The following is a 60,418-nucleotide window of genomic DNA, read 5'->3' as shown; positions in this document are numbered from 1 at the left end:
GGCTCCCTGGCGAAGGAGGACAGCGGCCCTCCAAGAAATCGAGTCCTGACGCCTGGACTCTGACTGCCATCGATGGACAGTTAAGGATCTGGAGTCTGCGTGAGCCCTGGCCGGAGTCACAGGCAAGTGTAGAGAGAGGGGCACGTGACGAGAGAGGAGGCCGCGTCTGTGGGGACACACGGGGTGACGTGGACACACGCCAAGCGAGGCTGGCGGCCACCAGGAGCCCCCGAAGGAAAGGACGCAGCGTCCCGCGGGTCCCTGGCGTCTGCAGAGCGAGCGCAGGCCTGCGGACAGCTTGGGCTCAGCCCCGCGACGCACATTGTGGGTTCCTGGCGTCCAGAACTGTGACAAAAGGAGATTTTGCTCTCAGAAGCCGCCGAGTTCGTGGTACGGGAGCAGGGGTGTGCACACCAGCTCCCCTTTCCCATCCCCCTCGGGCTTTGGAGTCGGTCCTCCCGGAGAACGTCGGGGAAGCTGCCGGCATGTCAGCCTCGCCGACCCCAGGCGGCCGCTGCGCCGTCGTTAGGGCCGCTCCCAGGCCTCCGGGGAGCACGTTCACGCGTCTCCTGCGGGAGGCGCCCTGTGCCCACGGTGTCGCCCCTGGTTTCACACTCTTCACACCCAGTCCCTTCGCGGCGCCCCACCGGTGGGGGTGCCGCCCGCCCGCCCGCCGCCCCCGCCGGCCTGACGGGCCCGTTACGTTCCCGAAGTAAACACGGAGAGCGACGAGGGAGCCGCTCCCCCTCACGACAGTGTCTCAGGCGAGGCCACCGAAGCTCTTTCTGGGGCCCGGGGTGCCCGGGGTGGGGTGAGGCGCTGCCCTCGGACTGAGGGGGCTGCTTCTCCGGGGAACGACACGCGAAGCCCCCTCACACGGCCACACGCCCTCTGGGGTTCTACCCTCGCTGCCCGGCTGTCCCGCTTCCTGCGGACGCCCGGACGCCCCGGGCGCGGCCCCCCAGCGTGCCGTCCGCACCGCGCGGGTGCGGCACGGGGAAGCGCACCGCCGCCTCTTGGCACCGGGCGCCCGCGTCGGCCTCTGCCCGCAGGGGAGCCCCCGCGCGCCCCCCGCGGCCGCTCGCGGCGCGAACTGCCGGGTGCAGGACGGCGGCAGCCGCGGGCGCACAGCCGAGGCCGCGCGGGGCGTGCGGGGCGACGCGGCCTCCAGGGCGCGGAGCCGGGGCAGGAGGCTTCCCGCTGCGAAGACAGGGCAAGGAAGGGCGGCTCCTGATCCCTGGAGACTTACCTGGAGATGAGGGTCCTGCAGGGGCCATGACGCAGGGGGACACGACTACAGTGACCGCCCCCACCCCCCGCGTTATCCGTGGGGACGCGCCCAGAGGCCCCTGGTGGGAGCCTGAAACCAGACCGCACAAATACTACAGACACTATGTTTTTCCTTATGCATGCGTACCTAGAGTTTGATTTGTAGACACAATAACCGCTAATAACTAATGAATTAAATACTAATTTAATAATTCAGTTTGATAATTTAATACTGTTCTTTCCTATGCAAGCATACCGATGCTAAAGTTTGACTTCTAAATTAAGCATGGTGAACAAAGTAAGACAGAGGAACGATAATCATCTCTAAAAATAATAATCTAATGATAACAGTAAGATAAAATTCAATTCAAACAAGATACTGTGATACAAGTTCTGGGGATGTGATCTCCCTCTCAGAACCTCTTGTACTGGACTCACCTTCCACTTGCGAGGACGTGAGACGAGAAAATGCCTACTCGAGGATCTGACGGGACAAGCTGTGACGTGATGAGGCTCCCAGTGACCTCCTGAGGTTTCTCAGGAAGGTCACCCGCTTCCTGGGGAACGGGAACCGCAGGCAACTGCACCGACGGCCTGCTGCGTCGTCCCCACACCACCGCCCAGCAGGGAGCCAACGCCCTGGCCGTGTCCCCTTCCCACAGCCTTCCCCTAATGTCCGCCGGAACTTGGAAACGGCGAGGAAAAGGGGTTCTGGTTAGCACAGCGCCTACAGTGAATGTGCTTCTGGGGTCCTGAGCAGACCCCGAACGGAGTCAGAGGGGAAAGAACAGCCGGATGGATGGGCTGCCTGCCCCTCCAACACTGGCAAGAGCACAGGAAGGGTTCGAAGTACCGACAGAAAAAGGTGGGGTCCAGCCAGGGTCAGCCAGGGCTCCAGGTCGAGGCCACAGACTGGCCTCGCTCCCCGCGCGTGGACGCTCGCTCGCCTGGGGGGCAGCACACCGTGCATTAGGTCGACTTCTGCTTCTGTGTCTGAAATGTTTCCTTCCTTTCTTGTAACATTGGTCCCTAACATTTCCACGGAAAAATGACCCTAAAAGAACAGTGACCGTATACTTGCAGGCAGGCCGATTCCTCTGAAGCCCTCCTCTGCCTTCAGTCTTAAAATGTGGGCAAGTTTGTTAGCTTCTTACAAGATCTGTATTGCTTTTATCTCAAACTTTAGAGGAAATAAATGCCTCCAGAAGTTGTGCAGGTGTAAAGGTTAGCACAGCAACGCCTAGCCCTCAGGGTACCTAAGATCTCCTTTGAGAAGTTTGGGATCATTGAATCCCAACATAATTATGCTGGGAAGAGGGGGCAGGAAGGGAATATATAATGAACTGGAAACAGAACAAGCTTTTGAAACGAGAAATTAAAAGAATGCCCACGATTCAAAACTCAAGTAAAAGAGAAGCATGTTATTCAAAGAAAGGGTAATGGATAACAAAGAGAGGTTGCTCCAGGGCGTAGAAAATGGAAGAACAAGGTCAAGGGGTGGTATTTCTCATTCAGAAAAGAGCCTGTAGGTCCTTTAGATTCTGTAAACCGTGTGTAACTTTAAGAAACAGAAAAACAAAACATGAAATCTAGCGCAGTGCTTGGCTTATAGAAATTCACTAACATTAATTGCTTTATTTTCATGACATGACAGATGACAGGTTTTCATATCACTATTACATTCATGCTAAGAAGGGACAAGGTTTCCTATTTTATATGCTACTTTATCTTTAAAAAAAAAACAGTATTTACTCTGCTTGGAGTATTTGGACATGCTTAATAAAATAAAAAATTACAAAACATTCCAATGGTGTTTTATACAAAGCAAAGTATCTAATTTTATGCAATTCATACACAATTGTTAATTTCACTAACAGAAACAATGAAATTCTTTCATTTCTTGATATTTCACAATAACAAGACTTTAACTCCCCAAGACATGCACGCTACAGCCATGTGATAGATTCTGTCACCGACAGGATGGTCTTGGCAGCTTCTGTATTATGCTCCCACTTTAAGTGCTAATTTACTGAATTAAAACAGGCAAAGACGATGAACAAGTGGTTCAGGAGAAAGGAACAGTAACAGCCACTGACAACACCGATGGATCAATGTCATTTGTAATGAAAGCTACAAATTAAAAACGAAGACACCATTTTTCACTTACATTGGCAAAGATTAAATGAAAACAAACAAACAAACAAACAAACAGGAGAATATGTCCAGTGACCAGGAAGAACGTAGGTTGGGGGTGAACAGGTGGTTACACATGTAACACTAGCTAGAAGTGGAAACTGCACGGCCTTCTCTTCTCAAGCTCTGGAACTATTTTAGCCTCGTGAACCACTCGTGGAAACGCTCTTAAGGGGAGAAGCAGCATGTTCCCCAGCACGCGGTTATGAGGACGTTCACTGCACTGGTGCTCACAGTAAACGCCGCACACGGTCACAGCTTCCAGGACAGGATGTGGACCAGATCTTCCCCGTGACGGCAGGTGGCGGGGCGCCCTTGATGCCACGTCCCCACCAGCGCCGGGCTCCCTACCACGGGTCTACTCCCCACAGAGGCCGCTAACATCAGGGGTCTGATCTGAGTCAAGAGAAGCTGAGGGGACACGTTGTGGGGTCTGTTGGGAGGTCCTATTCACGGATGAAAATGAGATGTGAGAGGAGAAATGGCCTTTCCTGCCTTTTAGACCCAATCCTACGAAGATGTGAGGCTCAAGTTACTGGAGCAGCTCTCTCCACGGAGAGGAGCCAGAGGCAGAACTGATAACCCGAGGGGTGGGTGCTGAGGTGGATGATAAATGCCCCAGGGTTATTTGGACATTGTTACCTCTGGTCAGGACTTCAGCACCAGTTAAGCCATGGACGCAGACTGATGAACAGGAGATGTGGAATTAAGACAGTAAAAAATTACAAAACAGTATGTTTCCATTAAAAAAAGAAAGTGGATTAATATGGATTCGTTTGCCAAGAAAAAGGTCTGGAAAGAAACTTTACATTTTAGGAATCATGGTCTCTGAAACATAAAAATGTAAATGTACCCTTTTTGCATATTTGATATTCTACTTTTTTTCTACACTGAGCACCTATCACTCTAAGATTCTGCTCCCGTTTCTGCTCCCTCTGTTAACCCAGTGCGATTTGGGGAAAAGGTAAACGTGTGTTCTAGGGAATTTGCCTGAACTGACAGCCTGGTGTTTTTAATAGGAAAAGTGTTTTTTTTTTTTAAAAATGGGTTTTTGAAGTAAAATTTGATACTATCAGACATTTATTGTTTTAGTGAATAGAGAAGATTACAAACAGTTTTCATTTTCCTTTGTTACTCGGGGAATCATATCATGATTTTGTACCATTTCGTATTGGAATTTCTTCTGTGAAGCAAAAACAGTCCCAAAATGAAGGGTCTTCAGGGGTCATAGGAACAGCCGATGATATTAAATCATTAAAAGTGAGGATAGTAAACTGCCTCTGAGTTGGTTTAGAATCATCTTGAGCTAGAACCTAAAAGGGAAAAAAAAGATTATCTCGTTGTTTTACTGCTTGTTAATCTTATGATCAATTTCATAATAAAGGAAGTGGGAAATAAGATCAAATATTCACATCAGTAATATTAAACCACAACATACCAGGATTCCTAGGTAACTAATCACTCTTTACGTTACTGTTGTCAACATAACAAATTAAAAGTAAGAACCTAATTCTTGAACTTTTATCAGTATCTAATCTGTAGTATTTGTTTAAAATGTAGATTTCTAAGCCACACATCCAAAATTTGTGATAGAGGAGTTAAAAGGATCCCAAAAGAGGAGTTGAAAGTGTCCGCAAAACATGTAACTTTTCACAAGCACACAGGCTTTTCTGATACAGGACCACAATGCAGACTTTTGGGAAACAGTCTAGAGGGCAGGTGGGATATAACCCCGTGCACACATGAGACGCAACACTTCTATAGAAAACGATTCACTCCGCGCTAACTTGAAACTGATCTTCTCAGGTTCAGCCCTTGTTGACAACTCTGCCCAGCACGGACCTTCTCCAACATCCACCAGTTTGTGCCAGCTCACGCCACAGGTTAAAACGCGGATGTGGGCCTGGAAGCCACCACGTCAGTGGCCGGTCGGCCTCCCTGCAGCGCCGCAGCAAGGCGGCAGCACGTGTACACAAGTGAAACAAGTATAAAGCTCTGTGCAAACAAGAGATTTGCAGAGTGTAAAGGTGACACTTAATCACACAAGACCAAGTACCAGGGCCAGAATATCTTCAGATAAGCTTGAGACACCAATTTTAACATGCTGTCCCCTTTTAATTAAAGTATCTAAGAAGACTTTTAATCCTTTGCTTATTTATCAAGAGCACTGTGTGCACAGAGCTATTTTCCAGCAATAACGACACATATATTCTGATCATGCTATAGTGTCTGATGTGGATTCCCTAGAAAGAAGGACATCACATAGTTCCAATTATTATAACATGACTTGGATTCCTTACAAAAATATCCCCGCAGAATCACAACTGTGTCCATGGAGGGTGAGGGCCCTTGACCCGAAGGGGGTTTTGGTTTGTTTCACTTTCTTCACTCAACAACTCAGCGCAGAACAAAGAACAGACTGTGGCAGGAAGAACCGAGACCAGTGTCCCATCGCAGGGTGACACAGGGCCTCGCACATGTTTGGCCCTGTCACCTCGGGAATCATCTGGGGGATTACTACAGAAGGTGGAGTCGTCCCATCTGCTAGATAATGCCATCACTCAACTCCCTCCACTGAACCTTTACCTTCAACACAGCCCCAGTTCACGGGGAAGAAACCACTGGTAAGATGCCTGAGACTGCGGTTATCTTGAATTTCTACCAACATATAAGCACCAGGACAATACTAGTGACATTTTTTCTTTGTAATATTGATGAATGTAAAGAAATAGATAACATGTTTTCTAAAAATTACTGTGAAATTCCAGGATCTTAAGGATGTCATCAAGAAAAACTCTTCTAAGGGGCACCTGGGTGCCTCAGTCGGTTAAGCGTCCGACTTTGGCTCAGGTCATGATCTCACGGTTTGTGGGTTCGAGCTCCACGTCAGGCTCTGTGCTGACAGCTCAGAGCCTGGAGCCTGCTTTCGATTCTGTATCTCTGTCTCTGCCCTTCCCCTGCTCGCACAATGTCTCTTGCTCTCTCAAAAATAAACATTAAAAAAAAATAAAAAATAAATAAAAATAAAAACTCTTCTAAATCTAGGATTTTAAAAAATGAACACATACCTCTAACATGATATAAACCTAATGACTGCTTCTATCAAGAAAGAACAAATTCAACAAGGATTCATGCTTTTTAGAAAGAATTAAGAGAAATCTTAAAATCTTACACCCTGACGTCTAGATCCGTCTGGTTTCCTCAAAGCGACTGCCACAAAATGGTGCTCATCAATTTTGCTTTCCTGAAAAATAAAAGGTAGTAGGTAACAGATTACTGAAAGTGCAAACTCAGATCTACTTCTGTTTCTGTTTTTAAATCTCAATCTTCCTGTCTCTCTACACAGATGCACACACATATACTCCCTTGCCCCCCTGAACCATTTAAGAAGTCACATAGATTGTGGCCCCTGACTTGAAAATACTTCAGTTTTTGCGAATAGGAATATTTTCATATACGGCCACACTAGCTAATAGCTTCAGTAAACTGACATTGGAAGAATACTTAAATCTACTCCCTGTAATCCAATTTTTTTGAATACAATAATGTCCACACAGCATTTCCCCCTTCCAGAACCAGAGCTCATCCAGGGCCAACTACTGCCTCCAGCTGCCAGGTCTTCATAACAACACTTTAAAATATAAGCCTACTCTTCCTCTTTCATTAATAAAACATCGCTCAGTTTTGATTTATCTGATGTTTCTCAATGATTACACTTAGATTACGCACATTCAGCCAGAAAACTACACAGATGGAAGACGGATTATCGTACCTAGAGGCATATCTGGGTCATCATCAGCCCTCACTGGTGATGTTTATAGTGTGTATGTAAAAAAAAATCAGACTGCAGCCCTGGTTTACAAGCATTCAGGTAACTAATTAGTACGGCCCATGGAAATTTGGTGGAAATCACAGGTAAGAATTAAAAAACACAATTTTCTGTTTTCCCCTATGTCTGAAGCAATGGGGAAGGGGGCTTAGAATAGATACCTGAGGCAGTTACTTCAATTCCAAACTATTAAAAACTACAGATGCACCTGGGTGGTTCGTCGGTTAAGCGTCTGACTCTTGATCTCGGCTCAGGTCATGATCTCACGGTTAACGGGACTGAACCCTGCATCAGGTTCCGTGTTGACAGCATGGAACCTGCTCGGGACTCTCTCTCTGCCCCTCCCCTAATCTCTCTCTCTCTCAAAATAAATAAACTTAAAAAAAACCATTAAAACATCCAAAACTATTAAAAATTTTAATGAAAATACAGGTTAGACATTCCTCCTTAAGATATCATTTGAAATGGAAACTATAATCAGAAATAGTATCCTCTTCTTCGAATCTTCACCCCTTAAGATACCCAAATTGGTGGAATAAAAAAGAAAGATATCCAATAAGGACAGATATGTTAAAAGAAGAAAAAATAAAACTAGCTATATATGTCAGAAGATTTAACAGGTTGAAGGTACTTTCCCTTTAACAAAAAACAAGCTTACCATATTCGTTATTACAAACAAAAGTACGCGCACTTGCTCAACTGAATACACTGATGGCATAAGCATCATAAATGCAGACAGTTGTCAGCTGAAACTACTTTGGGAAAACTGCTCAGACTGGTTCTGTGGTGTCTGTATATGAATATCAGAGGTAACCATGGGCCATCAGCTGTTTTTATTTGGGTGTCCGCTGAAATGCCAGGATGCCCTGCTCACTACTCACATATCTCATCATTGGCCATAATTCAGTGTGAGACCTGAAAATAAAGCTTCATCTTCTCTACTCAGACCTCAGCAACAATATGGCAGATAGAAAGAAACTATTTCATGACGAATGACAGCTACCAAACATTCACATTCAACGTACCATGAGAATGAAAGCTCCCAGAGGTGAGCTTTGCCCTAAATCCTTTCTGCCAAGGACAATGCATGAAATAAGTATCAGTTGGAAAAGGAAATGAAACTAGCAACTTAGCTACTTAAATTAGGTCATTCAATGCTACTGAACTGAAGATTTAAGTTTGACTTCCAAGACTTTCTACATTTTCAAGATTTTCCTAACCTTCTAAATTTTACCCATAAACTTATTGTAAATATCAGAATTCACCTATAAACTCTGACAAACCAGAAGGAAACAAGAATGTTCTATCCTTCAGGACACAGTTTAGTGTTAAATTACAAAGGTTGATCTGCTTCATAAAGACCGCATTTTTTTTCTTTTTTTTTTCTTAAATAGTTTATTGTCAAGTTGGTTTCCATAGAACACCCAGTGCTCATCCCCACAAGTGCCCTCCTCCATGCTCATGATCCCCCTTCCCCTCTCTCCCATACTGATGGGGAGAACATTCAAGAGTCTCTCATGGTTTGTCTCCCTCCCTCTCCCCCACTGTTTCCCCCCTTCTCCCCCATGGTCCTCCGTTAAGTTCCCCCTAATCCACCTATATGTGCAAACATATGGTATCTGTCCTTCTCTGCCTGACTTATTTCGCTCAGCATAACACCCTCAAGGTCCACCCATGTTGCTACACATGGCCAGATTTCATTCTTTCTCATCGCCATGTAGTATTCCATGGTATAGATAAACCACATCTTAATCCATTCGTCCGCTGACGGACACTTGGGCTCTTTCCCTGTTGTTTAACATAGTGCTGGAAGTCCTAGCATCAGCTATCAGACAATAAAAGGAAATAAAAGCCATCAGAATTGGCAAAGAAGTCAAACTTTCACTTTTTGCAGATGACATGATACTCTACATAGAAAACCCAACTTTCACTTTTTGCAGATGACATGATACTCTACATAGAAAACCCAACTTTCACTTTTTGCAGACGACATGATACTCTACAAAGAAAACCCAACAGACTCCACCAGAAGCCTACTAGGTCTGATCCAAGAATTCAGCAAAGTTGCAGGGTACAAAATCAACGTACAGATATCAGTTGCATTTTTATACACCAACAATGAAGCAACAGAAAGAGAAATCAAGAAACGGATCCCATTCACAAATGCACAAAAAAACCATAAAATACCTAGGAATAAACCTAACCAAAGATACAAGAGATCGATATGATGAAAACTATAGAAAACTTATGAAGGAAATTGAAGAAGACACAAAGAAATGGAAAAACAGTCCACGCTCATGGATTGGAAGAATATAGTTAAAATGTCATTACTACCCAAAGCAATTTACACATTCAATGCAATCCCAATCAAAACTGTACTGCGTGTTGTTTTCTTAGTACTTACCGCATCTTAGGAACAAAGGAAAATAAAGTTTAAGCTATAACTTAAAACATTTCAATTTTATAATTTTTTTCCAATGGCAAAGCACTGAAAATGTATCTTATCGCTATTAACATTTCTACTTTCCCTTTAATGCAAAGAATTACTATTTCATGTAATCTCCTCATCTGGAACTTTTTGGTGGGAACCTTCCTAACAGCAACTGGCTGTGAAAACTGGGCGCCTATAGAATATGACATTCCTCCTGAGCCCCCCTGCAGGGCACCACGCTCACAGGGTGACCCTGAGGCCCCCTGCACCACACTCACAGGGTGTCCCTGAGCCCCCCTGCAGGGCACCAACAATAGTTCCAGTCAAGACCACTTTCGTTGAGTAGCTTCCTCTAATTAACTTTAGAGACATGCACAAAATAAGGAAATTCTTATAGCAAGTGATAAATTTTTACCTCAAATGCCCATTCTTTTTCTTCTTCCCCATCCAGGAACAAGCGTGTTTCTTTATAAACTTGGCCTATATCCAGATTTAATGGGGATATATCAAATTCAAGCCGTTGTAATTCAAATCCTAGTCCAACACCAAGGGCTTTTATGAAGCTTTCTTTCAGGGCCTAAAATACAGAGCAATTTTCTCTTAGTAGAATACTTAGCAGATAAAATTGTCCATAAACTCTCCTGGCCCCACACATCTGGGGCCCGAATCTATGCTACACGCTGACTCTAAGTTACCATCATTACTTTTACCCCTGCACTAGCAGAGACAAACCCAACGTGGGATCGCACGGTCAATCGTCTGAGCCCCTGGGCCTCCGTTCTGGGTGTAACAGCACTTTCCTCACAGCCCTGTCATGATCATCAAAGTAACCAACTCATGAAGGGCAAGTGTTTTCCAGTATAGGGTAAATATTACAGTTGTGTTTGTTAAATAAGGCTTCATATGTATGAGTTCCTTTGAAAAAGAAAACATTAAACATTGTGAGAAACGTCTTATTTTAGCTTTAAGAGCAAGTACCTTCTAACTGAGCACTGAATATACAATTTTCTTAACCGTCATTATGATGTAATTACATGCTGCATAAAAATCATAAAGTTCCCAATAATCATTTGTTTTGAACACTGGAGGAACTCCCCTAGTAACCAAAGAACTCTGGCACCTATTTTTAAGATAATGTGTCATCACAGGCTTTTAACTCTCAAAGTTAGAAAGAAATTATACCCAATTTCTGTAAAACATATCCAGTTGAGTCCATTCATCGTTAAAGCTTCTGATTGTTTCCCATTCTTTGTTGGTGAACTTTCTTTTCATAATATGAAAGAATTCTGGAATTGAACCACGACCTGTCAATTGAGGAAGCACATAATTAAAAATAGCTGCTCTATCACCAAAACTGTTCAAGGGCACAAAAAGAAAAGTATAGGCCAATGTTAGTCTTGAATATAGTCACAATAATCCTAAATAAAATGTCAGCAAATCAAGGCTAGGAATTAAAATAAACCACAGTGACAAGCAGGGGTTAGCCCAAAACAGAAGGCTGGTTACAGAAATAGGGAAATGCTATGATTAAAATAATAAACGGAAAAAACAACAACACATATTGATAGATGTTTTCTGAAAATGTGATACAATTTAGCAGCCAAATGTGGTATAAATTCTAAACAACAAGGGGGAAACATCCTATATGTGGTAGAGTATCAAAACCTACAACAATCACTCTTAAAAAAACTATATTCCTCTGGGATTTAGATTTTTTTACACTGCTATAGAACAGAGGGGAAAAAAAAGCAATTCCTTTACCATAAGTTTTTGAGAAGTGGAAGAAAGCGGAGGGTTTTTTTTGGGGGGGGGAGGGGGTCTTATTTCGGGAGAAAGAAAGCACGAGTGGAGAGGGACAGAGAGGGAAAGAGGTTCCCAAAGCAGGCTTTGCGCTGTCAGCACAGAGCCTGATGTGGGGCTCGATCTCACAACTGTGAGATCATTACCTGAGGTGAAATCAGACTAGAGCCACTCAATCACCCCTGTTCCCCCCCCCCCCAAGTTATCACTTTGGAAAACTAGTTTACACTTCTTTCCTTACAGTAATGGTCTCTCAATGTGTTTTCTTATTTGACTTTTCCAAATGAAAACAGATTCTAAATTCTGCCTTTTCAGGGATGCTACTGGGAAATAAGCTTTTTTTTTTTTAAAAAATTGAGATATACCCCTAGTTCCTCTGTTCCACAAACAAAAAAATACTACAGAGAATTCTAAACATAAATAAATAATTCAAAGAATCTGATTCTCTGAATTGAGAGCTGAGACAAATTAAAAATACAAGACATGTCTCTCATATTTTTTTCCAAAACAGAACTATGTGTTTGTCTATTGTTACCACTAGACAGGATGTCTCTAGCAGTATTTGTTTATTTACTCTGCAAATATGCAGACTATAAACACTACACAAATGGGTAGAGAACTAATGGTTATAAATGGATCAGTCGCTGTGCCTGGGCTCCCGCAAGGCCAGCCTAGAGAGCCCTTGAGGGCCCGGCCCCGGGGAGAGGGCGCACAAACGTTTACCATGTGGGTAACGAAATGAACCGTCACTTGGTCTGTTGCTTGTTTGTGCCCTGCTGTCCTGTGACCTTAGTTCATGACTACAGTTCATCGTGGAGCAAGGTCTTCTCTTCACGGCCAACCCTCTGCAGACTGTTAACTCCGACTCCCAGTTCTACAACACCCAGCTCTGAGATCCGACATTCCCACCGGCCACAACTCCTCCAATGACGGCCACCAGCACGCGCTCTGTTGGCGGTCGAGGCCTGTCTGGAAAACAGACGTCAAATACCCATGCTTCGCGTGTCACTGGCATTTCACCGCTAACTTCACAGGGAGCTTACAGCCTGTCCCACCACAACCAAGGACCGTTCCCAAGTGGTCCCAAGGCCGGGAAGTATCAAACGTCGGTTCCTCCACAAAACTGTTTACGATCCCCCACCATTCCCACTTCAGTGGACTCAAGAGTGTCCTCTTGCTTAGCCAGGAGATACTTATCATCCTGTGGTGAGTGATATGTGGTCCTTTACAGATCAAGAGAAAGACTCTCATTTACTTTCAAGTTCATCAGACTTGTTTAATTTATCTATGTTCTCCTTGGCACTCTTGTTCTTCTCACGTAAAATATATCTCAATACGTTTTATGATTTCAATTAATGTTTACTGTTTGTATCTGTTCATATTGTTAAAATAGTGTTACTTCCTAAAAGCAGCCCAGCCGACCTATCAAGTCATTGCACGTAACAGCACTGAAATATTAGCTGATTGTGGGAGTCCCAAGGGAAGGGATCCTTCGTTGGGCCACGGACCCCTCTGATGGTCTGGTGCTTCACCCTCCAACACCTCCCTCAAGGCTCTTACTAAAAACGGTTTCCTTAAAAAGCAAGCAGCACTAGCACATGCTGGCTTGAGAAATAACACTCTAAAGAAAGCAAGCTTGCAAAAGTGACAGAGGTAAATCTGGAGGTTTTAAATATTGGGAGCACTGTATCTATGTGAATCGTCAACTGTTTCTTCTTGAACAGATCTGGTGCAGTGCAAACAGTAACAATGGGGGGGGGAGCTATCTTGGATTTGGAGACTGCTTTCTTTGTGTATTGAGTAGAACTGTAGTTTTAATGGAACATTGCCCCAAATGCCGTATTTAAAAATATATGGCTGTTATCATCTATAATGTCATTTGTTTGTTGGTTTCTTCATAACCTTCCAAAAATCCTCTAATTTTTTAACTTACATAAGATGGGGCAATCAAAAAAAATTAAATATGCATGCTAATGTAAAGCAAACTGAGTAACACAAAAAGCAATCTAGCACAATCACTGAAAGCAATCACAAACTGATTATGTACAGCTAAAAAAGTACTCAGTATGAGTGTGTTTTCGTATACCTTTGAAAGCATCTTATCCATTCCACAAAATAGAGATTTGACAGCAATAAGGAAAGAGGATTTTGTAATTATTCGACCGAAGCACAAGAGCGCCACAGTGTGGCAGTATAGTGGAATTACACAGTGGGTGAGTCCTCAGCTAGGTAGTTAACCTGGGAAACTGGAATTCTGGGAGCCGGGAAGGAATCCGTAGGAAATACCAGAACAGTATATTTGTTCTTCAAACAATCTGAAGGCAGAAACAATTAACAGACATAATCTGGCAAACAAACCTAATACCATCACCTGTTCATGTTTCCTATCACAGTCTGATTTAATCATCCCACTGCATGTTGAAGGGCTTTATGCATATAAGAAAGATGAAGTGACTGAAAAGTTTATAACCACTAACCACTAACTAAATTTACGGAAACCAGATTACCCCTCTTGTCGCTCAGCCTTTAGGAAAAGCAGTGTTAGATACTAAGCCCCACAATGATTGACTAACCGAGACCACAGAGCCATTGGGGAGTTGACTAAACGCACAGCAATAACCTACAACAAAACAGTTCACGAAACGCCTCAAGCTGCTACTGCAAACCTACAAAAAAAAAAAAATCCTACTACTACCAGAACCTCAAAGCCCACCTCGGTCAATGTGTCCCCCAACCCCAACAATATCACTAATGTGTTCACCATCCTTAAAGAAAAGGGATCCGTTATTTTAGGGAGGGGTTGAGCAATGTCCATCTGTGTGCTTCAAAATAAGGAAATTTAGCTTTTGATAGGAAGTCCAATTAGAAATTCTAGTAGTGCCATTTTCTGGATTACATATATTCTTGCTTCCACAGGAGGGGACAGGCTTCTAGATCTGGACTTAGCATGTGCACAGTGATGCTAAACGTACCAGCTTGCTTGTGTGGGAATTTACCCAGGTACAAACCCAGAATAAAATAAAAATATATGAGCTACTCATGTGCCTTTCACAAACCACATGCACGAAGCCTCCAGAACGTTCCTGACAAAGGAGCTCTGCTAGAGCAGGAAAGCACAGACTGAGATGTGGGCCCCTGGGCTGGACATCCCCACTCAGGCAGACCTGAACCCCGGCTGCTTTTAGTACTTATACAAACGCCCACTTATCAACACACAAGGCAAGAAATGGGCCTGGAGAGCGAGGTTGGGACTCAGGGGCTGCAACTGTGCAATCCTTCGGGAAGAAGGCAGGGAGAGGGGCCAGACGGTAGGTGGCCCCGGGGCCAAGAAACAGAGCAGAAGACACCGCGGACTAGTCTCAGGCCTCAAAACCTATGAAACTTGCCCTGCCGGCTTTCACACTTGCTTGGGACCCAGGCCTCCCTTTGTAAGTCCCCACTTGTCCCCTGTGAAATGGGAATGTCCATCCTGTGCCTGGCCCACCAAGGGGTTACAGAAGCGGAGGGTCCGTTTTCCAGTTACAGGCTCACTGGAGAGAGGGATTCCGTCCCGCCACGGAACATACTCAGTGCCACGTGTACTTGAGGTAGATCATCCACATGATGCGACATGGAACCTTCGGAGCAGACGATATTCAGAAGAGATGCTGGAGTCAGAGCGAATGCTCGAACAGGCTGAGGCTCGCAGAGGCTGGGACGGGGAGAATTTATTCTGTACGTGGGAAGGAGATACATTTACAAGGGAGGGCGGAGGACGGACCGTACTGGGTTGAACAGCTTCTCCCAAAATCCATGCCCACCCGGAACCTCAGGTATAAAGAGTCTGCAGATGGAATCACATTAAGATGAGGCCACAATGGATTTGGGCAGGCCCTGTATCCAATGACTGAGAAACACTCAGACACAGAGAATCTAGGAAGATGAAGGTAACACCGAGGTGGCCAAGCTAGAAGCCAAGGATGGCCAGGAACCAAGGAAGAGGGCATGAAAGGTTCTCCCTGGAGCGTCAGAGGGGGCATGGCCCTGTCAACTCTACCTGGTGGCCTTGAGGACATCACAAATTTCTGCTGTTCTAAGACAGGAGTGTGTAGTGGCCTCTCTGGAGCCCCAGGAAACCAGGACACATGCACATGATGTAAGTCACACAGGCAGACGCACCCACACTCCAGGGAGTGTTAGTGCTGTGCCCGGGAGCCGGATGCTCACCTCTGAGCACCACCGCCTCTGTTTGGAGACTTGTTTCAATGTCGGTATTTCCAAAGCTTCAGAAAAGGGACAGAGCTGGAGAGACTAAGGAACACACATGTAAAGTGCCTGCAATTATTCGGTTCCTTATAATGGCAGCCCCGGTGTGGCGAACGCGGTTACTGTTCTGGGAGCTGTCTCACCAGGCCCGAGTGGTTTTCCTGTCGATACATCCAGCATTTTGTATGTTAACAGTATTAACCTCTGTCCATCGTATTTGCCAAAAATATATTCCCTGGTTTGTGAGAGAAGATTTAATATGAAACCGATCACATACGCGAACCTGGTGGTTTCTTCTTACCTTTATTTTTTTATTTTTTTATTTTTTTACAAATAGTTTATTGTCAAATTAGTTTTTACATAACACTCAGTGCTCATCCCCAAAGTGCCCTCCTTCATGCCCATCCCCCCCTCCCCCCTCTTCTTACCTTTCTAGCTTCACAGGCACCCTGCTTCCAGAAGCCTGACAGAGGACACAGTTCCACTGTGTTCTGCAAGTGTCACGAAAACCTAACTCGAATTCTGTTCTGTAGTGTGACACAAGGGTCTAAGGGCTTCCTCATGATTCCAATCATTAAAAAAAGAGGTGGGTTACAAGCTTCCTCACCCCTGGATTTGGAGACGACACCAAATACAGTGATTCCCAAACATTAATACATCTGACATTCACCTGAGAAACTGGTTGTGCGCGGCGGGAAGACAGCTCTTCCCCTGTGTGAGGAGGTACAGCAACAGCTTTTTGGCAACGAAGCAAAGAATAGTTAAGGTCTTGCTACTGGGATTAGCCGAATACGATCAATAAAAACAGGTGTGTGCGCATGTGGTGGAGGAGGTGTCCTAGTAAAATATAATTAACAGGAAACTGAATTTTCAATTTTCCCTCATTTATCTTGTTAATTATTAAAAGTTTCAATTAGTAAGTGATCGTTTATTCAGTACTGACCATAAGCCAGACTGTCCAGGAAGCCAACTGGTATAAAATCTATCTTGTAGGCAGAATTGCAAGGCCGCTGTGAGCCCCAACGGACAGCCATTTCTGTGTCACTGCGCACACTGCATTCGAAAGACCAGTGGCCTCTCAAATAATTTCTGACTCTTGGAATAAGGACAAAAGAAAGCTATGAAAGCATACAGGCTCGCTTCCACGCTCACCATAAATCCTTTTTAGCGCTGCCTCATCTGAATAAGCTTCCTGTGACCCTCCTGCAAACCAGACCCTGTCCTGGGAAAAACACGTGCATATTCACGCAGTATGTGGTGAATAACTGTAGGATGTTTAAAAAAAAAAATGCCTTAAAAAAAAAAAAAAGCCTTGATGTTTATCCAGAAATTTTTAGGCCAACAATCCCCAATCTCACTAGTAGAGCCTCCTTTGCAAAGTTGAGAACAGATTGGGTGGTGGGAATGTGAGGTAAAGAAAGATCCTGACCGAAACCGTGAGCAGGGAGTCTCACGGCCACACTCTGAAGTCCTCTGACCGAGGCTCAGAGTACTTCGCACATCTGACAGAGCGCGAGTGGACGACATCATGAACTGAACCAGGCAGCTGCTGAGATGTGACGGCAGCCAGCTTTGGACATAGCTTGCGGTTCCTGCCCCCATGTGGCTCTAAGGACCACAGAAAAGACAATCGATTGCCCTGACAATTATAAACTTAGATATGTAATGGAACGAAGGAAATATATTTTAGGAGAGCCTATGACAGAAGAACCAACCTGTGACTGCGGCGCACAGAGGCTTCCCTGGTAAGGCTGAGGGGACAGTTAACCAGCACAGAAGTCATCTCTGCAGAGATGAGGTGGGGGATAAAGTTTATGCAAACCTTCTAGAGTAAGGAGAACAGAAGGAAAGACTCTGTGGTGGAGACGAGGAAATTACCGCATGAAATTAGGAAGATGTTGGTTTTCTTATTAACACCTTTCTTCTTAGCCTGTTACTTACCTCCTCATAAAAACAGTGTATTGATGCTGGGGTGGGTGAAACAATTAAAATGGGCAATATAAGTAAAGCACTTAGTAAAATATGCTGGCTTATACCACGTGTTCACTTAATGCCACAGATGATGAAAACTACGGAGTTAAGAGAACCTGTGCTCTAGTAAAACTGCCTCCATGCTCAACCCCACAGTCAATGTGAGCAGTTCCTACCCTAAAGCAAAATATAAGCAACTTTAATATTTTAATAATTGTTTGCTCTTCATTTTCACTAATGTAAACGTGCTTCAAAGAGTTGTATTTAGACATAGTACAAATACATGTTCTCTGTACTACAGGACTATAGTATACTTCACCAAGGAGACTGTTTTTGCTTGTTTTGTTTTAAGCAAAACAACAACCTTACTCATGAATTGTAGAAAACATGTGAATGAAACAGTTCTTACAATATATATTTTGTACACAGAATGCTAATCAAAACTGTTCACTGAGTTCAGTTCGGTTTAACATCTATTATTTAAATAAGATAAACAGCTATTGAAAAGCCGTTCTTTACAAAAGTTAACAATCTTCAATAATAGTTTTAAATTTATTCTTATTTAACAAGCTAGGGTATAATCCAAGAAGGAAACCTTTGTTATTTTCACTTTGTCTCTAAAGCATCACATGCATGCTCAATTAACGGAGAGTTTTCCCTTTACGCAGATGTCTGGTGATGTTCAGGCAAAAAGGGAAATATATCCTTTTCAGATATATGCTCTCTCAGCTACAGCACCTGTGCGTACTGAGCACATTTTTCCTAAACTTAAAGATCTGTAACATATCTCCCAGCCTGAGTCTTTGGACAGATAAGAACAAAGAACACAAGACACTTTGTAACTCTTAGATTGTAAAAATGCAACATTACCTGGAAAACTAGTCTTCATTACATCAATTCCAACTTGCAGCTCAGGTTCAGCAGCGAGCACAGCATAGTCCCCTTGATGAGAGATGTTAAAGTTGAAGTTGGGGTAAGGATTCAAGGAGTCTTTTGCAAGAACTGGTTTTCCCTTGGCAGTTCTCTGCAAACGAATATTATTCCAAGGGATATTCAATTTCTCTGCAACTAATTTCCTCATCATCAGACGGCCGGCCTGTTAAGTAAAACACGCGGTTATCTGTTGATAGTACTAAAGATTCAAATATGTTGCCTGCAACAAAGTCTATTTTTGTGGTTTCTAAAACACATTCATTTTTAAGTGTTTAAAAGTACTTAAGTACTAAATACACTGTGTTAAGATTTCAGCAATGCTCAAGCTAGAAAAACAGGTCAAAGTCTCTCCTATCAACAAGTAACCAACGTTACCAATTCGGCACCCTTCTGGTCTTTTCAGGAAGTATCTAAATGTGTTCATTTAGCTATGCTTTTGCTATCTATCTCATATATGAGATCCTACTCTAATAGTACTGCACCATCCATAAGCTTTATAACCTGCAAAGAGTGGGAATTATTTCATGTCTGTACACGTGGGTCTGGTCTGTACCCTTTTAACTGTATCGTATCATTTCATACTACCAAGGGCCTCCTGTTGATGGACTACTCCCCTATTACCTGACGTTTAGACTGGCTCTATTAGCTAATATAACAATTTCCCAGGGAACAACCCTGTTGTACCTACATCCTGCTGCCTATGTCCGAGTATGTGCAGACACTATATACACATCACACAGCATCAAAAATTAGCAAGTCAGGGACACGTGGGTGGCTCACTGGGTTAAGCTCCTGACTCTTGATTTCACCTCAAGTCATGATCTCAAGGGTCATGAGTTCAAGCCCCATGACGGTCTCTGTGCTGACAGCATGGAGCCAGTCTGCTTGGGATTCTCTCTCTCCCTCTATCTCTGCCCCTCCCCCCCAGTCTCTCTCTCTCTCTCAAAAAAAAAAATAACAATGCATGCTTTACTTCACATATTATGTCTCTCAGTGTCCCATTTCTTTAATTAGAAATAAACTACTAAAACCACACAAAAATACCCAAAAGTATGAAATAACAAAATATATATTTTGTAAAATATTTTTCAAGTGTTTTTCCCTTCCATCCCAACAATTTTTAAAACCCACATTACTCTGAATTAGTTCTAAAAGTTTATACAAAAAGTTTTAAAAAACTCACCAATAGGCCTTTAAAACATTATCAATTAGCTCACATTCTAAACGAAAAGGTGTTTGTTTCCACACAGGCGCATTTTCAAGAACTGGCAGTCTTTGAAGTGATAATAATTACAGACTATTTCAAACTGCTCTCTACAGAAGAGGTAATTTTGAAATGCAATTTTCCTTGCGTTGCTTAAAAAACATCACTAAGGTAAATAATTCCATTTAAACACGCGTTCCGCCAAGACCTGCAGTTAGTAGGGGACATATGCCTAAAACTGCCCCCTCCCCGAGGCCCAGGCCCTCCTAAAGGGGACTCCCCTCCCCCGTTCTGGAGGCAGGCTGGAAGCCCACCCCTGAGCTCGGCCCACCCCTCCCCGAGGCCCAGGCCCTCCTAAAGGGGACTCCCCTCCCCCGTTCTGGAGGCAGGCTGGAAGCCCACCCCTGGGCTCGGCCCACCCCTCCCCGCGGCCCAGGGCCCCTCCCCAGGACTTGGCTCCTCTCCTCGCGGCCCAGAATCCCTGCCCGGGGCTCAGCTCCCCTCCCCGCGGCCTAGGACTCCTCCCCTCAGCCCAGGTCTCCACCCCAGGACTCAGCCACCCTCCCCGCGGCCCAGGACCCCTGCCCGCAGCCCAGGGCCCCTCCCCAGGACTCGGCCCTCCTCCCCGCGGCCCAGGGCCCCTCCCCGCAGCCCACGGCCCCTCCCCAGGACTGGGCCCTCCTCCCCGCGGCCCAGGGCCCCTCCCCAGGACCTGGCCCTCCTCCCCGCGGCCCAGGGCCCCTCCCCGCAGCCCACGGCCCCTCCTCAGGACTGGGCCCTCCTCCCCGCGGCCCAGGGCCCCTCCCCAGGACTCGGCCCTCCCCCCCGCGGCCCAGGACCCTTCTCCCGTGCTCGGCCCACCCGTCCCCGCGGTCCAGGCCCCCACCATGGGGCTCAGCCCACCCCCCTCTTCCCGCGGCCCAGGCTCTCTCCCCGGGGGTCGGCCCACCTCTCCCCGCGGCCCAGGACCCCTCCTCGGGACTTGCCCCCTCCCCGCGGCCCCTCTGCGGACCGGAGGCTAGCCTGGGCCTCCCAAGCGGGGCGGCTTGCAGAGCTAAGCAAAGCGGGGCCGTCAGGGATGCGGCGGGCCTACAGCGCGCAAGCCTCCTTAAGGTGCGAAGAGTGGAGCATCGCACCGGCAGGTGCACGAGCCGCACGGGGGGGGAGAGGAAGACCTGACAACCTCAGACGTGCACCGTGCAGACCCCTCGCCGCGGGGCAGGCGGCCGCGCGGCTCCCACGGGACAGGGCACTGCCCTCGCCAGGGCCTGGCCTCCCGGTCGGCGCGAGCGGCGGCCCGGGAAGCCCGTGACCGCGGGCGGCGGCTGTCCGCGTCCTCCCTCCCACCCAAACCGGTAGTACCATGGCTGCCTTGGCGTCCCGGGCGAAGACGAACTGGCCGATGCGCTCCTTCTCCTCGGGCTGGATCGACCGCACCGCCAGCAGCCACTCGGCGCGGCTCGGCAGCCAGGTGCCGCAGGAAAAGGCCCAGCGCACGCCCTCCATCGCAGGCACAGAGCAGCACCGCCGCGCGGGCGAGACCATGCACCAAGAAAGAAGCCCGCCGCCGCCCCCGGCCCAGGTGGCGTCGACGCAGGCGTGGCCCCGCCCCTTTCGCCCCGGCGTCAGGGCGAAGGGGGCGGGACGCCGGCCGACGTGCGCGCGCAGCCCCACCCACCTGGAGCTCACGCTTTTCTCTCGGCCGCGACGCGGTCTCCAGGAGAGAGCGGCTAGGGGCGGAGACGCAGGCCCGCCTCTGCGCTCTGCGGCAGCGCGTGACGTCACGTGGGCGGGGCCTCAGGGAGCGTGGGGAGGGACCAAGGCCAAGAGCTCCTGGTTGCGCCACTCACACTCGGAGAAGCGCTAACGGGACAGCGGCGCAGGCCAATCGCAGTGAGGCCTGTGGCGGCAGCGAGACTAGGGTGGAGATTTCGGAGACTGCAGTTGCAGGTGGGTGAGCTCTGGGGTCTGAGGGAGGAGTGGGACGGCCGTTCCTCGTTCCGGGGGCCTCGCGGAGGAGGGCATCCCCGGGGCTCCAGCCGTCCCTGTCGACCCTCCGTGTGCGCGGCTGGGCGGGCGGCTGGGCTCCGCGGCGGGGAGGGCGCCCCACGGTGCCCCCGGGCTACCTTGCTCGCTGCCCCGGGCCCCGCGGCGGGAGGGGGGCTGCGGCCCTGTGCCCCGCGCCGGGCGGCCCCGCCGACCCCTCGGCGCGGCGGGCGGGGCGGGCCGGCCCTGCTCTCCAGGGCGTCGGCACCGAGCTGGAGCCCCCGCGGCCTTCCTCGCAGGGAGGCCGAGGGCCAGATGGGTGCCCGTGCGTCCGCGCCTGCCCCGGGGGGACTCGGTGACGCCCCTGCGAGCGTCCTGGTGATGAGAGCCCGTTGCGGGCATCGGCCCGGCGGAAAGTTGGCCTCTGCGCATGAACGTCCGAGCCCACCTTTGCGGTAGCTGAAGCCGTCCTCCGAGGCTCGGCGACGGAGGGCCAGCTGGCTAACTCGCGCGGCTCCCTGAGGCCTCTTCCCTCGCTCCCTTCTGTTCTTTTCTGTACCTGTTTGTGCTCACTTTTCCTGATACCCTGAGCTCCTCTCAGTCCTTTGCAAGTAGGTGGGAATTTTGAGCACACAGCACACACAAACCCTCAAGGCATGTAAATTACCGGCTGGATATATCACCTTGGGGAATACTTAACAAAAGCCTGCGTCAGGTGCCGTATTTGAGCTGCGCGTGCCACCTGCAGAGAGCTTACACTCTGGCGGGGCACCGAAGCCGGTCCCGGAAGTCCGCGGTACGGGACAGCCGACGGGGTGCAGTGTGAGGTGTCTGCTGATACCCTGTCACCGATGGTGGCAACTCCGTCCTCCGCTTCTGACTTTATCCAAGCGTCCTATGGTGACTTCTCCGTTCTTGTCTTTTTCAACTAACTTTTACAAAATTTCACTCTATTTCCTGTTTCTAAAACACTTCGAGGTACACTGTCACGGCTTCTGTGCAGTGCTGATTATTGTTACTGATGGACAATCTGGAATTTCGTAAATTCTTGTTGAGGAATTCATAGTTGATTCTCTTACTCTGGAAGTAAGCTCTGTATATTCACCTATGGGGCCTAATGTACAGACAGGTCATGTGGTTGTTCGTGCTTGCTCGCTCTCTGCCTAGAATATTCTCTCGTCGTCACGTTTACGGTTTCCCTGTATCATCCAGCCTTGGCGCAGATGCCCTCCGAGAAGGTCAGTACACGATCTCAGCAGCTCACTGTCCCCGCCCCCAAGGGCCTGGTCCTGTCGTGGACACTCTATAGGTTTCTTTAATGGAATCCCCTTGCCTGTCTACTTTGTAAATTCTTACTTATTCAAGGCCTAGGACAAACCCTGCCTTTTCTTAAAGACTACCTCAGAGTATGTTTTTGTTTTTTTGTAGTTTGTTTTTTTAACTGTTTACTTCATTTGGCAACTCTTCTAGCCCTGACTTATCACATCTATCATCCTGAATTATTAAAGCGTGTTATCTTACAAATTAGGACGTAAACTACTTGAGAGAATTTACTGCATACCTTGCCTCCGTATACGTAAGAAGATGTTTTGATCAACTTTTGCAATAGGTTATACTCCTTTTACAAGCTAACACTGGTATTTACAGTCTACCTTTACTTCCCTCATTTCTTTATCTTAAAGAGTGTGCCTAACTATATTCAATAAGCTCAAAATTTTATTACGATATGTTTATTGCATTGGTCAGGGGAAAAAGAAGACTAAAACGTTAGAAGTTCAGCAAGTTTGTGAGTAACAGTCCTCTTGCCCGACGCTGGTCTATGGCTTCTGAGTGGGGTCCTGTATTCTTTTCCCACTTCTCCCGCTGGTTCTCTGTGTGACTTTGGGTGAATCACAGAACCTCTTCCAGGTATCAGTATAAGTGGAAAGGCAGCAAATGAAATCATCTCAAAGATTCAGAGATTTTTTTTTTGAGTGAATAATGTTCATTTAGCTTTTTATTGAGTCACCACTTAGAAACTTAATTCCACTGTAAAACTTGAGACTTTAGTAATAACTCTGATTCCACCAGTTACCCAAGAAAGAAAACTTGATTCTTTTCCTTCAGTTTTCATGTCCAATTAATTCTACGTTCTACTGACCCTCCTTCTAAAATAGAGCCCAAATCCATCTTTTTCCGTCTTCGTTGTTAACACTGTGGTCGAAACTGCCATCCCGTCTCACCTGCAGGACTGACTGGTTTTCTAGCCTGCAGGAGAAAGGGGAATGTTGTGTCCTGTGTCCTTCCTGCCCACAGCACTCCTCGGCTCGGCGCTAATCACTGTGCTGTCTGCACCCCTGACTAGACGGGAAGGAAGGAGACCAGCAAGATAGGAAACCTGAAGAGTGATGTGCCACACAAACTAGAGAGGCGTGTTTCCAGAAGGTGAATACTCCTGAGAAGTTAACTGAAGTGGGGAGACACTGCCTCAGGCAGGTGTCGGGGTGAAAGGAAGGGGTGGTAGTGGGCTCACAGCAATTGGAGGGAAAGCTCCTACAGACTTTTTGGGTTGGGGAGTAGAAAAATGGGATGGTAACTACACAAGTTCAAAGGACGGATTTTTGTTTGATTCAGAGTGGGAGATACTAAAATGTGTCCTCTGATGGAATCTGTCAAGTCAGAGAAAGTGTCGATGCAGCAGAGGGGGTAGTTTGTGGGTGTGCACATGCGCGTGCGCACACCACTCTAAAGTGTACTGCAGAGTGGAGGAGCCGGTGTCCGTTGTTCCTGGCTGTATGCCCAGTTTCTAGAACAGGGCTTGCCGAAATAGTAGCTACTCTGTAAACTGTCTAATATGTGTTGAATAAATGAATGACTTGGATTCTATTTCCCTTTTTCTTTTAATCTTTTAATTAATTCTTCACACATCAGCCAGAAAGATATTTTAAAAAATAAATCAGATCGTGTCACTATCCAGCGCAAAGTATTCTGTGGTCCCAACAGCACTTAGGGTGAAATCCCAGCTCCCTGCGGTCCACAGGACCCTGCATGAGGCGGCACTGGCCTCTTCAACATTGTTCTCTTGTCAAACATTTCCAGTGATGCCCGCCTTCTTTCTCTTCCTGAAACTGAAGGACCCATTTCCACGTTAGGCTTTCTGCATGATTTCTCCCACAACCCCTTACTTTATATGACACCTTTTCAGAAAGCGTCGCCCTGCCATAGTAGCAGAGAGCAGCAAAAGCACTGGAGCCAGGCCACCTGGATTGAGGTCCCTCCTTACTTGCTGTATGACCTGGAGCAAATTTAGGTCTCAAAGTGTCGTCTCCTCATCCTGTAAAGTAGGGACAATAGCAGAATCTATGTTATGTCGTTCTTTTGAAGATTAAAGAGTATCTGAAGCACGCAGGACAGAGAACACAGGAAGCACGACAGAAGTGTCCCCACCGTCACTGCCTGAAGGTGGACATCCCCCGTTGTTCATTTTTATTCCCATCTCCCAGCTGTTTCTTCACAGTATCGATCACGGTAATTTGTCAGTCTTTCTCACTACACAGTGACCACTGGGAAAGCCAGCGTCATGTCTGCTTCTGTTCTCCATGCTTTCTCTAGTGTCTAACTCCATACCTGGCATACAGTTAGCGCTCTGTCGTAAGTGCTTATGAGAAGAGGCCAGAAATCATGTTCTGTTTGAAACACCTGTGACTAAACTCGATCACTGGAAGGCCTGATGGAAAGGTCAGTCACAGCACAGCTTTCCTTTGATACTCCGCTCCCATCAAATGGCACATGCTATTTTTGTCACTACTTTATATCAAGGTCTTATCAGACTTGATTCTTATACTTTTATTAATTCAACTATTTAAATCAAATTAGCAGAAGACATTAAAGGACCTAACAAGAGAATCGTTTTAAAAATGGGCTCTGTTTTGAGCACAGAAGAGTTTTGTTGAAGCTGAGGTGCAGTCTTACAAAATACACCATTTTACGTGCTACTAAGAAAGAAAACAATGCCTTTTTTAACTCCGACACAACTCTTTACTGCATGGAACTTTTCATACTTAGGGAAAGCCCTTGAAAAAAAAAAATCATGTATCACCCTTGTACACACAGAAAAAGAAAGGTGTAAGCAAAATTAGCTGAGATGCTCTTAAAACTTTGTCATAGAGTACAGTGCTTATAACTCACTTTTAACTCAGAATCTGAATGTCCACATTTTTCTCTATAATGTCACTTTCTACTATTCAAGAGCATTAGTGATGCATCATTTTTTTTAATTGAAAAAAATTTTTAAATGTTTATTTTCGAGAGACAGAAGAGTGTGAGCAGGGGAGGAACAGAGAGAGAGAGAGAGAGAGAGAGAGAGAGAGACAGAATCTGAAGCAGGTCCAGGCTCTGAGCTGTTAGCACAGAGCCCCATGTGGGTCTTGAATACACAAACCTGAACCAAAGTCAGACGCTTAACTGACTGAACCACCCAGGCGCCCTGATACATCAGGTCCCAAATGAGTATCCATTGTTATCTCCACAGTTTTCTTTTAAGACACCAATGCCCATGGTTCACATTTTGATGGACATACACATGCTATGACGGATGTCATGACTGCTACCTGACCAAAAGCAATTATAAGATACCTGTGCATTTCAGATATGTTGACTGTGAAAAAATGTGCGTCTTAAAATTAGTGAAATGTTGGGGCGCCTGGGTAGCTCAAGTTGGTTAAGCGTCCGACTTCGGCTCAGGTCATGATCTCATGGCTCATGGGTTCAAGCCCTGCGTTGGGCTCTGTGCTGACAGCTAGCTCAGAGCCTGGAGCCTGTCTTCGGATTCTGTGTCTCCCTCTCTCTCTGACCCTCCCCTGCTCATGCTGTCTCTCTCTCTCTCAGAAATAAATAAAACATTAAAAAAAAATTAGTGAAATGCCATATTGAATTTGCAGAATATTTGAAGAAAAAAGTTGCCTTATAGACCTTTTACCAAGATTTAAGAATTGTTTTACAATTAATAATGCTACTAAGTACATGTTATTACTGAGCTTAACCATTAATGCTGATATACCCCATGACAATATTAATTTAATTTTTGTGATATATTTACAACAATGCAGTGTAATTGGGGTGTCCACTTTGCACACGAGGAAGCTCATGACTGAGAGGACCTCAGTAGGAGTTACCAGTATAGTGACGGGCCATTTAGGACCTGTTCTTGCAGCTCTAAATCCCAAGCTGTCTGTTGTTGCAAAGTATGGTATCGCTACAAGTACAGATTTACTCCAAACAAATGTAAGAAATGAGGATTCCAGCTTCCTGGATTTCTCAGTCTGGATTGAATATGATGTCCGGCTTTATCTTTTAACAGTTTCATGAAAGTGAAGACCTGTATATGACTCTAATATATTTGAGCATATTTTTTTGAGAATACTTGAAAATTTCTGTTAAAGTTTGCTTTTGTTACCATTTATAGAAATAATCATTACTTCATAATTCCATCATTGGGTTAAATTCTTAATATGAACAGAGAGCCTCAGTAATTGACTTAATCCAACACAAGATCCAAATTAAATACATGTTTTTAATGATAAAGAAGTTTGTTGAAAAATGTGGTTGGGGTTTCTTAAGTTTATTTTCTCAAGACTTATGTCAATATGCAGAAATACAGTTTTTATCATTTTGAAAGCCTCAAGTTTGGGTACCTTTTAGCTTTTATGTTTTACATTCAACTTCTTTTTTTAAAATGAGGAACTACTTATTCCAAAAATAAAATGATGTTTCCTTTGTATTTTTAAGTGTTTTGAAAAAGAACAAAACTAGGATATAAAAATGGTTCCTAAACTGAGTTTTTATTTCATTGTCTTTTAATGTTTGTTTTGAGATAATCACATATATATAAACTTAGAAAAACAGTGTAAAGAAATCTCCTGTACCCTGAACCCAGTTTTCCCAATGGCTACATCTTACAGAATTATCGTCCACAATCAAATCAGGAATTTGACATTGAGGCACTGTTTGTGTGCAGTTCGATGTCATTTTCTCACATGGGTAGATTCCTATAACTAAGCAAGTCACAGAGTATTACAGGTCACTACAAAACTCTCCCTTGTGTGTACCCACTCCACAGTCCTCAGTCCCTGGAAACCACTAACTGGTTTGCTACAGCTATAATTTTTCATTTCAAGAATGTTAAAGAGATGGAATCATACAGTATGTGACCTTGTGAGACTGCCTTTGTGCGCTCCTCATAATGCTCTTGTGGTCTATCAAAGCTGTTGTGCAGGTGAGTGCTGTGTTCCTTTTTAATACATTCCATGTTATGGGTGCACCACCATTTACATACTTATCCATATAATGAGCAACAGTTTTGATGTTCATAGTTTTTGACCATATAGTTAAAGGTGCTATGAAGAACCATATATAGATTTACCTTTCTCCATGATAAATGCCCAGGCCTGTGGTTATTGGGTAATACAGTGTATGTTTAGTTCCTCCTCCACTTTTATTGAGATATAATTGATACATAACACTGAGCTAGTTTTAGATATACGACATGATAGTTTGATATTTGTGTATATTATGAAATCAATACCACAATAAGTCCAGTTAACATCCCTCATCTCACATAATTAGAATTTTCTTCTGAAGCTTTTAAGATTTACTCCCATAACAACTTCCAAATATAGAATACGGCTTTGTTACCTGTAGTCATCAGGCTGTACATTAGATCTCCAGAATTGCTTTCTTTAATAACCAGAAATCTGTACATTTTCTCCTCCTTCACTCAGTTACCCCATCCTCCACCCCCTCTGGCAAACATTGTGTTCTCTGTTTCCATGAGTTTTTTTTTTCAACATTCCACATATGACATTATATGGTATTTATCTTTATTATTTCACTTAGCATAATGCTCTCAAGGTCCATTTGTGCTGTCACAAATGGCAGAATTCCTTCTTTTTTAGGGCTATTATTCCTCTGTGTGAGTGTGTATACTTCACATTTTCTTTATGCATTCATCAATCCATAGACATTTACACTGTTACCATGTCTTGGCTATTGTGACTAATGCTGCAGTGAACATGGGAGTGCAGATACCTCTTGAGGACAGTGATTTAGTTTCCTTTAGCTATATATCTATACCTAGAAGTTGAACTGGTAGATCATATAGTAGTTCTATTTAATATTTTTGAGGAACCTCCTTACTGTTTTCTACTGTATTGGTTGCACCAATTCACATTCCCACCACAAGTATACAAGGTTCCCTTCTCTCCATATCCTCAATAGCACTTGTTATTTCTTATCTATTTGACAAAAGCCATACTGGCAAGAATGAGTTTTTATCTTGGGGTTTTGAGGAGTACACCACTTCATGTACCTGTCAGCCACTTTAGTATCTTTGGAAAAAGGTCTGTTCACATTCCTTGCCCATTTTTAATTGGATTATTTGAAGGCTTTTTTTTTTTTTTTTTTTGCTATTGAATTCTATAAGTTCCTTATATATTTTGGATATTAACACTGTCATATGTGCAGGTTGAGAATATGTCCTCCCAGTCTGTAGGTTGCCTTTTCATTTGGTTGATCACTTCTTTTACTGTGCGGAAGTTTTGCAGTTTGGTGTAGTTTCACTTGTTTACTTTTTAGTTTGTTGCTTGTGCCTTATGTGTCCTATCCAAAAAAATCACTGTCAGGGAGCTGATTCCCTATTTTTCTTCCAGGAGTTTTATGGTTTCTGGTCTCACATTTAAGTCTTTAATTTTTGTGAGTGGTGCGAGTTAGAGGTCTAGTTCCCTTATTTTGCATGTGAATATTGAATTTTCCCAGCACTGTGTACTGAAGAAACCATTTTTTCACCACTGAGTATTGGTGGCTTTCTTGTCAAATCATAGTTGATAATTTATGTGTGGGTTTACTTCTGGGCTCTCAATTCTTTTCCATTACTCCATGTGTTTGTTTTTATGCCAGTGTCCTACTGATTTCATTACTACAGCTTTATAATATAGTTTAAAATCAGGATGTGTGATGCATCTAACTTTGTGTTTTTTAGAATTACTTTGGTTTCTGGAGGATGACTTTGGCTATACAGGTAGTTCCATATGAATTTTAGGATTATTTTTTCTGTTTCTATGAAAAATACCTTAGGTATCTTGAGAGGGATTGCATTCAGTCTACACAGGGGTTTAAGTAGTATGGACATGTTAACAATTCTTCCAGTCCATGAACACAGGCTCTCTTTCCATTTATTTATGTCTTCTCCAATTTCTTCTATCAGTGTTTTATGGTTTTCAGTGTATAAGTCTTTGACCTACTTGGTTAAATTTATTCCTAAGTATTTTATTGTTTCCAATTCTATTGTAAATGAGATTGCTTTATTTTATTTAAAAATTTTTAATTTTTAATTTATTTTTGATAGAATGACAGGCTGCGAGCGGGAAAGGGGCAGAGAGAGGGAGACACAGAATCCAAAGCCGGCTCCAGGCTCTGAGCTGTCAGCACTGTCGAACTCACGAACCATGAGATCATGACCTGAGCCGAAGTCAGACTCTTAACCAACTGGGCCACCCAGGCGCCCCTGTTTTCTTTATTTTAAATTTTATTTTGTCGTCAGTGTATAGAAATGGTACCGATTTTTCTATGTTGATTTTATATCCTACAACTTTACTCAATTTGTTTATTAGTTGTTATATATTTTGGGGGGGGCAGTCTTGAGGATTTTCTATATATAAAATCCCATCTGCAAACAAAGACAATTTTATATGTTCTTCCTTTCCAATTCTGATTCCATTTTTTTACTTTTCTTGCCTGATTTCTCTGGCTAGAACTTCTAGTACCCTATTGAATACTGGTGATAGTGAACAACCTTCTCTTGGTCCTGGTATTAGAGTAAAAGCTTTCAACCTCTCACCATTGGCTTTGATGTTAGCTCTGCACTTCTCATATATGGCCTTTAGTATATTGAGAATTCAAGACTCACTTTCCTTCTGTCCCAGTTAGTAGAGAATTTTTATCATGAATGGATGTTGAATTTTTTAATATTGTTTTCTGCATCTGTTGGGATGATCATATGATTTTTATCTTTCCATTAATGTGGTAAATTATTACATCTATTGATTTGCATATGTTCAACCATCCTTATATCCTAGGGATGAATCCTAATTGATTATAGTCTATTATCCTTTTAATATGCTGTTGGATTCACTTTGCTAGTTATTTTGTTTGAGACTTTTTGCATCTGTAGTCACTGGGGATGTGAGTAGAGTTTTGTTTTTTGGTTTGTCTTGTTTTTATAGTGGCCCTATCTGGCTTTGATATCATAGTAATGCTGGCCTCATAAAATGTGTTTAGGAGTATTCCCTATTCTTCAGTTTTTTGGATGAAAAGGATTGGTATTGACTCACTTTTAAATGTTTGGTAAAATTCACCCATTAATCCATTTGGTCCTGGAATTTTTTTTTGTTGGGAGGTTTTTGATTACTCGTTCAATCTTACAGTAATTCGTTTGTTCAGATTTTCCATTCTTCAGGATTCAGACCTGGTAGGTTGTATGTTCCTGGGAATTTATCTATTTCTTCTGAGTTTTTAGCTTGTGTATAATAGTTCATAGTAGTTTCTTATGATACTTTGCATTTCTGTCATATCACTTGTCTCCTCCTCCATGTATAATTTTATTTATTTGGGTTCTTGATCTTTCTTTAGTTAGGTAAAGGTTTACCAATTTGTTCATCTTTTCAAAGAAACAACTCTTATTTTTGTCAGTTTTTCTATTGTTTTCCTGATTTCCACTTTATTTATTTCTGCTCTAGTTTTTATTATAGCCTTAGTTCTGTTAAATTTGGGCTTATTTTGTTATTCCTCATTCCTTGGGATGTAGAATTAGGCTGTTTATTTGGGGTCTTTTTCATGGTATTGTATTTATTCCAATAAATTTTGCTCGTAGAAATGCTTTTGCTACATTCCATAAGTTTTGGTATGCTTTATTTTCATTTGTTTCATGATATTCTTTTATTTTCCTTTTAATTTCTTCTCATGCCTTGGTTGTACAGAACTGTGTTTAATTTTCATATATTTACAAATTTTCCTTTTTTCCTCATTATTTTTTTTAATGTTTTTTATTTATTTCTAGGAGAGAGAGAGAGACAGCGTGAGCAGGGGAGGGTCAGAGAGAGAGGGAGTCACAGACTGAAACAGGCTCCAGGCTCTGAGCTGGCAGTCAGCACAGAGCCCGACGCGGGGCCCGAACCCACGAACCGTGAGATCACGACCTAAGCGAAAGTCGGACGCTTAACCGACTAAGCCACCCAGGCGCCCCCTTTTTTCCTCATTATTGATAACTGCTTTCATAGGATCATTGCTGGAAAACATAGTGTGATTGCAGTCTTCTTAAATTTGCTAAGATTTGTATTGTGGCCTAACATCTGCCCTACCCTAGAAAATACTCTGTGTGTATATGTGACTTAAGTCCTTTTGGTCTATAATGTTGTTGAAATCTATTGATTCTCTGTCTGGATGATCTATTCATTATTGAGTGTAATATTAAAGTCATCAGTTATTATTTTAATATTGTTTATTTCTGTCAGTTCTGTTAGTATTTGCTTTATATATTTAGGTGCTCTGATATTGGGTGCAGAAACATTTACAATTATACATTCTTAATGGATTGACTCCATTATGATTATACAATGACCTTCTTTATCTCTTTTGACTATTTTTAGCTTAAAGTCTCTTTTCTCTGACATAAGTATAGCCTCCCTGCTTTCTTTTGGTTACCATTTGCCTGAAGTATCTTTTCCCATTCCTTCACTTTCAGTCTACATGTCTCTTTATAGCCACAGTGAGTCTCTTATAGGCAACATATCTTTGGATGTTGTATTTTTATCCATTCAGCCATCCTATGTCTTTTGATTTCAGAATTTAATCCACTTATGTTTAATTAGTAATAGGTAAAGACTTTCTATTGCCATTTTGTTAACCATGTTCTGTTTTCTAGATGCTTGTTGCTTCTTTGTGGTTTGATGACTGTTAGAGCAATATTTTGTCACTCTTTAATCATAATATTTTATGTGACTACTACAGAGTTTTCCTTTTTGGTTACCATGAGGCTTATATAAAATATATTTATAATGTTCTGTTTTAAGTTGATAACAATTTTAATACCATAAACTTTAAATTTTTATTTCTCCCCTCATTCACAGTTTAGATTATTGATGTTTCAGTTTATACGTATATATATGCATCTATACATATATGTATGTTTTAAAAAAATTTATTTTTAAGTAATCTCTACACCCAAGGTGGGGCTCAAACAACCCTGAGGTCAAGAGTCACATGCTCCACTGACTTAGCTAGCCAGGCACCTCTCAGTTTACTTGTATTTCATATTGTGTATCCAGTTACAAATTTTTGTAATTATGGTTATTTTTAATGTTTATTTTTTAACGTTTAAACTAGAGTTGTAAATGAATTAAATACTTGAGAATACAATTACAATAGTAGAGAATCTGATTTTGATTGTATATTTACCATTATCAGTTAGTTCTCTATACATTAATATGTTTTTTGATGTTAATTAGCATCATTTTATTTCTCCTTGAAGAACTACCTTTAGTATTTCTTGTAAGTCAGGTGTACTGATGATGAATGTCTTTACCTTCTATTAGTTTGAGAAAGTCTTTATGTCTCATCCATTTTTGGAAGACTGCTTTGCCACCTATACCATAGTTAGTTGACAGTTTTCATTTCTCCTTTAATATTTTGAATATATCACCCCATTCTCTCCTGGCTGAAAAGTTTCTGTTGAGAAACCTATCCTTAGTCTTATGGGAGGGGAAGAGGTCCCTTGTATGTGATGTATCACTCTTGCTGCTTTCAAAGTTCTTTGTCTTTGACTTTTGACCATTATAATGTCTCCCTGTGTAGCTCTTTTGGGGTTCAACCTATTTGGATCCTTTGGGCATCATTACTCTGATATCCATTCCTCATGATATCCTTCCTCATGTTTGGGAAGTTTTCAGCCATTATGGTTTTAAAAATACTTTCGGTCCTTTTTTCATTCTCTTCTCCTTCTGGGATTTTTATAATACATATATTGTTCTTTTAGTTGTGTCCTGTGAGGCCCACAGGCTTTCTTTACTCTTCTTAATTCTTTTTTTCTTTTTGCTATTCTGACTGGATAATTTCAAATGCCCTACTTTATAGTTCACTGATTCTTCTGCTTGATGGAATTTGCTGTTGAAGCTCTCCATTGAATTCTTCAGGTCAGTCACTGGATTTTTCAACTTTAGGATCTCTCTCTCTCTCCCTCTCTCTCCCCACCTCCTTCCCTGCCTCCCTCCCTCTCTCTCTCTTTCCTCTTACTCCCTCTCACTCCACCTCCCTCCCTTCCTTTTTTTTTCCTTCCTTCATAATGTATTTTTGTTGTTGTTGAACTTCTCATTTTCTTCACGCATTGTTTCCCTAATTTTATTTAGTTATTTGTGTTTTCTTGTAGTTTGCTTAACTTTTTTAAGAGAAATATTCTGAATTCTTGCAGACAGTTTATAGATCTCCCTTTCCTTTAGGGTCAGTTATTGGGGCTCTATGACTCTCATCTAGTGATGTCATTGTTTACCTGATTCTTTACAATCCTTGATTCTTTGTGTTAGGATCTGCACATTTGAGTAAGCAGTCTCCTCTTCTGCATTTTACAGGTTCTCTTCTCCAGAGAATCTTTCACCAGTCAGTTCACCTTGGTTCTGGACAGGTCAGCTGGCAGCATCCTTGGTCAGGTGGGGCTTGCTGTCAGGGCTTCTATTTGAGCAAGGAGTCTGCCTGAGCTCTGAGGTCAGGCTGGGTGCTGATGGCTGGAAACAGTCAGTTTCCTGCCCATGCCCAGCTGTGGGATGGGCTCTGTGGCTGCATGGATTCTCTGGTTAAACTTCCTACTCAGGCAGGACTGGGTGCTACACTCAACAGTTAGGCAGGGCTGCAAAGGTGCTTCCGTTCCTGAGTGGAGTTGGAAAACAGGCTCCATGCCCCTTTAGCTTGATGGTCGGGGACCTGAATCCAACAGAGTTGCCCACCAAACTCCTTGCTCAGACAGTACTACCAGCTTTGCTTTGAAGATGGAAAGAGCTGCTGGCTTGGCTCCCTCCCTGCTCACCTGCTGTTGTAAGCTTGACTATAGGTTGGGCTACACAGCTTCCCACGTGTTCTGGTTAGGCTCGCTTGTTGGGCAGGGGTGGAAGCTGTATTCAGTGCAAGAGGGCTTCACATTTGCTTCCCAGCCTGGGGAAGGGCCATGTAACAGCCTTCACAGCCAGTTAGGCTTGGTAGTCAGACCTGAATCAGGCAAAACACGCTAAGCTCCCTGGCCAGACAGGATCACCAGCTGGAGTCTACAGATGGGCAGAGATGCTGTTGGTGCCCCTCTCAAGGGCTGCTGAGCTGCTCAGTTTCTCAGATGCTCTGGTCGGGTTTCTCGGTGAGGCTGGGCTGGGGGCTGCACTCAGTAAAAAACAGGACTAAGATTTAGCTCTTCTGCCAGGCAGGGTGCGGGGACAGGCTACTGGGGTCTTGAATCAGGCAGGACTACACACTGGGGTCCCTGGCCCGATGGGGCCACCATCTTGTGGTGAGCTTAAGAAACTGCTGAATAATTTCCATTAGCAACATGGTAATAACACAGTATCTCTGTGCCCACTCAGTCATCTGATGTTACCACTGTTTTTTTGTTAGCCATTCCAGTGGATATGTAGTGATATTTCATTGTGGTCTTAATTTCCCATTTTCATGACTAATGATACTGGACATATCTTCATGCGTTCATGTCTCTATTTTGTTTGGTAAAATACTTCATATATTTTGCCCCCTTTTTAATTGAATTGTTTTTTTACTGATGGGTTTTGAGAATTCTTTATATATTAATCTTTTTTCCAATTTCATTTGCAAATATTTTCTCCCAGGCTGTAGATGGTCTTTTCATCCTCTTAACAGGATCTTTCACAGAGGAAACAAAACATATTCAATTTTGATAACATTCAATTAATGTTTTTCTCTGTTTATGGATTGTGCTTTTAATGTCATAGATCTAAGAACTCCTTGACTAACCCTTTGTCACAAAGATTTTCTCCTATATTCTAAAAGTTTTACAGCTTTTACATTTCACATTTATGCCTATGATCCATCTTGAGTTAATTTTTGTATGATATGTGATATTTAGTTCAAGGTTCAGTTTTTTGGCTGTGAATATTCATTTGCTTCAACACTATTAAAATATTATCTTTATACCATTGATTGTTTTTGAGCTTTGTCATAAATTAGCTGATTTTACTTGAATGGGGCTACTTATTAATTATATTTTCTGTTCCATTGATATATGTGCCAGTCTTTCTCCAATATCACAGTTTTGATTAATGAAGCTGTATCATAAGTACTGAAATCAAGTAGACTGACTCTTCCAACATTACTGTTATTTTTCAAAACTGTGTTAGCTGTCTTAATTTCCTTGTCTCTCTATGTAAGTTTTAGAATAATTGATTTCTACAAAAAGATCTTCCTGAGATTTTGAAAGGAATTGTGTTAAACCTGTGTATCGGTATGGGGAGAATTGACATGTTTACTATGTTGACTTTTCCAGTTTATGAACATGGTATAATCTCTCAATTTGTTTACGTTTCTTTGGTTTCCTTTGTCAGCATTTCATAGTTTCAGTGTGTAAGGCCTATACTTGTTTCGGTAGATTTTATACACAAGTCTTCCTGCTGTTGTAAATGGCTTTTAATTTAAACTTTGGTTTCCATTTGTTGATTGCTGGTTTATAGAAGAATCATTGATTTTGGATGTTGATCCTATATCATTGCTGTGGCATTGCTGAAGTCACTTATTAGTTGTATGTATATTTTTAGGTTACTTGGGATTTTCTTTGTAGACAGTCTTATCATCTGTAAATATAGAGGCAATTTGTTTCTTCCTTTCAAATGTATAAGCCTCTTACAGAATTTTCTTGCCTCAGTGTGCTGGCTAGGACTTCCAGTACTATGATGAATAGCAATGCTAAGAGTGGACACACTTGCCATTTTCATCATCTTAGAGCAAAAGCATTCAGTCTCTTACCATTTGGTCTCTTTGCTATAGATTTTTTTATGTTGATTATGTTATGTTGATGTGCTTTATCAAGTTGAGGAAATTCTTCTCAGTTCTTTGTTTGCTGAGAGGTTTTCTCATGAATAAAAGTGGGATTTCTCAGTGTTTTTACTGTGTCAAGTTGATACAATTATGTGATTTTTCTTTTTCAGTTTGTTTCAGCACTGGATGACATTAATTGATATTTGAATACTGGACCACCCTTACATCCTGGGATAAACCTACTTGGTCTTGTGCACAATTCTTTTTAGATCCTGAATTATTTTTGCTAATTAAAAAAAATTATATATGAGGGATATTGATCTGTGGTTTTGTTTTTCTCTTACTGTATTGTCTTTGTCTGGGGTACCACAGTAGTACTGACATCATAAAATTACTTGGGAAATGGTCCCTCCTCTTCTGTATTCTGGAGGAAATTATATAGATTTGGTATTAACTTTTAAACAAATTTTGATGAATTTAATTTCCTTAATAAGAAATTACAGGGCTATTCAAAATTTCATCCTGAGTGAGTTGTGATAATGTGTGGGTTTTGAGGAATTAGTCATGTCATCTGCCCTACTAAATTGTAACAGGGAGAGTTGTTTATAGTATTCTTTTCCTTATCCTTCTGATTATCTTCAAGGCTTGTAGATTTCTGCTCTTTATCATTTCCTTTCACCTGTCTACATTCAGTTTACTTTGCTCTTCTTTTTGAAGTTTCTTGAGGTTGAAGCAAAAATTATAACAGTGTCTATGTAATGGTTATTTAAAACAATTATATAATAAGGAAATGAGGGAGAGTAAAGGGAAGTAAAAAAGTGTAAAGTATATATGCTTTACTTACACTGGTAAAATGTTTACACAAGTATTATCATATATACATACACCACACACACACACACACACGTATATGTAATACTTAGAACAACCACTAAAATGTCCATACAAAGAGATATACCCATAGTCGCTATAGCCAAGCTAAAGTGGAATTTAAAAGAGGTTCAAGTAACCCAAAGGAAGGCAGAAAGAATAAAAAAGATAAACTAAAAATAGAGAAAACATAAAACAACCAACCAAATAGCAATCCTAAGTATTAACGTATCAATAATTGCACTAAATATAAGTGGTCTATATATGTCAATTAAAAGAGATTAGGAGAATAGATTTTTTAAAAATGAGCCAACTTTATATACTTCCTATAAATCATTCACCTCAAATAGAATGATATAAGTAGGTTGAAAGTCAAGGATGAAAAAATATATACTATGCAAGCAGTAATTAAACAGGTATGGTTATATTAATACCAGATAAAGTAGACTTCAGCAAGGAAAATTATGAGGGACAGAGAGGAATATTACATGTTAATCCACTCAGAAGACATAGCAAACCTAATTGTCTATGTACCAAACAACAGAGCTGCAAAATATCTAAAGCAAAAACTAATAGAACCGATAAGAGAAATAGGCAAATTTACTGTTACAGCTGGAGACATTAATACCCCTCTTTCAACAGAACAAGAAGATAGTAAGTCAGAAGTGACACAGAAGAACTCAACACCATGAATGAATAGAATCTAATCAGCATTTATAGAAAACTCAACCTAACAAAAGAACTCACATTACTTTCAAGTGCCACGGAACATACAGCAAGAGTAACCATATTCTAACCCACAAGACAAACCTCAAAAGACCGAAAAGCATTAAAATCACATAGGCTATGTAATTGCTCATTGCAGCATCTCTGTGAAGGCTGCTTTAAATTTCCTGGTAGATAATTCTGACATCTGTGTCCTGTGTCGGTGTCTGTTGATTGTTTCTCTTTCAACTGGATATATTCTTGGTTTGGGGATTATATTGGATATTTTGTAATAAGACTCTAGATCCTATTTATATCTTGTATTTTGGTGGGTCTTTCCTGACACTGCTCTGTTAAGGCCACCAGCTCATTACTGCTGTGTTGGGATAAAAGTCTAGATTTTCCACCTCACCTCTTGGATGCCTGGGAGAGGAGGCGCTCTTTTTACTGCTGGATGGAGTTAAGAGTTCAGGCTCCCCTCTTTGCACCCCCTGATACCACTTTGGGACAGGGAGGGGCACATAGTTACAGCTCTCCCCGTGGTCCCCATGGACATCATGTGAGGGTGGTCTTGTTGCTACTAAGTGGTTGTGAGAAGTCTTACATCTTCACTGGGCCTCTACCTCCACCCCAGGAAGGACAGGGAGGAATGCCATGTCACTTCCAGGTAGGAGTAGAAATCCAAGATCCCATGTGTCACATGACTCCAATGATGGTGGAGGGGAAGTGATGTGGACTCTTGTTACCACTGGACTGGCTACCCACTCCGCCTTCCCCGATACCACTCCATAAGGAGGAGAGGAGGAGGAGGAGAGTTGACGCAGCTCATTACAGCCTGGGAGGGGTGGGGTGCTAGGTTCTCCATTCCACTTTTGCTGACATGGGTGCCTGTAGAGAGTCAGTTTTTCCCTCATGTTTGTCAAAACGTTTCTGTCTTGCTGTGTTGCTCCTGGTCCTGTGGCAAAGAGATGGCGTTCCTCTTGGAGCTCTTTATGCATGTGCCCAGTGGTGTTCGTGCTGTCCCCTTCTTCAGTATATGGGATATCTTGGGCAAAAATAAAACCCAAGGAACTCACCACTGTACTGTTCTTGGGTCCCATGCTCACTAGCTAGTCAGCCTGTTTCCACCTTTCAGAGTCCTCATATATTGATGATATGTATTTTTATATGTGTCCAGGGTTTTCAGTTGTCCTTAGCAGCAGAAAGAGTGCAGAGCATGCCTACTACACCTTACTCTCTTCTATAGGAGTAATATTTATAAGAATTAAGTTAAATACTGGGTGAAACCCAGGGATCAGTACCTGGCACAAAGTACTGACCCTATAAATGTTAGCTATTTTTATTATCCAATATATCTTTCTTATTCAAAATGACCTTAAAGTGCCATGGTAACTTTTTTGGCCAGTACATTTATGGTTGAGTCTTATGCACATGAAAAGGACTCCATGCTTTCATTTGATATTAATATCTACAGCCAGCAGAGTATTGAAAAGAGTATGAAGTTTGAATTAAGCAGGTTTCTACTGGTTTTACATCTTAATGCTCATTATTCAATCTTAAGCCTCAATTTCCCATTTTGAAAACAGTCATTATTAATACCAAAATTAAAGGATTATGGATGATGAATGAAATAACTATATAAATTATTTATTATAAATTCTAGTACCTTCAGGCTTCTTATATCACTAAATAACTATAAAAGGTAAGAGTCTCTAACCATTTACTTGCCTATCAATGTTTACCTGTTAACAGAAATGGAAGCTTCATCATAAAGTATTGTTCCTTGATGTACTGGTTTAAAGGCCCGGAAAGATTTGCTTTGTGATATGGATGTAAGATTGTTGTTCTCGTTTCCCTCAATTCCCCCCATGCTGCCACTCTCTCCTCAGTGTATTACATGCTCAGGTTTCTCCCTTCTCAAACAAAGTAAAACAAAATTTCCTAGAATCCACCACCTCCTAGCTCTTAGCTCAATGAACTTCTTTAAAAAATAATTTATACAAATTTCTGTCCAGTATTCCCTCTTAAAACTACTATAATCGGGTCTCTCCTCACCCCACCCCCGAATCATCAACAATGTCTTTTCAGTCCTTACCTTGCCTACCTTCCTCAGCTTTGGATGATGTAACTACTTCCGATGGGAAATTCTCCTCTACTTCCCCCCACCTCTCCTAATTTCCCTCCATTTCTGTCCCTGCTCTTTGTGAGTTTTCCCTTAGCTTTCCTCACCGGTGTCTTCCACAAATTGTACTTTCCACTGTATTTTCAGTTCATCAAGACCATCACCTGATAGGTAGCAGGTGCTACACGAATAATTCTCCAACTAAATGGTCTGTCCCTTATGGTTAGTTATCGTTGGAGTTCCATTCTCTGCCCTCTTCTCTACTAATTCTACTTATTTTCCTTGATTGATGTTTATCCATTTCAATGGCTTTAGGTATCTTGTGGATTGAGTTCCCCTATCCCTTTCATACACTTTCCAACACCCTTTCTCTTCAATAGCACTTACAATTATTGTAATTAAACAAAGTCTACATACAGAAAGGAATTCAAACCAAGTTAAGAAAATAGAAAATTTCAGCTTCTCACGGGGCGCCTGGGTGGCCTAGTTGGTTAAGCATCCGACTTTCGCTTAGGTCGTGATCTCGCGGTTCGTGGGTTTGAGCCCCGCGTCGGGCTCTGTGCTGACTGCCGGCTCAGAGCCTGGAGCCTATTTCAGAGTCTGTGACTCCCTCTCTCTCTGACCGTCCCCTGCTCACGCTGTCTCTCTCTGTCTTTCCTAGAGATAAATAAAACATTAAAAAAAAAAAAAATTTCAGTTTCTCTATGAAGCCATTCTATATGAAGTAACCATGCCAGCCTTTAACTTTTTAGCACTTTACCAAAATTAATACCTATGCGTAATGCTAATGTATTAGTTTGATACTTGAAAGTTTCTACTAAGTACTTTTACTTATATTACCAGTCTTAGGAATAAAAATTACTGTATACATATATCATTGGGTTCACTTTTTATCCATGAACTGTGATTCTCAATAATTGATTTAATCTAACACATAAGTTACAAGTTCTTTATGTATGTATAAATAATTAGGTATAAATTATATATACACAAATATGTTTATTAAAAAGTATTATAAACCATTGTTGCCTTAATTAAACATTGTACAGGAGATCCTAGCTACTTCTGTAGTAAAAGAAAAAGAAATAACGCCTGTAAAAAAATAGGAAAGAAAATTAGCAAGCCCCACTGCCTACAAAAGTTTTTTATGCAGAAAACAAAAAAAGTCGACAGATATTTGGATTAATATATTTGAGTTGCTGGGATTAAAATTAACATGCATTAATTAAAATAATCCTATTTCTTGTAATAGATACATCTCAGTGCCTTAACAATAACAATAATTTATTTCTTATTAAAAAAAAAACCATTGTTTGGATATTTTAAATTGTTATTACTCATACCAGTGAATGCTACCTTAGATGGTAAGCGCCATGAGAAAAAGAGCCACGTCTTGGTTACTCACTGCTGTATTCCTAGCAGAATGATGTTTCTGAAATACAGATCCAATGGTGTAATTCCTCTCCTATTTAAAGTCCTTCTAAATATTCCTCATTACCTCTAGAACGAAACCCAGGCCCGTTGCGTGGTAGCAAGACCGCGTGAGCCAGCCCCCGTGTACCACTCCAGCCTTATCTGCCCCTCTCTGACCCTCAATATCATGTTCCTCCCAATGGGCTATGAGAATTCTTTCATCCACATCTCTGCACTTACCATTTTTTCTCTTGGAAATGCCTTTCTCACCTTCTTTGGTAATCATCTTTCATTTTTTCTTTAACAGCTCAAGTACCACATTCATCAGAATGTCTTCCTTCATTCTCTCCCCTCTCTGCTTGGTCCTCCTACCGTCTGAGAGCAAGCCTGAGATTTGTCCTTCCTGCCTCCATGATGCTCTTCCCATCTCCATTTTGACCCTTATCACACTTGTTGCTTCCTTCTTTCCACCCGGCCCAGAGGCCTGCAAGAGCAGGGGCCCTGTGATTCATTTATCTTTATGTGCCCACATGGGTTTGAAGCCCAGAGGATATTCTGTAAAGCTTTACAGAACAGGGAAGACCTGAGTGCAGGCAATGTAGCAATTCAAGTGAGAAGAGTGAGAGAGTCATCCTGAAGAACGGCAGCACGGTGGAGAAAAGGTAGTGGCTTTAAAATAGATATGGTTGGGGAGGGAGGACTTCTGAGTGTCTGGCTTGGGAAGTATAGAGGCCATTCATCTCAGTGGAGATATACAACGAATGGAGCTGGGTGGGGGTGGAATCAGCATGATATTACTTAAACTCTGGTAGTTTCCAGTGGTAATCACGGCGACATTAAAGAATTGGAAAATAGAGGTATTTTTTAATGCCCATAAAATATATTTTAAAATTAACTGTATGTATTAGATACACACGCACATGTACAAAATCACATGCAGAATGAAAGTGTTGTGAAACGAGTATTCACTGTCTGCCCACGTCCTTCCCTCCGACTCTCCCTGACTAGACAGCTTGAAGCTCAGGGTAGGAATCTCTGCTTTACACAGTCCATTATTGGATCACAGAGCCTTGTCAACACCTACAATCCTAAACCTTGAGAGAACTTTTACAACCCAAGAAGAATCTAAGATTACAGGAGACAAATGTATCTTTCTATCTTCAGCATCTAACTTCCTCTGTCAGAGAGATTTAAATATGTATCTTTAAACGGATGAGAATTGAGAGCAGGTCCAGGCACGTCTAGGCGGCGCAGACTGTCTCCCCACCAATTCCGTGGTTCTCTGCGGCAGGCTGGGCAGAGACCCCACGTTGCTGTTACAGATCACTGACGCACCAGTCCATTGCCGGAAGCAAGAAACAGACCAGGAGATGCACCTTGGTCTCCCTGCATGCTGAGAAGGTGCACTGACCCTTTGCACAGCATTAAGTTATGTCTGTCTGTCTCATATAGACCATGTCTGCTTCTCTGCCCCATATACTTTTTTATGTAGTGGACACACTCCTTGGTCTTTCCCTGCAGCATCATGGAGGCAGTAAGAGGCTGGCTCAAGTCTCAAGCAGGGCGTATCTTCTGTCCACTGTTGGCACTCCAGAGAAACTCTTACAGTGACAGCTCTAGGGTTCGACTCTTCTCTTCAGTCTTAGCCGTTACCAGAGAGCTGCTTCTCTCGCCGTTCTCCCCACCGCATGAGGAATGTGAACCTCCTGATTAATGTCAGTTATGTGATTTCCTTGGCTTTTGTGTTAAAATTTTAGCAGAAAATAAGTACTAAGTTCCACTTATTTAGCATATACTAAATGCTAAAGAGGGGCGGTGCCTGGGTGGCTCAGTTGGTTGAGCATCCGACATCGGCTCAGGTCATGATCTCACGGTTCATGGGTTCGAGCCACACATCGGGCTCAGGTCATGATCTCACGGTTCATGGGTTCGAGCCCCACATCGGGCTCTGTGCTGACAGCTCAGGGCCTGGAGCCTGTTTCGGATTCTGTGTCTCCCTCTCTCTCTGACCCTCCCCTGCTCATGCTGTCTTTCTCTCTCTCTCAGAAATAAATAAAATATTAAAAAATTTTTTTTTATAAATGCTAAAGAATGTATTATCTTTACTCTTCCCAACAACACGACTGACAGGTATAGTTTATCCCTATTTTACAGAAGGAAAAAATGAGAATCAAAGACCAGATGTTCCTGGCCTCGGGTTAGGGACCAGCAGCACCAGAACCCATCTCTCTGATTCTGAAGCCTCTTTGTACTCCTGCCTACGTTATATCACAGCCCTGGGAAAACGGATGACTTTTAGTTACTAGAAAAGGAAGAAAAGTTTCCGTAATTTTAAAAACGGAGTTTTACAAGTGGCTTAAGAGGCATGCCTTGCAAGGTGAAGAATTACTCCTGGGGTGGCAGCCGTACATAATTATCTGTACACCCCATCTAACTTGGGTTATATATTCTTTTCCACCCAAGATCACATTTTATTAACACTGCTAAGTAAAGATTTGTAGTGTTCTGATGATTAATGTATTATATCAACTTAACTGGGCCACAGGGTGCCCAGACATTTGGTCAAACGTTATTGTGGGTGTTTCTGTTGAGAGAGCTTCCAGATGAAGTTAACACTTGGACAGACAGTCTGAGAGAAGCAGCTGTCCTTCCTAATCAGGGTGGGCCTCATCCAATCAGTGGAAGATCTGGATAGGACAAAACTCCTGAGTGAGATGAACCTTCCCTGCATGCTGAGTTGAGACCATCACTGCTGCCTTTGGACTCAAAGTGAAAAAGTCAGCTATTCCCAGCTCTCGAGGCTGCCAGCTTGCAGACAAGTGTACACCACCAGCTGTCCTGGGTCTCCAGAGAGCCAACTGCTGATCCTGGGACCTCCACAATTCTGTGAGCCAAGTCCTTATTTTTTACAGACACACACACATGACACACATGTACCAGTGGGTATGTGCGTGTGTCTGCCTACCAAAACCATTAGGCTTGTAACCTACTGATTCACTGGTCCTGTTTCTCTAGAGAATTCCGACCAATACAACTGTTTTCTGCCTGCCTTTTCTTTAGAACTGCCCCAAACCTCTAATTATCTCTCTCCCTTCCTGACCCCCATGCTTACTATGTCTTCCTACTTACAACTACTTTAGAACTCTGCTCACCAAATTATTGCAGGTAACTTATTTTTCCAAAAATACTGTCCATTCCAGCCTATTACTCCCCCCCACTGGTAGTGCACACGCCCTCTCACACACGTGTGCACACTGCTTCCTTCGTACACTACAGAAACCATCCAACTGAACTTCCATGATAAGGAAAATATTGTGTATTTCTGCTGTACATCAGAAGAGCCACATGTGTTAGTGGAGTCCTCCAGAGAAACCAGTTGGAGAGAGAGACAGATTTGCTATAAGAAGTTGGCACCCATGATCATGGAGTCTGAGGTCTGCAGCCTGCAAGCTGGAGGCCCAGGAGAGCTGACAGCACTGGTACCATCCTGTCTCTGTCCAAAGCACAGAAGCCTGGAACTCCAACTCCAAGACAGGCAGGCAGACAGACAGACAGACAGACAGATAATTCTTTCTTACTTGGCCTTTTATTCTATTCTGGGATGGATGGGGTGAGTCCCATTCACAGTAGGGAGAACAGCCTGCATTACTTACTCTCCAATGCAAATGTTAATCTCATCCAGAAACACCCCCTTGGACATCCAGAAACAATGCTTAGCCACATATCTGGACCTTCCATGGCCCAGTTGTGTTGACACATAAAAGTAACCATCACTACATATGGCTACTGATTAAAATATGGCTAGAGCAACTACACTTTTAATTTAATTTTAGGTAATTTACATTTAAATAGTGATACATGGCTCATGGTTACTATACTGGACAACATAGCAGTAGATGGGCCACGTCCTAGAGCTTTAATGGATGCTACAGGACCGTTGGGTATGGAGCTTCCTCCTGGGCCTGAAACACTCCCTCTGGGAGAACCCAGCCTCCATGTAAGAAACCCAGCCACCCCAACACTGCTGTGCTATGAGGAAGAATAGGCTGGCCACATGGAGAGAGTGCATGCAGACAGACACCCATCTGTTCTAGCGATCCCATTGGAAGCATCCAGAATGTGAAGGAAGGAAGCATGCTGGACTTGTACCTAGTCAGGCCTTCAGATGACCTTGGCCAGAGCTGCCATCTGAGTCTTAAGTATGTGAAGGTCCCCATGCAAGAAGCTCCAGCAAAACCCACAGAACCATGAGATGCAACTAAGTGCTATCTTAAGCCACTAAGTTTAAGGTGATTTGGAAAGCAATAGATAATTGGAATAAAAGCATATTAAGGAAATCAATGTTCCCTATTTCTCTGGCTCCCTGGTTCCTAGTCTTCTTTGCCTTTCCGAAGACTCTCTCAGGGATCATTTCTAGTGTGCTACTAGACAAGTTTCTCTGAATGGGTAGGGTACCTGTTTCCTGCCTCCTTGCTTTTTGGTGGGTAAACTTGTTTGCATAGAAGTGAATCTGCAGTTTGGGAAAGTCATAGTTATCTGGCTTTCAACCATCTTGGATTTCTGATCTCATGTTTAAAAGGCCTTTTTTGGTGAAGTTATAGTGTTTTCTGTCCTTCCAAATAGGCCAACTTGGTTTTAAAAAGAGAGAGAGAGAGAGAGAGAAAAGACTCAAATAATAAAATCACACATGAGAAAGGAGAAATAACAACCAAGACCATGGAAATATAATCATAAGAGAATATTCTAAAAAATAAGCCAACAAATTAGACAATGTAGAAGAAATGGGTAAATATCTAGAAACATGACTACCAAAACTGAAACAGGAGGAAATAGAAAATTTGAAAGACCAATACCCAGCAAAGAAATGGAGTCCGTAATCAAAAATTTCTCAAAAAACAAAAGTCCAGGACCAGGGGGCTTTACAGGTGAATTCTAACAAACATTTAAAGAGGAGCTCATATTCTTCTTAAACTTTTCCAAAAAAATACAATGGAAGGAAAACTTCCAAATTCATTTTATTAGGCAACCGTTACCCTGATACCAAAATCATTTAGATTCCACTAAAAAAGAGAACTACATGTCAATATCCCTGATGAACATGGATGTGAAAATTCTCAGTAAAATACTAGCAAATTGAATCCAATAGTACATTAAAAGAATCATTCACCACAATCAAGTGGGATTTATTCCTGGGTTGCTAGGTTGCTTCAAGACTTGCAAATCGATCAATGTGATACACCATGTTAATAAAAGAAAGCATTAGAACCATAGGATCATTTTAATAGAAGTGTGCTGATGAAGTTCAACATCCATTCTTGATAAAACCCCTCAACAAAATAGGGTTAGAGAGAACATACGTCAACATAATAAAACCCATCTATGAAAAGCTCACAGCTAACATCATCCTCAGTGGGGAAGAACTGAGAGCTTTTCCTCTAAGGTCAGGAACACGATGGGGTTGTTCCCTCTCACCACCTAGATTCAAAACAGGGCTGAAAGTCCTAGCCTTAGCAATCAGACAACAAAAAGAAAACATATGCAAATAGGCCAACTTGGAACAATGCCTGCCTTTTTCTTCCTTTCAAAAGGCCATAACTAGTTAACACAGTCCAACACTGATCTTTTTCAATAATTCCTATCTTGAAAGTTGAACCCCAGAAGGCATATACCTATGCTTTGAGATCAATTTTTAATATCGATTTTGCTACAAGAAAAAAATGGATGGGAGGGGAGAAGTATGTGTTGGGTGTATACCCATGTGATGGCTGCTATAAAATAATAACTCTTACGTGTAACAAGACTAGTCCTGTGGGGAAATCCTATATGAGCTACATATACAAGTTATCAATAGTGCTATTTTTTTTTTAGAAATTTTGTTTTTTAATTTTTTTTAATGTTTTTTATTTCTGAGAGAGAGAGAGACAGCATGAGCAGGGGAGGGTCAGAGAGAGAGGGAGACAAAATCTGAAGCAGGCTCCAGGCTCTGAGCTGTCAGCACAGAGCCTGATGAGGGGCTCGAACCCACGAACCAGGAGATCATGACCTGAGCCGAAGTTGGATGCTTAACCAACTGAGCCACCCAGGTGCCCCTAAATGGTACTATTTGACACAGTAATTAATACAGATTTGAACTTTATCCCTCAACTTAATATACTCTTTATTTTCTAGTGAGCTCAATATTTATAAAAATTCAAAAGAAATTTATTGGTAAATGTCATGAAAAATGTTTAGAACAAGGTTTATTATGACTGTTCTTACCATTTTTGTGTAATTGACATTAAACAAATTTTGGGTCTGGAATTTCATCAGGACTCTCCTGTCTTTCATTCCAGTTCTAAGAACAAATTGAATTGACTATGGATAATTCATATTATCTCAACCAACGAAAATCATGTAATGGACTTCCCTCTGAGAAGAAAAACAACTTCCTTGTGTCTGAAGATCATGGACAGAAAATCTTAAGTGTTCTACAGAATTTTAGAGAACAAAATGTCTTTTTTGATTTCAAAATAATCATGAAAGATGAAACAATCCCATGTCATCGTTGTGTCTTAGCAGCATGCAGTGACTTCTTCAGGTACTTGATCTTGTCTGTCTATGCCTCTGATTTTGTGTTACTACATTTATTTTTTGTAACTGCTGAATTTCTCCCCTATAGGAGCATGCAGTGGTAATTTTCAACTCTTAAAAAAAAAAAAAAAAAAAGGTGAGGCACCTGGCTGGCTCAGTCAGTTGGGCTTCCAACTTTGATTCAGATCATGATCTCACAGTTCGTGGGTTTGAGCCCCGCGTCGGGCTCAGATTCTGTGTCTCCCTCTCTGTCTGCCCCTTCCCCACTCACGCTCTGCCTCTGTCTCTCAAAAATGAATGAATGTTAAAAAAATTTGTTTTAAATTTAAAAAAAAGCTAATTAGAACCTAGATTAATGATTTTTGAATATAAAAATTTAAGACTACCTTTTTTAAAAACTCAGATCTTCCCAGATCAGCATTTCCCAACATTGTATGGAACACTGGTTCTTTGAAATGTTCTGGGGAAAAAAAGAACAAACTTGTTTTGATCCAGCGTTCATTTTATTTGGGGGAATTCTTGCACTGTGTCATTTAGAAAAGAGGAAAGGACAGCTGGATAAAATGTGGAAATATAGTTCAAAGAAAATGAAGACGCTGAGAGGAAAATGGATTTCAGTCAGATATTGTACCCAAGGAATATACCAGGGAGAGGTTTCCCCTCTGTTTGATAAAGAGGAAAAGTATCTCCAGAAGCATTTTTGGAGAATACCAAACTTGTTCTGATTCTAGGCAACCTTCTGAATAGAATTTGGTTCTGATTAGAATGTCCAAGTCATGAGCCTTTTTAAGAACCCACTGTGGTGGCCGTGGTTTCAGATTCCGCAAGGTACAGGGTCGGATGCATGACCTCGGTACCTGGTAACTGTTTCAGGGTCATATCATCCTGCAAGGCCTGTGGCTCAGACACACAGGCCTCTCTGGGTGACATCCTGGCCTCCAGCCCTCCAGTCACACTGCAATAAACTTCATCCTAACTGTGCTATTTGCATTATATTCATTGTTGGAAGCAATTTGTATTCAAAATAAGCAGGACTTAAATCTCTAGTAAATAAAATTGGTAAAAGCATAGTAAGATTTAATATGTAAATACACTAATACTGGTTTTAATCCTTTAACTCCTGTTTTACTGCCAGCATCTGATTAGACATCACTGCTCTTGCTCTGCAGCGAAGCCTCTAAAAGGGTACTGATAACCGCCGCCCCTGGGGGGTCTCCTGCTGCAGGTGGGAGCAGTGACTCAGGGCCGCACCTGGCTCCCTGGGACAAGGAGGCTACGCCTGTGGCCTAGCTAGAGTCGGCTTCTGACCCTGTAACCTACACTGCTGTCCCAGGCCCATGGGGCCTCGCTGCCCCCTCGCTGCCCCCACGCTCTGCCACGCCCTGGTGCCACCAGTTTGTTCCCAGCTCTCTTCTCCTCCACATCTTCTTCCTGGTTAGCTGCATTCCTTTCCCTCACCCTCCTGACCCCTCCTCACGAGAGGAAGTGATGACCCCACGGTTAGGCACACACGCCCTCAATCTGACCCCGGCCCTACCACTCACCACACATGACTTTAGGCTAGTGACTTAATCTCTTCAGGCCTCAGATTCCCGACTTGTAAAAACCAAGATAATAAAAACAATCCAATTCACAGTCATTGTGAGACTTAAATGAAATAATGTGTATGTAATGACTGGGACAGTGCCCACTATATTCAACCTACTACTATTATTATTATTACTATTATTATTTCCAAACCTAGCAAAAAATGGACAAAATCTGGTAAACAAACCAGTTGATTTCCTTACAGTGTTTTCATGTTAACAAAATAAGTTCATGTAAGCATTTGAATTGGAAGTCCTCTACTCATCATGGAGAAATTATGTATTCATTAAATGTTTCTGCACCTAATTTTTGGCCATAATATTCTCAGCTGCTCCTAGCTTTTATGGATCTACTTTAAATTTTAAAAAACTGCTGTTAAAACAGGACAATATATTTTTAAAAATTTCTCCCTGTTTTGAAGTAACACAAATGGCAGTTCTATAATGACCTAGATTATACATATATATATTATAGACAGCATATTTATTTATTATATATAGTATTTTATTAAAGGAATACACCGTTCATCTAAAACTATTTACAAATTTAGACTGAAATTATATAATTTATAATCTTTATATGATAAGGCCACTAATTCATAATGTGTGATACGATCAAACTTACTGGAGTATTAGGAGGAAAAATATGAAATAGTAGGAAAGTACATAATGCATGACAAATGTACTTTATAATGATTTTGGAAAATGAAAGTTTTTGAATAAGATGTAAAGTCATGGAGAGAAGACTGAAAAGGAATCACACGTACTGTTCAACCACTTTATGGTTATGGTAAATTTGAGATCGATATTAACTGGAGACTTTAAAGATAAACAGATTGAAGTATGGAAATATCGTACATATGTCTTCTCAAAGAAAATGTGGAAGCTGGTGATAAATTAAAAATACACAGGATCTGATAGGAAATATTTTCTTAAAATGATAATAATAGCTAATACTTTGCACTGATTAACTCATGTATTCCTCAACTCAGCAAAATAGATACAAGTGTTCCCATTTTCAGACAAAGAACTGCAGCACAATGAAGAAACCCCCTGCCTCACCCTCCCCCGCAACACCAAGGTCACACAGCCAATAAAGTGGCATAGGCCAGATAGTCACCCAGGCAGCCAGATTCTAGAAGCCAGGCCTTCACTATTACCCTAACCTGACTATCCGTGTCCTCATAAGCCAATGTAATTATCATCACAGTTTAACACTTCTGAAATGATCTACGTTACACACTGCATGTAGAACATGTATGTAAGTTTTGTAACCATATTTATTTGAGTATTAGGGAGGGTGTTTTGTCATTCTTCCTTTTCTTAAGGGGTGTTCTATATTTGGAAGGCTCCTCAGACTTTTCAGTTAATACTAGCGCTTCTTAAATAGCTTTCATTACCATCTAGAGTGGACTCTAAGAATTTAGTTAGTTTAGAGGTGCCTGGGTGGCTCTGTCAAGTTAAGTGTCTGGCTCTTGGTTTTGGCTCAGGTCATGATCACATAGCTTGTGAGTTCAAGCCCTGCATCGGGCTTTGTGCTGACAGTGCAGAGACTGCTTGGGATTCTGTCTCTCTTTCTCTGCCCCTTCCCTGTTGTGCTCTCTTTCTCCTTCTCAAAATAAATAAACATTTAAAAAAAACAAAAACAAACAAAAAAAACCTAAATTGCCTTCCCCCCAGAGTACTTCAGCACCGAGGGGCGCTGCTCATCGGTGCTGCTCACGAAGGAATCCTGGAAAATTCAGTGCAGTCACAAACCAGTATTGTACCAGAACCAAAACCAGTCAGTCTCCAGTGCTACTGAATGCCTAACTACTGGAAGTCCTTGCTTCTTTGTCATAGCTCTTTCTCTTTAACCTCAGCCTCCACTGGCTGTGCTACCGACAACCGTCATAGCGAGTCCATGTAAAAATGAATGGTTCTGGATAGGATGTTAATACAGGGATGGGCGGCCAGCTTAGTCTTACCAAAACCAACCGTAAAATACATACATCATGGTCTCCTGCCCAAACATTTCCGAATAATTTATATTTTTGCTTAAACTGAGTGCCAAAAGTTCCTACTTCCTTAGAATCTATCACCCCTGCCAGGTGGGTATAAATTACAACAGAGAGAAGAACTCTCTGGCTGGTCTGATTATTCAAATCTGGGGACCCCCCTCCATCTCTCGATGGGTGTTTCGTCACAAACTTAGTTTGAGCCTTTTAGTTTGGCATTTAGCTTTATGAAAGCACATTCCCTTTTTTTCCTAAAGTGCTGTATGAAACGTGTCTCTTTAGACATGTATTTAAATTTACCTTGTTTGGTGGATTTTCCACACAGATTCATTAGAGGCATCTGATATATCAATGTATCCCATCTTCCACATGTTTCACTGCTGCCAAACTGAAAATTAATTTGAAAGATACTTTTAAATCCTAAACCCAGAAGCATTATCTATTTTAAATGCCTGTACTTATCACCTGCAGAGCTGATACTAATTAACTCGTAAAAAAAGAAATTCAGCCATCAGACAGGCCTTACCGTAATTTTACGAATGGTATTTAAGAGCATGAAGTTAGTTTCCAAAATGTCAATCTTTTTATGGCCTTCTTTGGAGTAGATGCCGTACCGCAGCTATAATGTACACATTCCGCAGTATGGGAGTGACGGGGTCTGTGTGTTTTCAAGGTAAATGATATGGTATGTGACTGTTTTAGATATTAACATAATTTATTAAGATGCTTTAAAAATATATTTCATAAATATAAACCTGATATTTGTGAAACATATTCTAAATCAACCTGAGGGTAAAGGAGGTAAAGGACAGGTCTTTAAGGTGGCACTGAGGGGTGGCTTAGTCGGTTAAGTGTCCGACTTCGGCTCAGGTCATGATCTCGTGGTTTGTGGGTTCGAGCCCTGCGTCAGCACAGAGCCTGGAGCCTGTTTCAGATTCTGTGTCTTCCTCTCTCTCTGACCTTCCCCTGCTCACGCTGTCTCTGTCTCTCTCTCTCTCAGGGAAACAAAAAAAAAAGCTAAAAAAAATAAGAAAAAAAAAGAAGAAAGAAAAATACCACGGAATCAAATACTCCTGTTTCCTTGTTTTCCTGTGTTCTTTTTCCCTGCAGGGCCATGTTTGAAGTGAACATGAAAGAGCGAGACGGTGGGAGCGTCACCATCACTAATCTGTCCTCGAAAGCAGTAAGAGCATTTCTGGATTACGCCTACACGGGGAAAACCAAGATAACGGATGACAATGTGGAAATGTTCTTCCAGTTGTCATCGTTTCTTCAAGTTTCCTTCCTATCCAAAGCTTGCAGTGACTTCTTAATAAAAAGCATTAACCTTGTCAACTGTCTGCGGTTACTGTCTCTCTCAGACAGCTACGGCTCTCCCCGCCTGTTTGAGCACGCGCTGTCCTTCGTGCAGCACCACTTCTCCTTACTGTTTAAGTCCACTGATTTCCTCGACATGAACTTTGGAGTATTGCAGAAATGTCTGGAATCCGACGAACTCAATGTCCCCGAAGAAGAGACTGTACTGAAGGTTGTCCTTAGCTGGACCAAACATAACCTAGAATCAAGGCAAAAGCATCTGCCTTATTTGATTAAAAAGGTAAGATTACATCAGTTATCTGAGGAGACCCTTCAAAACTGTCTGCTCAACGAAGAGTGTTTACTCAAAAGTACAAACTGTTTTGATGTAATCATGGATGCTGTTAAGTGTGTGCAAGGTTCTGGTGGACTCTTCCCTGATGCTCGACCATCCACAACCGAAAAATACATATTTGTTCACAAAACTGAGGAAAACGGCGGAGACCAGTATACCTTTTGCTACAATATAAACAGTGACTCGTGGAAAGTGCTGCCCCAGTCACACCTGATTGACTTGCCAGGGTCTAGTCTGTCTAGTTACGGGGAGAAGATATTCCTGACAGGCGGGTGCAAAGGGCCATGCTGCAGAACGGTTCGGCTTCATATCGCAGAGTCCTATCATGATGCGACCGACCAAACCTGGTGCTACTGTCCGGTGAAAAATGATTTCTTTCTGGTATCGGCTATGAAGACACCAAGAACCATGCATACATCAGTTCTGGCTCTCAACAGATTATTTGTCATAGGTGGAAAGACGAAAGGGTCTCAGGACATTAGAAGTCTCTTAGATGTGGAGTCTTACGACCCTCTTTCTAAAGAATGGATGTCTGTCAGCCCGTTACCCAGGGGCATATACTATCCTGAAGCGAGCACATGCCAAAATGTCATTTATGTTCTTGGGTCAGAGGTAGAGATTACAGATGCCTTTAACCCATCACTTGATTGCTTTTTCAAATACAATGTGACCACTGATCAGTGGTCTGAACTAGTAGCAGAGTTTGGGCAGTTTTTTCATGCAACACTAATTAAAGCTGTCCCAGTAAACTGCACACTGTACATATGTGACCTTTCCACCTATAAGGTTTACAGTTTTTGTCCAGATACTTGTGTTTGGAAAGGTGAAGGCTCTTTTGAATGTGCAGGTTTTAATGCAGGCGCAGTTGGAATTGAAGACAAAATTTATATCTTAGGTGGTGATTACGCACCAGATGAAATCACAGATGAAGTGCAAGTCTACCACAGCAGCAGATCTGAGTGGGAGGAAGTCTCGCCCATGCCAAGAGCCTTAACGGAATTTTACTGCCAGGTGATTCAGTTTAATAAATACAGAGACCCATGGTTTTCTAATCATTTCTGAAAGGAGTATGTGCTTAGAAATTCTAAAACTAGCCCAGTTCTAGAAGCCTCCCATGTATCTGTTAACCTTAAATAGCTGGTAAAAAGGTCTTTACCTCTTAGTAGAATAAAATGTACCTTCTCTTAGAGAATTACTATGAATGTACAGCATATATGACTTAGCAGTTGCTGGAAACTTAAAATACAAAATACATTTACCAAAAACTATATCAAATATAATTTAATCCTGGAGAATCCAGAATATTTAGTATGTTCATATGTAAATAAGACTCACAGGTATGGATGTCTTGATTTTTAGAGTAATTTATCCGTGAAAGAATAGTAAGAACAAATCAATGTTCACAGACTTGTACTACTTAGGGCAGATCTCTGTAGGTAGTGAGAGTGAATTATTTGCACAGTATTTTATATGAAGTGAAAATTAAATTAGAAAGAGGTGAGAAGCCTACCTTGTTATTACAGGCCTAAGAGTGGCTGAATTCCTATCCTTTCTGATCACTGCTTAGCTTCTTTAAGCCTTTCTTCCTTTTTTCATTATCATTTTTTTGGTCAGAATTTTTCCTAAAATGCATTGTATTTCCTAGCCTTCTAAACTGTGTCCTAAACATGGCCTTTTTTATGATTCAGCTCTTCATTAGGAGCATAACGTACCATGTTATAATGCCATAATGCCATAATGCCACGGGCAATTACCGGAATGCTTTTAAAATTGCTGGTTCTGGCAGTGCTAGCTGCTTCTGATTTCTGAAGTAGCATATCTTATTTTCGGGCTCAAGCTCAGTAAATGAACATTCTTGATTTAATTATCAGTTCTAAGTTACACCCGCTCTGAGTCTATCTGTGCATGTAACCCACTGAGTGATGTTTTTGGATTCTGGGATGGTAGCCCTAACGTACTTTTCCTGTATCCTTGCCATATTCCAGCATAATTGAGGTAAGTGTATCATTACGTTGCATTTCTTAAATTGTTAAATGTCCAAATTTGAGTTGTAGGAAGAAATTTCCGTTCAAATTAGAACTGTATCAATTCCCCTTGATGATATATCCCAACTATAAAGCATCGTGTTGGTTCACTATTTTCATAAATTATTCATAGTGAATTATTTTCTAAATTTAAAAAAATGACTAGGCTTTGATATTGATCGTATTCACAACCTGTATCTGTTGAGATGTTTAATCACCTGTAACCCAAGCAAAGAAAGAGTATCAATTATCCTTGCTGTCAGGTGCGAGAAGTTTGTGTTGCAAGAGAATACGTTTCTTTCCTACATTTAAAAGATACACCCATATTAGGTTTTAAAAGTGGAGATATGCCTGAATGAAGGTCCTTTAATTATACCATATACATTTATTGTATAAGCTTCACATCTATTTTTCCAAAATAGAACAGGATATTAGACTACATTACCATACAATTCCAGAATCAGAGACTATCCCTAATCAGATTACAGTTGCCTAAGAAGTATTCTCTCAGGTTGGTGGTCTTCCTTCCTAAGTTGGCTCTGCCCTGTATGTATGCATGTGTGTGTGTGTGTGTGTAAGAAAAAAAAGAGAAAATTCAATGACTGGTTTTGTTGTGTCTATTTGTGGCACTGGAAACAAATGATTTAAGCAAGACCATACCACAGTGGATGACCTATAGGTGGGTTGACTGAACTATTGATTTTAAGCATATATAAATAATTAAAGTGGGTTTAAAATAAATAATTGTTTTAATTACTGACTCTAGGAAATGTTCATCCTTTCCAGAAAGGAGAAACTAAAGGGAAACAATCCCTTCCTCATCTTGTTTCATTATTGGGTCATCCTGACGTCCGCGCATCTTCTCATTGGCCATTGATTTATGGTAATGTTCCCAGACATATCCTTGTTATCAGGCCTAGGTAGCTCCCCCTGCATTTGATTTAATATACTTCCTAACACACAAGGCTTTCTGCCTTTTGTCTACAATTGCTGCAGTTTATTTGTTAGTCATTTTATTCTCATTGCCATCCCTTTATATCTGCAACTGAGTGCTCTTTGTCAGCGTCTCACTGCAGGAGAAAGTACCCTGTCTAGTCGTACAATCCCAGACTCTTCCTTTATTTACTGTTCTTTACCCTTGGTGCTACTGCGCTCTGTGCTAGGCTTGGCTCCACTAAAAACCGATCTTGTTCACTCGAACTCTGCATCTTCTGTAGAGAGAGCGCTTTCATTTGATCTCTCTGCCGCACTGAAAAATGGTTATCTGTGTTCCAAATCCTCAAGGAACCCAACCACAGGCCCGGCACACACGGTCAGTGGCCGAACTGGTTACACCTTCCTGACCCCGCCAATCCCTGGTTTCACTGTCCAAGAACCATGTCTGTCATTCTGGCCTCACCCTCTGTTCCGGATCTCTAACAGGCAAGTCTCAGTGATCTCTCAAGTTCATTCTCAGTACCCCCAGAAAGAGCTTTTTTTTTTTTCCTGTCTGTAAGCCTTGGTGAGAGGAAATAACATCCCTATATCTATGGCCTCTTCCTGAGTCTTTTTTTTTTTTCTTTAAAGTCCTCTTTCCATTCATTATCAACCTTCAGCCAATGTTGCATTGTAAGAGACAAAATAATTGTGCTTATTATCCAAATTGCTTTCATTTTTGTAGAAAAATTCTGTTAAACATTTCTAAATCCTTTATCATTTGTTTTGCTCCACTACACTTGGATTATGCAAAAAAATCTAATATTGTAACATCTTCTACAATTGAAAGTAAGTATATAGCATTATTATATATAAAAACGATTAAATTCAACTTTTATATGAGATCAATTCAAAGTCAATGGACACTCAAATTAAACTTGATTTAAAACATGGACCACCTTTTGTTCACCTGTTGCCTGTGAGACTGAACAGTATGAAGAATTTTGCATAATCAAAATTAACTATATTCCTATAACAGCTCTGGTTCTGTGTGGGAAAGAGGACTGTATTACAGCCATAATCACTACATGCTTTGAAAGCTCCAAAGTTATTTGAGAGTGACCACATCCTGCAACACGACTCTGTTTTTCCCAGCTACCAAGAGCAACTGAGGATGTGTGCAGTGTACCTGACTCAAGCTGGATGGTTTAAAAATCAGTCAAGTAGAGAGAGAAGCATCTGTTTACTTTGTGAGATTTGGAAGCAATAAACGCAATGATTAAATATATTGTTGAATATGTAGTGTTACTTTTAGGTCCTCATTTTCAGTTTGATTGGGATCCAGTGTTTGGAAACTCTTTTATATTTACAATTGAAACGAAGACTGTCTTCCAATGGGCAGCTCTGGAGGGCACTGAAAAAATAAGGGCTCGAATTTATAAGGAAGCAGATTTCCAGCCAATGTGAGAAACAACTTTACTCCACAGAGCCATATGTAGAGTAAGACTAGTGGATGTGGCCTGTGCACATGGTCGGCCCAATAAACTCCCACACAGTAGTGCACAACCAAAGATTTCTATACTCTATTTACACATTTTGATCTCAGTAGTTTCCTGACCTAGGACCAATGGCTTCCTCCTCCAGTTTATTTAGTTTTGGGGCATTCTGCGTAACTTGATTTCAGTGGTTCTGCATACTCAACGTTTCTACAGGACTTGAGTCTTGAAACTCCATCATTTCAAGAGCATTCTTACTGGAGGGAATTTTCTCTTTGTTCTGTTGTTCTAATTACTCAGGAAAAAGTCTGCAAACGGTGCTGACACTTACAGTGCACTGGGAATAGGGATTTTTCCTTCCATCTACCACAGGTGCACATTTGTTTCACAGAGAATAGAAACTGAAAGACCAGCACCTAAAATATTCTCCTGAATTCATGCTTTACTTTGCTGCAAATGTTGCCATATAGTTAAATGTAGTGAGTCTAAAGATTATGTGATTTAAAAAAATCTTTATATCTTAAAAATCTAGGTGTGTTTGTAAGTCAGTTCTCTTTGATGGCACTATGACACTTGGTCACATTTACTGTCTGAATAGGGAATATGCTCAGGATGAGACTTACAGACTTGGCAAAAGATAACTCTTCTGACTCCTAGACTCCTATTCAAACTTGAGAGTAACCTTGGAATCTGATAACAGCTTCTGGCCTGGGAGAGAAGTCCCTCTAAATTCTAAAGCACCCTGATGATTTTTTTTTTTTTTTTTCAATTTCTAGTTCATGTCTTTCAGGAGGAAAAAGCTCAATGCCTTCATGTTTGAAAAGTTCTGTTAGAAAGTTCCTCTTTGATATTCAAAGTGCTGTTGCCTCCCGGTACTAACTTCCAGCCCTGGGTCCTAGAGAGCTGTCTCCACAAGTACTTCAAATAGCAGTGGGTCTCCCCTTCTCTAAAATCGAGGCCTCATTTTCCTTCTGGTTCAAATGCTTATTAACACCTTAAAACCTGCTACATTAGCCAGGGTTACAAGTCTTCTCTTTGTACAGTTGCCTCAGAAAATCTCGTCTAGCTCTCTAGCCTTCTTGGTGGGCTGAGTCTGACCCGCACTGCCGGTCTCTTAATACTGCTGGCATTGTTTACTTCCTTATGCAGCTCTCCAGTTCTTACGCAGCTGTATATGAGCTAGAGACTTGCTGGGTCTCTTTTCTTGTACCCCCACCCCACCCCATCAACGTAATCACAAACAAATTTTCTGGGAGAGGAATTCTAAAGCCAAATTTTAATAGGTCTTTCAGTCATTTCTCATTAGACAGGATCTTCAGACTCTTAAAAACATTTCTAATAAAGATCTTAAAGAGTATAGAAAAATTAGAAAACAGAGCAGTCACATTCTTTTTTCTTTTCTTTTTTTAAAAATGTTTTATTTATTTCTAGAGTGAGAGAGAGACAGCGTGAGCAGGGGAGGGTCAGAGAGAGAGGGAGTCACAGACTCTGAAATAGACTCCAGGCTCTGAGCTGTCAGTCAGCACAGAGCCCGACGCGGGGCTCGAACCCACGAACCGCGAGATCGTGACCGAAGCGAAAGTCAGACGCTTAACCGACTAAGCCACCCAGGCGCCCCCAGAGCAGTCACGTTCTTGGTGGTTACTGGGAGGACCTTGCTCACAAATGAATAAGGACTAGCCTTAAGTTAGTAATAGCCGAAGTCTGGAGCTTCACCTACGCTGTTAGCCCGGCTGGAGAGAGCATGGCACCTCCAGGAGACAATGCCATCGCTAAACAATGCTAGGAGCCACGGAGCTTTATCCATCCCATTAACTTTGACCACATTCCCTACCATAACTGTCAACTGGCTCAGTAAATTCTGCTGTTGTTTTCAAGGGCAGCAAGGTTGCTGGGATAACTCAGAGTTCAGTTCTCGGAGCATCACAGTGTGGTGTAAGTCTTTTTGGGAATTTGGACATATATTCAGCATTTCTGGACTTAATTAGCACAGTACCTGCATGTAAGTAAGATACCCACTAAACGGATATTCTGCTGAGCCAATGTGTGAAGCAAAATACATACCGAATGGGTCCATTATAACTGTATATTGTGCAACTTATTTTCATGTACAAAGGAAATTATTTTGATCTATTTTAG

The 60,418-nt window shown here is 42.1% G+C and overlaps 2 protein-coding genes and 1 long non-coding RNA gene across 5 annotated transcripts; 1 reads left to right on the top strand and 2 right to left on the bottom strand.

Moving 5' to 3' along the window:
* Positions 1-2,670: 2,670 nt before the first annotated feature.
* Positions 2,671-21,473, bottom strand: AASDHPPT (aminoadipate-semialdehyde dehydrogenase-phosphopantetheinyl transferase). The gene is made up of 6 exons (XM_039250620.1): positions 21,238-21,473; positions 18,609-18,834; positions 10,905-11,026; positions 10,138-10,299; positions 6,635-6,706; positions 2,671-4,775 (listed from the first exon to the last, which is right to left on the bottom strand). The coding sequence occupies exons 1-6, from the start codon at positions 21,418-21,420 to the stop codon at positions 4,611-4,613; spliced, it is 930 nt and encodes a 309-aa protein (XP_039106551.1). The 5' UTR covers positions 21,421-21,473; the 3' UTR covers positions 2,671-4,610.
* Positions 21,474-21,801: 328 nt separating this feature from the next.
* KBTBD3 (kelch repeat and BTB domain containing 3) lies at positions 21,802-59,048 on the top strand. Of its 3 annotated transcripts, none has more exons than XM_039250625.1 (5): positions 21,802-21,825; positions 48,373-48,617; positions 53,304-54,855; positions 56,655-56,751; positions 57,153-59,048. In XM_039250625.1, exons 2-5 carry the CDS (start codon positions 48,397-48,399, stop codon positions 57,209-57,211), a joined length of 1,929 nt encoding a protein of 642 aa, XP_039106556.1. In that variant the 5' UTR covers positions 21,802-21,825; positions 48,373-48,396; the 3' UTR covers positions 57,212-59,048. The 3 variants fall into 3 exon arrangements, with proteins under 3 accessions (XP_039106556.1, XP_039106557.1, XP_039106558.1); XM_039250626.1 differs by lacking the exon at positions 21,802-21,825 and adding an exon at positions 44,218-44,417; XM_039250627.1 differs by lacking the exons at positions 21,802-21,825; positions 57,153-59,048 and adding an exon at positions 44,218-44,926 and having other exon boundaries at positions 53,304-56,735.
* On the bottom strand, positions 41,652-53,682 carry LOC120244236. Its single transcript, XR_005531510.1, has 4 exons — positions 53,621-53,682; positions 52,494-52,581; positions 41,984-42,059; positions 41,652-41,719 (listed from the first exon to the last, which is right to left on the bottom strand). It is a non-coding gene; the product is annotated as an uncharacterized LOC120244236 (long non-coding RNA).
* Positions 59,049-60,418: the final 1,370 nt, after the last annotated feature.

Source organism: Hyaena hyaena, unplaced genomic scaffold (genome assembly GCF_003009895.1).
Source record: "Hyaena hyaena isolate Hyena2069 unplaced genomic scaffold, ASM300989v1 scaffold_376, whole genome shotgun sequence".
NCBI lineage: Eukaryota > Metazoa > Chordata > Mammalia > Carnivora > Hyaenidae > Hyaena > Hyaena hyaena.
This window is presented reverse-complemented; position numbering and strand designations above follow the sequence as displayed.

Excerpts from the sequence above, each read along its gene's own strand:
- AASDHPPT (XM_039250620.1), bottom strand. The coding sequence starts at position 21,420 with ATGGTCTCGCCCGCGCGGCGGTGCTGCTCTGTGCCTGCGATGGAGGGC. Across the intron at positions 10,300-10,904 it reads ATATGTTTTACAGAAATTGG|GCCCTGAAAGAAAGCTTCAT; the intron begins GTATAATTTCTT and ends TCTGTATTTTAG. Across the intron at positions 6,707-10,137 it reads AAAAAGAATGGGCATTTGAG|GAAAGCAAAATTGATGAGCA; the intron begins GTAAAAATTTAT and ends TTTATTTTTCAG.
- KBTBD3 (XM_039250625.1), top strand. The coding sequence starts at position 48,397 with ATGGATAATTCATATTATCTCAACCAACGAAAATCATGTAATGGACTT. Across the intron at positions 48,618-53,303 it reads GCATGCAGTGACTTCTTCAG|GGCCATGTTTGAAGTGAACA; the intron begins GTACTTGATCTT and ends TTTTCCCTGCAG. Across the intron at positions 56,752-57,152 it reads TCATTGGCCATTGATTTATG|GAACCCAACCACAGGCCCGG; the intron begins GTAATGTTCCCA and ends CAAATCCTCAAG.